This window comes from Schistocerca gregaria, chromosome 4 (genome assembly GCF_023897955.1).
Source record: "Schistocerca gregaria isolate iqSchGreg1 chromosome 4, iqSchGreg1.2, whole genome shotgun sequence".
Classification (NCBI taxonomy): domain Eukaryota; kingdom Metazoa; phylum Arthropoda; class Insecta; order Orthoptera; family Acrididae; genus Schistocerca; species Schistocerca gregaria.
The window spans coordinates 346,155,164-346,227,252 of record NC_064923.1 but is presented as its reverse complement, the minus strand read 5'-3'; the positions used below and the strand labels follow the sequence as shown (position 1 = coordinate 346,227,252).

Sequence of the window (72,089 nt, the reverse complement as noted above, 5' to 3'; positions counted from 1 at the left end):
AGTACAGCCCGCCATTTTCAAGGCACAAATCAGTTTGTCGCTGTTTGTCGGCGGTCGCTGTAAACACTACCTGACTGAATTCCCGTAAGTTGTATGAAAATTTATAAGCCAAGAGAAACTCAGGTCTCATATGATTTAAGTTGCTTCTGTGCTTCGAAGTTATTTACTTCTACGTTACTCATGTTTCCAGCTGTTCTTGATTCGGATTCTCAAATATTTATTTCGTCTTCTTTGGTGAAGTAGTTTCGGAATTTGAAGTTTAGTAACTCTGCTTTGGCAGCACTGTCATCGGTAGAATTTCAATTGCTATCACGCAGAAAAGACGCTGATTGTATTTAGCAGCTAACACACTTTACATACATCAGAGACTCTCTGAATTTTCTGCAAAGTGTAGGGGCAGAGTTTCGTTGTGGAAACTGTTACAAGCATCTTGACTTGAAGTTCGCGCTACATTTCGAGCTGCTGTAAAAGATTGTTAATCTTGAGTATTTTGTCTTCGTTTAAATTTGGCATTCTCTTTTCATTGTTTCTACTACAGTGTTCGAAGCTGTTCTGTGTAGCAAGGGGGATCAGCTCCAACATTTTTTCATTTATCTGATATGAATCTCTTAATTGCTGTCGACGTTATTTCTTTGAATTCAAGCCACATATAGTCTACATTTACATTATTAATTTGGAAGGAGTGCAGATTGTCTCTCAGGAAGGCGTCAAGCAAATTCTAATCTGTTCTTTTGAATACATTCATTTTTCGTTTATTTTTGCAGCATTTGGGAGTTCAGTGTCGCTACGAGAACCCTGTGTTCACTAACACCTGGATTCATTTTGCAGGTCGAGTGTGTTTTCACAACCGTTTACTATTCTCGTTGGCTCATGAACTAACTGCTCGACATAATTTTCAGAGAATGCGTCCAGCACAATTACGGATGTTGTTTTATGCGTACCTCTTGATTGAAATATGTAATTTTGCTAACATATCGAGGGATAAACTGAAGTCATCAAAAACGATAATTGTATGAGTCGGGTACGTGTTTGAAATTAGACTAAAGTTTCCTTTGAACTTTTCAGCAACTTATCATCTGAGTTAAGAGGTCGGTAAAAGGATAAAACGATTATTATATTCCGGTTGCCAAGAATGAACCTCTGATTTAGACTCTCCACTCGAATCTATACCAGAGGTCTGCAATCGGTCCTGTCGACTATACTGAAAATGGTGAGCTCTACTTTCATCTGACACGCAAGACTGGCAGCCTTTACCACTTCAGATAGCTGCTCGAAAACAGAGAGAATCTCTTACGATTCAAAGAGACACACATCACTGGACCTAAGTGAGCCACCACTTCAGTTGGCCGCACCCTGTGCTCTTCGTGCCATTCAGATGGACCAGATCCACACCTGGAAAGACTCCACCTGATAGGTACATGAAGTGCAACCTGGCTTTCTCACTCCGTGGGAACTAAAATGTTGCCGACCCTGCTTGAGGATATTTAGTGAAATAATGGAAATCCTAAAGTAGATGGCCGCGTGAGCATTTCAAGCGCCGTGTTTCAAAATGCGTGTCTGGTGTATTGTCATCGCGCCACCTCGTTCGGCAATGAAAGAAGAGGTTGAGGAGATGATTGCATTGCCACGCGCTTTAAATCTACATTGATCAACCAGGACAAGCCGCTGCGCCTGATCGTTGGCCGTCGCATCTGACCCTAGGGAGAAACGGATACGATGGTGCTAGGAGCAGAAGTGTTTACTCCCAAGTGCGCTTCCAAGTGGTGATGACGTCTGCAGCTGTGGTCTTCACAGCTTCCGTGGCGGACTTAAAAAGTGATTTCGAGAAGAAATGAGACTGCTAAGGACAGCTTGGTGCAAAGAATAAGTGTTCTAATTTCGGCAGCGCGAGACGAAACTACGTTTCTTCAGACATCAGAATTAAAGATTGTGACAACTGGAAGGAACGTGACACAGCATTAAACGAGCTATGAAATGATAATTAAATCAAGACTTTAAGCTGTCGACAGGCGTTGAAATACATCAACGGGGACAGATGAAAATGTGTGCCCCGACAGGGACTCGAACACAGGGTCTCCTGGTTCCGTGGCAGACTCCCCATCCATCTGAGCCACCGAGGGCACTTATCCCTTTCACGCTCCTCGTGGACCCACATTCTCACCTTGTATGTCCACACACTACATTCGTATCGCCCCTGCCCATTGCACTCATTACTCGCGGCAGACAATCTTATCGAGTCCCGTAAGAGTTCGGGCAATGCATGTGCATCCGCACAGAAGAAGAAGGTCAATGTCCGGAAGAACAGATACCATCTTGATATACATTAAACAAGCTAGGCTACGCGTTAAAAGACGGAAAATGCAGAATTGTGAACATTGGCGGTCGGTGAATGAATATGTGACGCTGTTGCAGGACAGAAAACAGGGGACATGTCGATACCAGGGCATAAAGTGCAAATCTCATTCCGTGTATTCAGTTGGACAGTAGCTAAGCCCCGCAGAAAGGCGCGTGAACAGTATACGCAGATGTCAGCATTTGAGAAGCCGGCGGGAGTAATAGATGAATCACTCGACATTTGAGTAAGAGCAATGCCACTACTCGAAAATGTTGGCAAGTGTGGGTGAACCACGGCCGAACACAGCTTCAAGAAGGACGTGGTCTACCCAGAGAGACGGCAGAACTTTGGGACCGAGCAATCATCAGAGAGGCGCTCAGAGCCCGGCCCTGGATTCATCATCGATCTGAGGTGCAACTGGTGCTTCAGTGACCACAGCTGCCATTATTGTGCGGCCCATAGAACGGGGGCTGAGCTCACAGTCCCCTTGCGCCAACTGCTATTGACCTCTGTGCACCAACAAGCGCGTTTACAGTGGTGTCGGGCACATTCGGCATAGAATCTCGTAACTGGAGTAGAATTGTCTTCAGAGACGAATTTCTAATTCAATCCCGATGACCAGAGAAGATGTGTCTGGAGACGCTCCAGCGAGCGGACGGATACCAACCTGATTGCTGGCCCCCTACAGCCAGCAGTGGTGGAGTGGGTTGCCATTTCATTTAGCAGCATCACCCGGTGGGCTATCATCCACTGGACCCTTACAGTAAAACTGTACGTCGGCGACATTCTACCCCCAGTTTCGTTGTCCTTCGTGGCAAGCCATCCTGGGCTTAATTTTCAGTAGATAATGCGTGCCCACACTCAGCCAGCGTTTGTACTGCTTTTCTTCGTGCTTGCCAAAACCTACTTTGGCCAAAGAGCTCTCCCCAATTAAGAGCATTTGGAGCATTATGGACACTGCCCTCCAGCCACCTTGGAATTTGAAGAAAATGGATAGCGTTAGCCGTAATCTTATTATTTTATTTGACTACCAGTTTGAGTGCCTTATTGGCACCATCTTCTTAGAACATTGCTCAGAAGTGTAGACTGTCCCAAGCCTCTCTTTTCCTTTTTTTTTTTTTTTGATCGTCAATCACCTGATGGTTTTGACGAGGCCCTCTACGAAATCCTCACTTGTGCCAACCCTTTCATCTCAAAGTAGCACTTACACCCTACGTCCTGAATTATTTGCTGGATGTATCCCAATCTCTGTCTTCCTCTACAGTTTTTACCCTATACATGTCCTTCTAGTACCATGGAATTTATTCCACGACTTCTCAACAGATGTCCCACCATCCTGTCCCTCGTTCTTACCAATTATTTCCATATATTCTTTTCCTCGCCGATTCTCCGGAGAACCTCCTCATTGGATACATTTTCAGTCCCTATCTACAGAATAGTTTTAGAAATCCATGGAACCCAGATGGAATTAGTGATTCCCGTAATAGCACAGACGTTTTGATGACTTATCTAGCTACGTGTATAGGGACCTGAAAATCGTGACAATGAGGCACCGAAACTGCTAATCAGGTAAAATGATTATTAAAGTTACGGCTGTCGGTGTTTATTTTCTTCAGGTCTTTGCCCAGCCGCAATCCCATTGCATTCACACGAGGAGGAGCTACAGGAATATCGCGATTTTGACGACCCAACGCGCCGATTGGACAGTACACGGAGAGATATCTCTAAATTGAGATCGTTTGGAGCATTATACGTTGCGACCTCCAATCAGCTCGGGATTTTGGCGATGTAACGCGCCAGTTGGACATGACGTGGCATTATATCCCTTAGGAGGACATCTAACAACGCTCTCAATCAATGCCCAGCCGAATAACTGTTTGCATAAAGGCCAGATGTGAGGTGGACCAATGCGTTACTGACTTGCTCAATTTTTGAAGCTCTTTCTCCTGAATAAATAATCCAATTTTTCTGAAATTGTAATTCGAGTCACATTGTCATGGGAACTCCTCGGAAGAAGTTTTTGCTTCTCTCACGTCAGTTGCTGCTTCGTTAATGTCTTTTGTGAAACGTGCAATAGGAAAAGAAATTTGTCCTCATTCATCCTACATTAGTTTCGGGTATTCGTCCTATCAAATAAGTTATTTTCGAAGAAATAAGTTTCCCATCTGCTCAACGATTTTTTCACTCACATGGCCGTTTTTTTTAATTTTTTTGTTCTGTCCACTGTCATGACTCCTAATGCAATTGTCACAGGGGAAAAACATTTCAGAACAAAAATAGTGTTGGCTGCGGAGTTATTAAATATCAACGACGCATTTCACCCTTTTGGGCAGCATCAGATGGTGTAAAAGTGGCTGGATATGTAACCCTGCAAGCTGCCGCTCGCTTTTATCATAAATATATGTCTTGGTAAAGCTACTCATGTACTTTCACACAAGCACTCCGTCTTCAGGCTACGAGTGGCCTGCCGGGATCATCCGACCGCCGTGTCATCCTCAGTGGAGGATGAGGATAGGAGGGGCGTGGGTTCAGCACACCGCTCTCCCGGTCGTTATGATGGTATTCTTGACCGAAGCCGCTACTATTCGGTCGAGTAGCTCCTCATTTGGCATCACGTGGCTGAGTGCATCCCGAAAAATGGCAACAGCGCATGGCGGCGTGAATGATCACCCGTCCAAGTGCCGACCACACGCGACAGCGCTTAACTTCGGTGATCGCACAGGAGCCGGTGTACCCACTGCGGCAAGGCCGTTACCAGCATGTAACTTCACAATAAAATAAAACCAGTGAATAGTAGAGGGAGTACGAATGAGAACAGTTGCGAATTTAAGTTTACAAAATAATGACGAGCTTTATTAAACTTTTAGTTACAACTCGCTGATAAATCTTGCACAAAATTCACAAACACAAACCATATAAGGAGTGGCGTTAGCTAGGCAGAGCATACTCTGGAGTGGGAGCTATACAAATCGTCCCCTGAATTAAGCCCTTTTACGACACAGTGTGACTGTCTGCATGATACCACAGAGAGACCCAACCCTGTTCAAATGGAATCAACTACGATCAGCTATACCACAAACTATGGTTCACCTGAGAACAGGGAGCTGGTATGTCATTTAACAACCCTGCGCCAGTGCAGCAGTACCTTACTCTTTCACCTTGATTGAAATGGCAGGAGAAAACGGCGCGCTGTGGGCTTGGAGCGGCGCGCTGCGGCGGCTGTAGCTTTCTAATGTGTCCACGAAAATACGCATACTACGAGTTCTGACGTTCTGATAATCAGAACGCGGGGAACTTACCTATCAGAGCGCTGCAATCCTGTCAGATTTGAATGTGAAGTGCACCCGTTCGTTGGTTTGACAAAACCAATGTGACTCTAAGGCACGACGGTGTGTGCTGTAATTGTCAAACGTCAGATGGCCGACTCAGGACGAATAAGTTCACCCGTGTGACACAAGATAGGTCTACGTCCGAGATGATATGCAGTTCCACTGTTGCTACATTTGGATACTGCCACAGGCTCTTAGATTACCACAACATACAGACCACAAGCCTCACACACTAGGGAAAAACCTGAAGTTCTCCACCAGGGGAGGATCAGAAAAACCCATGACCTCAAGTAGTCACAACCACTTTCCACCAAGCCTCAGTATGGGAGCCAAAATGGCAAAAACGAAACCGCCCACACATTGCACAAACCAATCAGATTTTATTCTACTCATTGAGTCTCCCTTCTTGACTGTTCTGTTTGTCTGGTAGCCAATCAAGTCACAGCATCAGGGTTCCCACGCTACTTTGCACACAATGAGAGGAGACAATCGGCGTCTACATGTCTCTCTTGCGCGAAAAAAGAAAACTTCAGCCTAGGGAAGTGTCGTTCTCACTATAAGCATGACTATATTTTGTCAAAAATATCTCCCTACGTTGGACCACACTATCTCATTTATGGAGAGATCTCATCTCTCTGGGCTGTCCATTACCAATTTCTGTAACAAGGCTGTTAAGATTCCCAGATAGTTATACCCCTGAAATACGTTTTTCCCGCTCACTAAAAAAAAAACCTGGCGACTTCCTGGTGTCAGTGTGGCTATAGTCCTCCTTTCACTAAGCTCATACGCCAACTGCTCTGTCCGTATCGTACCAGCTTCTAATAGGAGAGTGCAGAAGGTATTATGAACTTTCCTCAATTTTCACAAAAGCTCAGTTTAGAGCAGTTTCTCTTGAATGGCTTCCTCCACCCACATTCAGTCATCCAGCCATTTTGTGTGACTGACTGCCACCTGGCCCACCTTGCAAACCGGCACCCTCCTGTCCGATCCTAAGCAGAAGGAGAAGAGGGCTTCAGCGAGAAGTACCTCTACAGGTAGGAACCACTGACAGCTGTTTCCCAGAATCGCTCGCACCGCCAGGTCACTGCACTCATCATTTATTGCCCCCAACTCATCTCGTTCCCTGTTCTAAGTTGCCTCTGCTACTGCTCCCCACATACAAGCTCTCTACAGGTTACACATGCAGTTACAAGAACTTCCTGCCCACAAATTCCTAATGTAGAAAAATAAATTGGAGGCTGGCTGACACAGCTGTCATTGTTCATTAACTTTGTTCAAATAATTTACTGGAACGCAGCCCGGTGACGTTGTCGACAACTGTCGATGTTTCTACAGGAACACACCCTGCTGTTTTCAAGGAACAACTTTGGTTTCGCATTCATTAACCTTGCGGACAGCTTCCCGAAATTCCTTCACCAAACAAGACGAAGTAATAGCCTTATGTAATAGCTCCATACTTAGCAATCATATACAACCGCTGCTCGTAGAAAGATTCGTGCTTGAAGTCTGGAAAGTTCCACAAGTCGAACCAATATCCAAGACAGGAAACAGGAGTAATCCGCTGAATTTCAGAACCATATCACTACAGTAAGTTTTCAGTAGGATTTTATAACGTGTATTGTGTTCAACGTTATGAACTACTTGGAAGGAAACGATTTATTGACAAACAGCCAACCTGGATTCAGAAGATATCGTTCTTGTGAAAACACGAAGTAATAAATGCTGTCGACGGGCGATATTTCTAGACTTCCCGAAGGCGTTTGAGGCCTTTCCTCAAAAGCGAGTTCTAAAGAAATTGCGTGCCTCTGGACTATTGAACCAATTGTGCGATTGGATTCGTGATTTCCTATCAGAAAGGTCACAGTTCGGAGTAACAGAGGGAAGGTCATAGAGTTAAACAGAAGTAATATCAGGCGTCCCCTAAGGTAGTGTTATAGACACTTTGTTCTTCCTGATGTATAGTAACGATTTAGGAGACAATTTGAGCAGCCCTGTTTGATTGTTTTTAGATGATGCTCTCATTTACCATCTTGTTAAGTCATCAGCTGTCAAAACAAATTTCAAAATGTTTTACACAAGATATCTGTATAGTGCTAAAAGCAGCAGTTGACTGTAAACAATGAAAAGTGTGAAGACATTTACGGGAGTACTAAAAGAAATGCGCTACATTTCGGTTCCACAATGAATCACAGAAATATAAAAGCTGTAAATTCAACTATATACTTAGAGATTACAATACCGAATAACTTAAATTGTAACGATCACATAGATAATACTGCAGTAAAAGCAAACTGAAGACTGCGATTTATTGGCAGAGAACGCAACAGGTCTACTAAAGAGACTGCTTACATTACGCCCTCTTCTGGACTACCGCTCGCGGAATAGGATTCTCATAGGTGGGGAACCGACGGAGACGTCGAAAAATTTCAAAGAAGGGCAGTTCGTTTTGTATTATAGCGAAATTTAGGAGAGAATGTAACCGATATGATACGGGAAGTGGGGTGCAAATCGTTAAAAAACGTATTTCTCGTTCCGGCAGGAATTTCTCATGAAATTTTAATCAGCATCTTTCTCTTCAGAGTGTGAAAATACCGAGGGATCAAAAAGTCAGTATAAATTTGAAAACGGAATAAATCACGGAATAATGTTGATAGAGAGGTACAAATTGACACACATTCTTGGTATGACATGGCGTTTTATTAGAACCGAAAAAGTACAAAAGTTCAAAAAATGTCCGACAGATGGCGCTTCATCTGATCAGAATAGCAATAATTAGCAAAACAAAGTAAGACAAAGCAAAGATGATGTTCTTTACAGGAAATGCTCAATATGTCCACCATCATTCCTCAACAATAGCTGTAGTCGAGGAATAATGTTGTGAACAGCACTCTAAAGCATGTCCGGAGTTATGGTGAGGCATTGGCGTCGGATGTTGTCTTTCAGCATCCCTAGAGATGTCGGTCGATCACGATACACTTGCAACTTCAGGTAACCCCAAAGCCAATAATCGCACGGACTGAGGTCTAGGCACCTGGGAGGCCAAGCATGACGAAAGTGGCGGCTGAGCACACGATCATCGCCCAACGAAGCACGCAAGAGATCTTTCAGGCGTCTAGCAATATAGGGTAGAGCGCCATCCTGCACAAACATCGTACGTTCGAGCTGGTGTTAATCAGCCAGGCTGGGGATGATGCGATTCTGTAACATATCGGCTACCTCTCAACCGTCACTGACGTTTTGCTGTCCAGCGCCATCTGTGAACTTTTTTTTTAGTTTTAGTTTTTAGTCACCCGGTACTTCACGGGCGCCCACCAACTTAGGGACAAATGATCAGCATGATGAAATAAGAGAAATACTTCGAAAATGGTTCCCTCTGCCAGGCAAATAATTGTGAATAGCTGACGATTAAAAGGTCATTTTTTTAAATATATACACATGACCTAGTGGGTTTCGTCGGAAGTTCCATGATGCTTTTCGCTTGTTATGATACTGGTTACGAAGAAGTGACAGCGCTAGAATATTGTAGCGAAATGCGGACAGACCTGCAGAAGGCTGTTGACTGGTGCATGCAAGAACTTTCAATAAAAACAATGTAAGTTGTTGCGAGTAAAAATGAAGACACTCATTGTAGAGCAGTCACTTGAAACGGTCTCGTTCACAAAACACCTAGGCGTAATACGTACGGAGCGACTGAAGGTGGAACGACCACATCAGACTATTCGCAAGTAAGATGTGGGACCGGGATTCATTGGAAGAATCCTTGGATAGTGTAGTTCACCCACAAAGAGGATAGGTTACAAAATTCTAGTTCGATCAATACTCTAATATTACTAGTCAGTCTGGGACCTTTACCAGAAAGGATATATAGAAGTACATAACTTCCAAAGAAGAGCAGCGCGTTTCGCAACAGGTTCATTTAGTAAGCTTGAAAGCTTCACGGAAGTGCTCAGCCAACTTCTGTAGTAGACGCTTCAAGAGAGGCGTCCTTCGTCAAGGTGTGGTTTGCTGCAAAAGTTTCTGGCGGACGTTCCTAAAAGAATCAGCCACTATATTGCTTGCTCTTACGTATACATCGCGAAAAGGCCATGAAGGTAAAATCAGAAAGGTGCGAACTCACGCGGAGGTTTAAAAACAATCGTGCTTCCCGTGGACCACAGGGAAGGGGAAAAGGGACAGCAGTGACAGAAGTACCCTCCACCACGCCATAATGTGGCTTATGGAGCATAGATGCAGATGTATTTGGAAACGTATAGCTTCAAAAATATATTCGTAATGAAATATTTCCTTAAAAAATTTCACCCCTATTTCACCCCTTTAGGGGCTGAATTTCGAAAATCACTGAAACACGTACCGGTATATGTTATTTCTAACCGAGAAGTTTTCATAGATGTAGCTTTAAAATGCTTTAGTAGTTCTCTGATACTGGCTTCTTTCCAAAAACAGCGTACACACATTTTTTCACCCCCTTAGGGATCGAATTTCCAAAAATTATGAAACACATATTTTTTTATTTGTGACTGAGACACCAGCTACCTATTTTCGTAGTTTTGGTTTCGATATTGCCGTAGTAACGACGTATTTTCAAAAACGTTTTTACCCCAATTTGACAATCTTAGTTGTGGAATTTCGAAAGCTTCCTTCTTAAACGACGTCTACGGTATAAGATCAACATCCTCTGCAAATGTCAAGTTTATATCCTTAGCGATTTAGGATGGGGCAATGATGTGTCGGTGAATCAGTTAGGACATTTCCTTTTGTATACAGAGAATAGCTTAGCGACTACTTCTTCGCTAGCGTAGACTGTATGGTTTGCACAGATTTTGTTTTATCTTTAATCAAATTTTTTGTGTTGTCCACAAATTGCAACACGTCCTAAACTTTTCACGCTAATTAAGGCAATAGAAGCATGACATTTTTGATTGTACTTCAGTCCAAAGTGCGATTTTGGTAGCTGATGTGCATCGTTCTTGTTAATCATGCGTTTTCCGTTCTTGTGCTGATATTTCCAAAGAAACTTTCATCCCATAATACATACACTATATGATCAAAAGAATCCGGACTCCCCTAAACATATACGTTTTAGGTGCATTGTGCTGCCACCTACTGCCAGGTACTCCATATCAGCGACCTCAGTAGTCAGACATCGTGAGAGAGCAGAATGGGGCGCTCCGCGGAACTCACGGACTTCGAACGTGGTCGGGTGATTGGGTGTGACTTGTGTCATACGTCAGTACGCGAGATTATCACACTCCTACACATCCCTACGTCCATTGTTTCTGATGTGGTAGTGAAGTGGAAATGTGAAGGGACACGTACACCACAGAAGCGGACAGGCCGACCTCTTCTCCTGACTAACAGATTCCACCGACGGTTGGAGATGTTCGTGATGTGTAATAGACAGACATCTATCCAGACTATCTTACAGTAATTTCAAACTGCATCATGATCCACTGCAAGTACTGTGACAGTTAGGTGGGAGGTGAGAAAACTTGGATTTCATGGTCGAGCGGCTGCTATTAAGCCACACATCATGCCGGTAAATGTCAAACGACGCCTCGCTTGGTGTAAGAAGCGTAAACATTGGACGATTGAACAGTGGAAAAACGTGAGGAATCACGGTATACAATGTGGCGATCCGATGGCAGGGTGTGGGTATGGCGAATTCCCCGTGAATGTCATCTGTCATCGTCTGTAGTGCCAACAGTAAAATTAGGGGGCGGCGGTGTTATGGTTTGGTTGTGTTTTTCATGGAGGGGGCTCGCAGTCCGTGTTGTTTTGCATGACACTGTCACAGCACAGGCCTACATTGATGTTTTAATCACCTTCTTCGTTCCCACTGTTAAAGAGCAATTAGGGGATGGCGATTACATTTTTCAACGCGATCGATCACCTGTTCATAAAGCACGGCCTGTGGTTACACGACTATAACATCCCTTTAATGGACTTGCCAGCACAAAGTCCTGACCTGAATCCTAAAGAACACCTTAGTGATGTTTTGGAATGCCGACTTCGTGCCAGACGTCACCGACCGACATCGATTGCTCTCCTCAGTGAAGTAGTCCGTGAAGAACGGGCTGCCATTCCCCAAGAAAGATTCCAGCACCTGGTTGAACGTATGCCTGCGAGTGTGGAAGTTGTCATCAAGGGTAAGGGTGTGCCGACACCATACTGAATTCCAGCATTACCGATGGAGGGCGCCATGAAATTGTAAATCGTGTTCAGCCAGGTGACCGGATACTTTTGATGACATAGTGTATAACTTCATATCTAACTGAGAAATGAAAAACTGGCTTTCAGAGGATTAACTTTATAAATTTTTTATTATAACGAAATATTTTTAAAAATATTTTTGTTTCCTATTTCACCCCCGACTGAATTATACATTTAGCTTTGAAAGTGATTTCATAATGACATAATATCATAAAACTTTTCATCTCGTGTTTCTTTCCCTTAGCGTTCGTTTTCTAGGAATGCTGATAGCCGCATTTTTTAATCTCAGACCGAGAAACCAAATACCAAGATCGGTAGTTTTATTTCGTTATTACCTTAAGAGCGACATATTTTCACGAAGTCTTTCACTCCTCTTTCACCTCCTTCGGGATGGAATGTAGTAAAAAATTCTTTCTACACATAAGGTCAACACCCTCTACAAATTTCATGTTGGACAGTGTCTTGAAGGGAGGATATAAGATGAACATCAACAAAAGCAAAACGAGGATAATGGAATGTAGTCGAATTATATCGGGTGATGCTGAGGGAATCAGATTATGAAATGAGACACTTAAAGTAGTAAAGGAGTTTTGCTATTTGGGGAGCAAAATAACTGATAATGGTCGAAGTAGAGAGGATATAAAATGTAGACTGGCAATGGCAAGGAAGGCGTTTCTGAAGAAGAGAAATTTGTTAACATCGAGTATATATTTAAGTGTCAGGAAGTCGTTTCTGAAAGTACTTGTGTGGCGTGTAGCCATGTACGGAAGTGAAACATGGACGATAAACAGTCTGGACAAGAAGAGAATAGAAGCTTTCGAAATGTGGTGCTACAGAAGAATGCTGAAGATTAGATGGGTAGATCACATAAGTAATGAGGAAGTATTGAATAGGGTTGGGGAGCAGAGGAGTTTCTGGCACAACTTGACCAGAAGAAGGGATCGGTTGGTAGGATACGTTCTGAGGCATCAAGGGATCACCAATTTAGTAATGGTGGGCAGCGTGGAGGGTAAAAATCGTAGAGGGAGACCAAGGGATGAATACACAAGCAGATTCAGAAGGATGTTGGCTGCAGTACGTACTGGGAGACGAAGAAGCTTGCTGAGGATAGAGTAGCATGGAGAGCTGCATCAAACCAGTCTCAGGACTGAAGACCACAATAACAACATCCTTAGCGGTTGCGGTTAGCGATGATGAGTCAGTGACTAGCTCTGGAAATTTCATTTTATGTACTGGGTAGGTCAGCCGCACCTATGGATCTGCTTTATGCAAGCAGCAACGCCTGTAAAAGCCACATGCAAGATTTTCATATTCTCCCCTCGCTAGGAACAAAGTTCCATCTGGTTTTTTATTAACCATTACGTCTAAAAATGGAAGCATTCCATCATTTTCAACCTCCATAGTAAATTTGATACGGGGATGAAGACAGATGAAGTGGTCCAAAACACAGTGTTCACCGAAAGCCGACACACACAGATTGGTATCTGCACACTAAGAGTTGTCATCCACCACACCAACGTAGTGGCGTCCTTAGGGCTTTGGTACGGAGAGCATTTGCCATTTCCGACGCAGACAACTTAACCCATAACTTGAGCATTTGATGACTGTTTTTAAGGAAAATAAATACACCGAGAAACAGACTGGTCGGGCTATGGAGTTTGGAGCATCTCCGGAGGTGTACGAAGAGGAACATAGATCTGTGGCCTTTCTTCCTTATGCTGGAGGCTTATCGTTTAAGATTGGACGAATTTTAAGGAATTTTAACATTAAGAGTGTGTTCCGTACACATTCTAAGATTCTGGCTCTGCTCGGCTATGTGAAGGATGATTTGGGACTTAGGAAACCCGGGGTGTACAAAATGTGTCAATGTGGGAAAGCTTACGTTGGCCGTTCTATTCGCACAGTGCATGACAGGTGTGTGTAACATCGCCGTCACACGAGGCTACAACAGCCGGTAAAATCGGCGGTAGCAGAACACTGCCTAAATGAGGCACACAAAATGAAATTTGAGGAAACTGTTGTGATTGCCAACATTTCCGGTTTTTGAAACAGTGTCAATAAAGAGGCGATTGAAATTAGGTTGGCTGATAATTTCATCAACAGAGACAATGGGTTTCCTCTTAGCAAAACGTAGAATCCTGTATTATCTCGCATCAAAACTGAAAGTTCTTCGGTGCGGCCTTGATTGCGATATATCGTTGCCAGCAGTGTTTCACTAAGCGCGGCGCCACCTCCCTGTTTTGGAAGGCAGAAACCGTGATGGGCGGCGCATGCGCCGTGTACTGAACGGTGGCCTATATAGGACGTCGATTTGTAACCTGGCGTCAGTTCTCAGCGGGACTCATCAGCAGAAGCAGCATTTCCCGCAGATGGCGAACAGTTGGATCACCGAAATATCGAGTCAAGTTGATTTTAGGATCCGGCAGCAAACTCGAAGAGACTTTGTATGAAAAAGGAATTTAAGGCACAATCTGATTTGCAGAAAGTAGCAGTTGATATGATGTTTCTTGAGGCATCGAGGTATAGTCAATTTGATAATGAAGGGAAGTGCAGGGGGTGAAAATTGTGGAGGGAAACCAAGGCTAGATCACAGCACGCTGGTTTATGTGGATGCAGGGTAGTTATAAAGAAATGAAGAAGCTTACACAGACTACCAAGGGCAGCTCCATCAAGACAGTCTTCTCGAACTGAGGATCACTTACAAATAAATTTGCGCGGAGTTTGAGGCGGACCGTGACACTTAGGTACACTCTGCTGATGTAAAAGGGAAAAAAAACGCCGTAAAGCACTTCGTCAAAATGACGTTCTCCGGCAGTTGCTGCGAAATGCTCCAGCGAAGCAAGAAGCTACAATGTGAAGAACGGGAGAGCCTTTGGTAGCGCCGCCGTCCTCGAGACGTTCTTTTTGAGCGCGGCGCCGGGGGACTGTGTCGACAAACAGCGGGGCCGGTGTCCGCGCGGCTAACAGGCGCTTTGCGGCGCCGCCCTTTGATACTCCCACCACCCGCCGCCCACCGCCCACGTCCCAGCGCGCCACTCCCAGTCGACGCCTGCGAGAGACAATGAATCCGACGCGACGCCTCCCGCCGGGAAAACTTGTAGTTCCGCCTCCTTTGCTATGGGCCGGGTGCAAGACGCTGCCTAATTGCCGCTGCATGCGTTTGCAGCATTTACGGGCGCGTCTTTATACTAATTGTACTGTGGTGTTAACACTATCGTCCGTTATGTTTTTCCTTATTAGCTCTTCTAGGACGTCTACCAAATCGCAGAATTAACGTTTGTGAACTGGAAGGCAATTATTCCAGCCAAATAATGGGTTATATGGAAAAATAATTTAGGTGGCGCATACTGAGTCGCGATAACACGCTGGGTGCGTAGTCGATCACGTGGGACGACTGACAAATGCGTTTTTTCGTCTCCTACAGTCTGTCCAGACCTCGTCCTGAAACTGCCTCTTTAGTTATTTTTTATTAAACACTGACCTACCGAATTTTCCCTCGAAATGTCTTACAATTTAAAACCTGGTTCCTAAATCTCTGTCTTACCATTATATAATCTATCTGAAACCTTCCAGTATCCCCAGGCCTCTTCCACGTATGCAACCTTCTTTCATGATTCTTGAACCAAATGTTAGCTCTGATTAAATTATGCTCTGTGCAAAATTCTACCAGGCGGCTTCCTCTTTCATTTCTTAACCCCATTCCATATACACCAACTATCTTTCCTTCTCTTCATTTTCCTACTATCGAATTCCGGTCACCCCTGACTATTAACTTTTCGCTTCCCTTAATATCTAAATAATTTATTTTATCTCATTATACATTTCATCAATCTCTTCGTCACCTGCAGCACTAGTTGGCATACAAACTTGTATTACTGTGGCAGGCGTGGGCTTCGTGTCTATCTTGCCCACAGTAATGCGTTCACTATGCTGTTAGTTGTAGCTTAACCAAAAAAATGGCTCTGAGCACTATGGGACTTAACATTTGAGGTCATCAGTCCCCTAGACTTAGAACTAATTAAAACTAGCCAACCTAAAGACATCACACATATCCATGCCCGAGGCAGGATTCGAACCTGCGACCGTAGCGGTCGCGCGGTTCCAGACTGAAGTGCCTAGAACCATTCGGCCACAACGGCCGGCAGTAGCTTAACCGCACTCCTATGTTTTATTCATTATTAAACCTACTCCAGCATTATCCCTATTTGATTTTGTATTTATTTATAACCCTGCATTCACCTGACCATAAGTCTTGTTCCTCCTGCCATCAACTTCACTAATTCGCACTATATCTAACTTTAACCTATCCATTTCCCATTTTTTAATTTTCTAACCTACCTGCTCGATTAAGGCATCTGACATTCAGCGCTCCGATCCGTACAACGCCAGTTTTCTTTCTCCTGATAACGACGTCCTCCTGAGTAGTCCCCGCCCGAAGATCCGATTGGGGGATTATTTTACCTCCGGAATATTTTACTCTAGAAGACGCCATCATCATTTAACCATACAGTAAAGCTGAAAGCCCTCGGAAAAAATTACAGCTGTAGTTTCGCTTCCTTTCAGCCGTTCGTAGTAGCAGCACAGCAAGGCCGTTTTGGTTATTGGTACAAGGCCAGATCAGTCAATCATCCAGACTGTTGCCCCTGCAACTACTGAAAAGGCTGCTGCCCCTCTTCAGGAACCACCCGTTTGTCTGGCCTCCCAACACATTCCCCTCTATTGTGGTTGCACCTACGGTACGGCTATCTGTACCGCTGAGGCACGCAAGCCTCCCCACCAACGGCATAGTTCATGGGGGTTGATCCTAACAATAATGTTATGTGTTGTGGTAGTCTTCAGTCCTGAGACTGGTTTGATGCAGCCCTCCATGCTACCCTATCCCGGGCAAGCTTCTTCATCTCCCAGTACCTACTGCAGCGTACATCCTTCTGAATCTGCTTGGTGTATTCATCTCTTGGTCTCCCTCTATGATTTTTGCCCTCCACGCTGCCCTCCAGTACTAAATTGGTGATCCCTTCATGCCTCAGAACATGTACTACCAACCGATCCCTTCTTCCGGTCAAGTTGTGCCACAAACTCCTCTTCTCCCCAATACTATTCAATACTTCCTCATTAGTTACGTGATTTACCCATCTAATTTGCAGCATTCTTCTGTAGCACCACATTTCGAAAGCTTCTATTCTCTTCTTGTCTAAACTATTTATCGTCCATGTTTCACTTCCATACATGGCTACACTCCAAACAAATACTTTCAGAAACGACTTCCTGACACTTAAATATATACTCGATGTTAACAAATTTCTCTTCTTCAGAAACGCCTTCCTTGCCATTGCCAGTCTACATTTTATATCCTCTCTACTTCGACCATTATCAGTTATTTTGCTCCCCAAATAGCAAAACTCCTTTACTACTTTAAGTGTCTCATTTCATAATCTGATTCCCTCAGCATCACCCGACTTAATTCGACTACATTTCATTATCCTCGTTTTGCTTTTGTTGATGTTCATCTTATATTCTCCTTCCAAGACACTGTCCATTCCGTTCAACTGCTCTTCCAAGTCCTTTGCTGTCTCTGACAGAATTACAATGTCATCGGCGAACCTCAAAGTTTTTATTTCTTCTCTATGGATTTTAATACCTACTCCGTATTTTTCTTTTGTTTCCTTTACTGCTTGCTCAATATACAGATTGAATAACATCGGGGAGAGGCTACAACCCTGTCTCACTCCCTTCCAAACCGCTGCTTCCCTTTCATGTCCCTCGACTCTTATAACTGCCATCTGCTTTCTGTAGAAATTGTAAATAGCCTTTCGCTCCCTGTTTTTTACCCCTATACCTTCAGAATTTGAAAGAGAGTATTCCAGTCAACAATGTCAAAAGCTTTCTCTAAGTCTACAAATGCTAGAAACGTAGGTTTGCCTTTCCTTAATGTATTTTCTAAGATAAGTCGTAGGGTCAGTATTACCTCACGTGTTCCAGCATTTCTACGGAATCCAAACTGTTCTTCCCCGAGGTCAGCTTCTACCAGTTTTTCCATTCGTCTGTAAAGAATTCGTGTTAGTTGTTTGCAGCTGTGACATATTAAACTGATAGTTCGGTAATTTTCACACCTGTCAACACCTGCTTTCTTTGGGATTGGAATTGAAGTCTGAGGGTATTTTGCCTGTTTCATACATCTTGCTCACCAGATGGTAGAGTTTTGTCAGGACTGGCTCTCCCAAGGCCGTCAGTAGTTCCAATGGAATGTTGTCTACTACGGGGCCTTGTTTCGACTCAGGTCTTTCAGTGCTCTGTCAAACTCTTCACGGAATATCATATATCCCATTTCATCTTCATCTACATCCTCTTCCATTTCCATAATATTGTCCTCAAGTACATCGCACTTGTACAGACCCTCTATATACTCCTTCCACCTTTCTGCTTTCCCTTCTTTGCTTAGAACTGGGTTTCCATCTGAGCTCTTGATGTTCATACAAATGGCTCTCTTTTCTCCAAAGGTCTCTTTAATTTTCCTATAGGCAGTATCTATCTTGCCCCTAGTGAGATAAGCCTCTACATCCTTACATTTGTCCTCTATCCATCCCTGCTTAGCCGTTTTGCCTTTCCTATCGATCTCATTTTTGAGACGATTGTATTCCTTTTTGCCTGCTTCACTTACTGCATTTTTGTATTTTTTCCTTTCATCAGTTAAATTCAGTACCTCTTCTGTTACCCAAGGATTTCTACTAGCCCTCGTCTTTTTACCTACTTGATCCTCTGCTGCCTTCACTATTTCATTCCTCAAAGCTACCCATTACTCTTCTAAATAACAAAATATGAAATTAAAGAAATATAACACTACCTTCGACTCTTTTAACTGGCTAAACTCATTTGAATCACGAATCCTAAGAGAGCAAACCCCATTCTTATTCCTTAGTCACTTAGCTCACAGAAAATCTTCATACCATGAACTACAGCAATTACAAAAAGTAGCAACTACAGCCAGCTAAATAAAAAGATTCTTACCACTATAGACTTTTACTACTAGGAGGCATCTTGCTAGCGAAAGAAAAATTTTTTTTGAAGAGCAAACAATGTATTTCGAAAATGTGACCTTATTCATGTGGCATCCGGTTCTAGAAATTACATAGTTGTCAATAATTCAAATGCCCAAACATTATCAACCAAACATCCGTCATCCTACATTTCCTTGCATATTTTTTTTAAACACATCATTTCACCTCACTTTACAATGCATGTCCTACTAGCACAGTGTCTCCACTAAGAGTATCGTGACCACACACTTCCCTATCAACTCGCTAACTGCTTGTCTGTCCAACCACAGAATGCCTTGCCGAGGCCAAAGAGCGCTGTCGGCGATATTATCACAGTCTTTAGCTCTGCCAGCATACAAACAGGGCTACTGACAGTCCTTATAAGGAGGTGTTGATTTTTGCGGCCTCCGGTAGGCTAGTTTTCGAGAAAAGCGAATCTGCAACATTCTGACACTACAGGGGGGGGGGGGGGGGGTCAGTCCGCGGGTGAATGTGTGTGGACAAGGACCTACGTACGTAGTGCGAGTGTGTGCTTTATTCTAGACTGCGCAACAACATTAAAGGGTCGTTTTTTCGAAACCCTGTAGTTGTCTCCCAATGTGGCGCTTAAGTTTGAAATTTAGCTCAAAGGTGACTACAACTTTCTTATTTAACGGTGCAAAAGTGTGGCGCCCTGTGACGTCACCCTCGGTCTCGTCAACGCTTCAAGCAGCGAGGTGTCGACGCAGGAGAAGAATAAGGCCGCAGCTCGAAAGTTCACGTGAACTGTAAGGTTTGTTAATGACGTCACATTGGCACCAAATTTCATCACCATTCTGCCCAACGCCACCGTGGACGTGCCATACGACGAGAAGGTCGTCAGAGCCCCTCATACCCACATTTCGCTCCTTCTTTTGACGTCCCTGCAATGAAAGTCATAACTGCAACACCCACAGTTGAAATCACGCGCTTCTGTTAAGGGTGGCCGAGGAAAACGTTTCAGACACACCGACGCTCAGAATCAACACGAAAAGGGCGTCGATGACACCACATCTCACCTTGCGGGTGTTGATTCTCACTCATTTCACGATCGAAAACGACAGTTGGCAGTGCGATGAGCAACAGGAATATATCTTTGACATCCTTTGATACTGCTAAACCCGCGAACGTTTCAACCCTTCTCTAAGGACGTTGAGGGCTGCATCCCCATTAAATGCGATCGCACGCCTTTGAAGTGCAGCGAGATGTCAATTTTTGTTCTTGGGCACAGGTTGGAACCATGAGGAACCGTTCAAAACCATTCGACTAAATTTGAATATGATTCGAAGCGGTGAAGAGAGCTTGTGCTTTTTCAACTCTCCTGTTTTCCGACATACTGTGGAGTGACCACACGGTATTGCAAAATCATGTGTGTGAAATAAACGGTAAAGGGTCCCTCGAAGGCTCCTCATTCCGTCAATAAACTCGGTGCCACCCAGGCACCTTTTCTGAGCGCTTTAGAAAGGTACTTGTCGCTAATTTCGAAACAAGTCAGCCTGACGGCTGCTCCAACGCCTGAAGATTAGACACCCTTGCGACACCCTACATGCGGTTTGCCTATCTTCAAGCGCTAGAGCAGCTGCCAGGCTGTTTTGTTGTCGAAATCTCTGACAGGTGCCTACACTATGTGATCAAAAGTATCCGGACATCCGGCTAAAAATCGCTTACAACTTCGTGGCGCTCTCTATCAGTAATTCTGGAATTCAATATGGTGTTGGCCCAGCCTTAGAATTGACGACAGCTTCCACTCTTGCAGGTATACCTTCAATCAGGTACCGGAAGGTTTCTTGGGGAATGGCAACTCATTCTTCACGGAATGCTGCACAGAGGAGAGATATCGATGTCAGTCGGTGAGGCCTAGCACGAAGTCGAACATCCCAAAGGTGTTCTATAGGGTTCAGGTCAGAACTCTGTGCGTTACTGGGATATTATTGTCGTGTAACCACTCCGCCACAGACCGTATATTACGAACAAGTGATCGATCGCCATCCCTCAATTGCTATTCAACAAGAAGGTGCTTAAAACATCAATGTAGGCTTGTGCTGTGACAGTGCCACGCAAAACAAGGGGTACAAGTCTCCTCCATGAGGAGTACTACCACACCATAAAACCACCTCCTCCGAATTCTACTGTTGGCACTACACAAGCTGGCAGATGACGTTCACCCGGCATCTGCCATACCCACACCCTGGCATCGGATCGCCACACAACGTTTTTCTACTGTTCAATCGTCCAATGTTTACGCTCCTTACACCAAGCGAGGCGTCGTTTGGCACTTACCGGCATGATGTGTGGCTTAGGAGCAGCTGCTCGACTATGAAATCCAAGTTTCCTCACCTCGCGCCTAACTGTCATAGTGCTTGCAGTGGATCCTGATGCAGTTTGGAATTCCTGTGTGATGGTCTGGGTAGATGTCTGCCTATTACACATTAAGACCCTCTTCCAATGTCGTCGGTCTTTGTCAGTCAACAGACGAACTAGCCTGTACGCTTTTGTGCTGTACGTGTTCCTTCACGTTTCCACTTCACTATCACATCAGAAACAGTGGACTTAGGGATGTTTAGGAGTGTGTAAATCTCCCTATAGACGGATGACACAAGTGACACCCAATTACCTGACCACTTTCGAAGCGAGTTAGTTCCAAGGAGCGCCCCATTCTGCTCTCACACGATGTCTGACTACTGAGGTCGCTGATATGAAGCACCTGGCTGTAGGTGGCAGCACAATGCACCTAATATGAAAAACTAATGTTTCTGGGGGTGTCCGATTACTTTTGATCACTTAGTGATGTAACGTAATCGACAAAGGCAGGACGTAGCGGATCTAGGAGCCCTGTGAAGGGGCAGCTTTCAACGAATGGAAAGCATCGAAAAAAGCTCCATACAACCCAGAATATTCACCAGCAACAGAGATAAACGGTTCTGAAAGCCTTCATTGCTTGACCTGCGTAGAGTTTCCCGGTCTTTGCTTTATCCGAAACTCCCAACTATGTAAATATCTAATATGAAAGACTTCTACTTTTTAACATGCTCTGAAGTAGTATATAATTTATTTCGAAAACATCTGTACATGTAAGCCCCTGCAATATCAAGCAACTGTCCTTTCTGCTTTCCACTAACAGGGTGATGGTAAAAACCTGGAACTTACTCACACTCTTCCAGTTTATGGAAAATGAGAGTAATAAAAACGTGATCACTTGGTCAGTTTCAGTGTATATATGATCTGGAATAGATAGAAGTCCAAAGTTTTTGTTGAAGTTTTATAATAGGGGACATTATTTGTAAAAGTCTTCAAACGGTTCGCGCGGTTCCCCCAGTCGGAGATTTGAGTCCCCCCCCCTCGGGCATAAGTGTGTGTGTCGTCCTTAGTGTAAGTTAGATCAAATGGAGTGTAAACTTAGGGACCAATGTCCTGAGAAGTTTGGTCCCATAAGCCCTTACCACAAATTTCCAAATTTGTTGAAGCTAGTGCCTAAGTTAACGAAATAACATCTCAAAAGAAGTTACTTTTATACCTTATATGAAAATAAGAAAAACAAAAAAGTGATTACAGGTGGCTGAATAGGTTTTTTAGCCTCTGCGTGACTTGAAAACTGCACACATTGTTTTAGAGTAGTTGACATTTTTGGTGTATACGAACCCATTGTGATAATTGAAGGTGTCGTGCATCACTAGTTGAAGTTTTTTAAGAGCTGAGGGAAACAATATTTTATGATGAGGACATTAGTGGCTGCCTGTCTGTTACCAGGAACCAACTGGCACATAAGATGGACCAATAAGTCCATGCATTTCGAATGCCAGACAGCATTTCACACATATCTGACTGTTTTTCATGGTACAATGAAACATTAAGATGTTGCAATTTCTATTACTTTGCTCCTTGGGTTCCAAAACGATTTCTCTGGGAACAAACTGCAGTCATTACTGTGTCTCTGGACTTACCTTTTCGTTACGATGTTGAAGGAGAAGGCCGCCTGTACAGAGTCGTGACCGGCTATGAGACATGGCTTCTGTATGCTAATGAGGAGACAACCCAGCAGCCAGCGTTCGCTCACTCCTTTTCGCCAATTTAAAAACAAATCATGTCAAACTCTGTCTACGGCTAGCGTTTATTTTTACACTAAATGACTTTTTCTCGAGAATTAATAGAACATGTATAAGTAGGCTGTTTAGGTTTTCTTATTGGTAACGCCTCGTAGCGCTCTGTATGAAAATCACTGGCTGTGCTGTGTACAGTCTGTGGCTAGTTTGCATTGTTGTCTGCCATTGTAGTGTTGGGCAGCTGGATGTTGAACAGCGCATAGCGTTGCGCATTTGGAGGTGAGCCGCCAGCAGTGGTGGATGTGGGGAGAGAAATGACGGAGTTTTGAAATTTGTAAGACTGGATGTCATGAACTGCTATATATATTATGACTTTTGATGATATTAAGAGCCAGTAAATATAACTTTATGATCTACTTAAAAAAACATGAAGGAGAACAAAAAGCTTCACAGGAATTGCATAAATGTTTTTTTTATGGTTTGGTAGCTTTTCTGCTAGAGTAAGTCAAGGTGATGCATCACTCTAGTGTTAGATGTGACATAGGTATTAAATATGGCCATTTTTACTGTAGTATTTTTTCTGCTTGAGCAATGTTATGTTTAGGTATAAGCCAGTGCATTTGCTGCTGCTGTTTGCCAGACATAGTGTTACTGACTTTGACTTTATATTATTCTGTTAAGCCAGTTTAACTAATGATTTATTTTTATTGTTTGCTGTGCATTGCCTTATATTAGTTGTAATATTGCATTTGCTTTGCTAATTTATGCTGCTTGCTTTGCCATTCTGCATTTTGTTGTCATTGCTGTTTGTGTTAATTGTTTTGTGCTGCTGCATTGCCTCGTCCCTTAGTTTATGCATCTAAGCTCAGTAGATTTAAGTTAGCTTAAGAGGGGGTAGACTATATAAGAAACTAACTATGATGAATTGGAAGAAATGCATTGAGAAGCTATAAGATAATGGTTTATCCAAAAAAAGTAGGGTACAGTGGAGAAAAACTATTTTTGAAAGATGATGTGCATTTTCTTTAAATGCTCAGACTTTGAGAAACACACTGCAATTTTACTGTGATGAACGATCAGGACTGTCTTTATGGACTGTGAGAAAATTTTAGATTTTGACCATCATTATATCAATAAGTGTGCATATAATTTCTTTGTTATTGTAGTTGTGAATTTTTTTTAAGAAATATGTATTGGCCAGTGCCCAAAACAATTTGTAAATTTTTTGTGTGGAGCATGGGGGCTATGTAAGTAGGCTGTTTAGGTTTTCTGATTGGTAACGCCACGTAGCGCTCTGTATGGAAATCACTGGCTGTGCTGTGTTCAGTCTGTGGCTAGTTTGCATTGTTGTCTGCCATTGTAGTGTTGGGCAGCTGGATGTTGAACAGTGCGTACCGTTGCGCAGTTGGAGGTGAGCCGCCAGCAGTGGTGGATGTGGGGAGAGAAATGGCGGAGTTTTGAAATTTGTAAGACTGGATGTCATGAACTGATATATATATGACTTTTGAACAATAGTAAGGTAAATACATTGCTTTTTTGTCTATCAAAATCTTTCATTTGTTAACTGTCCCTATCAGTAGTTAGTGCCTTCCGTAGTTTGAATCTTTTATTTAGCTGGCAGTAATGGCGCTCGCTGTATTGCAGTAGTTCGAGTAACCAAGATTTTTGTGAAGTAAGCGATTTGTGAAACGTACAGGTTAATGTTAGTCAGGGCCATTCTTTTGTAGGGATTTTTGAAAGTCAGATTGCGTTGCGCTAAAAATATTGTGTGTCAGTTTAAGCACCGTCATGTATAATTTTTCTAAGGGGACGTTTCACATGGAACAACAATAAAGTCTGAAGCACACTGTGAGACATTGAGGATACTGTAACAGCCACCCAAAACAACGTTCGCGTTTCCTAGACTTCCAGTGTGTTTGTTTTTGCATAGAATTCGGAAAAAGAAAGTTTGGAAATTCAATGAAACCCACAGCCATTTACATTCTTGCTGTTCGGTTGGCATACATGGTTTACTCTGCAGTATTGACCAGTTTCGAACCTTGGTAATTGAAAAGTGCACATATAACATAAAGGAAAAACCAAGATAGAACAGAAGTCGAAAGAATAAACATTAGAATGTATGATAGCACTAAGAGGTAGTTAGATGAGTGTGGACAGTGGATGACGACACACAAGGAAGCAGCAAAAATAAGTTACTAATGGAAAGTGAAACATAGAATATTTATATACGGGTTTATTCCTTTACTGTAATTTCATTCCTCCATCTCGACAAGGGAGGATGCGCTGACAGCAATACATTTATCGCTATTCAGCATAAATAAAAAAAATTCTGAGACAGTTCAAAAATTTTTAATTTATGTAATATTTACTTTTCCTTAAAATCATTAATATGTGGTAGTAAATTTCTGATGTTGAAATTATTGTTGTCTTATAAAAATTGTTTGACGGAGGTCTTTATAATGAGAACAAGCTCTTAACTGCACTGTACTAAATATGCTAAAACCTGCTGTTGGTAAATTTAGGAGTAGAATGGTTAAATGTTGGTGAGAGGAGTGGGGTGAAAATGTAGTTAGTGGGTAGGTACGTGGTGATGTGTAGTCAGACACGATATTCTGGACATGTCTAAGTAGGAGTGAGAAAGATTCAGAATAACAGCGATGGAATAGAAGGACAGGTTGGGAAAGGATGAGCGAACAATGATGTGACAAATGGTAGCGGCGAATGAGTTACATCTGATAGATGGAATAAATGTCAAGTAAGATTTCACTGTATGTTAGGGGGAGGCTTTTGAAGTTACGTTGGGAAGTGGTATGGAGTGTGTGAAAGTATAAGCTGAGTGGGATATTTTGGCGTTTGCTCGGTAGCATATAAGAACTAGTAACGAAAACGGAGACGATAGGACTGTTGAAATAGAGATGTACAGAAACGTTCAATGAGGTAGGGAGAGCAGGAAATTTGATGAGTGTACAAAGACTTGGAGTCTAGGAGGATAAACGGATGCTCTAAACGAATCAGTGTGCAAGGGATTCAATGACGTGGAGGGAATGACAGAAACTGCTCGCCAGCGACATTGGCAGTGTAGTGTACAGGTTGGATCACGGTTTTGTACGTCGGTCATTCTATAAGTCATGGTCACTACTATATATCTTGTGATAATACGATAACATGGGAATCCCACGATGTGAGTTGGCCCAGTACGGCAGTGTCTATCTGAATGCCAGCATAAAAAAAGAATTCACGGTAAAGGTTGAAAAGAAACACACGTATTGGAACTCTATGTAAATTTATTGTGCACGAGTACAAATGAAAGAAAACGGAATCAAAATTAACTACTGTCCTTCGATATAGTACCCCAGCGCATCCACACAACGTTGCCAGCGATGGGGAAGGTGCTGAATTCCAGTGGGATTGTCTTCAATGTGCGACTCTTATTGCTGAAATGCAGTGAGGATCCGCCCTATTTGCAAAGTGCCCCCCGAGCAATGGTTTCTTCGGTTGTATAAGGGCTGCAAAATCGAATTGACGGTGGTCTCATGCTTAGGGTAGCTGGGGGACGATTTTCCACCCTCACCGCTGTACACAGTTACTGGTGACGCCTGCAGTGTGCAATGTAGCATTTACTATGGATTTGGCAATGTTACACTCAGAGAATGTCCGGATGCCATTTCTGCCTCCACACCGTACCACCCAAGGACGGAAATTAGTGTACCCCAGCTTTCTGCGACTAGTGTAAGCCATGAAATAGTGCGAACGTTTTCAAATGTCTGCGAGTCGTGTAACTGAGGCTGGACGTGGGGACCAGCCCGGTATTCACCTAGTGGGATGTGGAAAACCGCCTAAAATCCGCTTCCAGCTGGGCCGGCTCACTGGTCCTCGTCGTTAATCCGCCAGGCGGGTTCCATCTGGAGGCGGTGCGCCTATCCGAGTCCAGGAGCGCATTAGCGGGTTAGCGTTATCATCGAGTATGATTTCATTATTGAGCAAAGGCGGACGTTTCTCCGATGTCTACTTTGCAGATAGTACAACTGAAAGTTGCGTTAGTATTGGGCATTGGCAGTGTGCCCGACCGTAACAGGGTGACACTCCAGAATATCGTAGCAGCTATGTGCCTGAATGAGCATGACCTTTGTGGGCGATGCCCTAACTCCCACAGCAAGTCGTAGCTCCGCTTGACACTGAGTAACATGTCTGCAAGCGAGAAAGGCAATTTTCACGTTTCCCGCTGTTCCACTCTGCTTACATCCATCATGGCCAAGCTCACATTGAATGTTTCATGCGTTGGTACTCAGCCATCCTCGCATGCGGTCGCTGTCTGTCGGTACTATTTGGTTCAGGTTTTCAAATTCAAATGGCTCAAATGGCTCTAACCACTATGGGACTTAACATTTGAGGTCACCAGTCCCCTAGAACTTAGAACTACAAAAACCTAACTAATTTAAGGACATAGCACACATCCATGCCCGAGGCAGGATTCGAACCTGCGACCGTAGCAGCAGCGCGGTTCCGGACTGAAGCACATAGAACCGCTCGGCCACAGCGGCCGGCCGTCGGTTTTCGAATGTATTTACTATGATTACGTTGATGCTACATGTTTTCACTCTGTGCCATAGTTGCATGAATTATGGAATGACTCTCGTATAGAGAATGTTCATTTTAATTGAAGACATTGAAATATCTCGATAGCTACACATTGGATCAAAAAAGGTCATAATTCGAAAACACGCCAGAAGCAAAGAAGAATTTTCGTAAAATTTTTAGTTTATTAGCTACTTGGTCTAATTTGTCTTTCAAATTCCAGACAACTAACAAAGTTTTCAACAGAAGTTGTAAAGAATTTAATTTTGGAAAATTATGGTATTAAAAATTTGAAAGACTTCCCTATTTCATAAATAATCTACATACTACAGCAGTTCCTGTATGGTTTGACTTAAATACACTGTTGCTGTTATGTTCTTTCACTGAACAATACAGAAAACTAACTCGTTTCAAGGTTAGGAACCGACTGAAACAACTCACTAACGGTAGCAAACAATGACATAAACGTATCTACATTCTTAATGGAAAGTAAACAAATTTACTTGTATAATAATCTTCCCTTCTCTGGATGTTCTGGAAAACTACTGCAAATACACGTCTGGTATATGTTTTATTATATTTACCAGACCAATAACAACAAAATAAATGGAAATCATGCTTTTCTTTAACCTCGTGCAGTTTGGCGATGGCTTCATAGTAGCGAAGTTGCTAAATTTCAGGCAAAATCTTTTATCAGCCGTAACTCCGTAACTAAACATTTGCGGACCTACGTTTATATGAACTTTCTTCTTTAGTTTTACTTGTAGAATAACATATTAAAATAGTTTTGTATCTTCGTGAATCACCCTATATATAGTAAGTATGCGAACAACAAATAACGGCAGCTTAAGAAATATTCTCCCTTCGCGCAACATTTGAAAACTTCTTGCCATCGCCCACCATCTACAAATGTTCTTGATATTTTGCATGTTGTACAAAAAGTCAAAAAGATGAGCCCCCCGGGAAGAATTTGAAATTTCGAAAATAGTCTATTTTAAGAGCTCAGGCCTGCTCAACGAACAACTGACCTGTAATAACCAGGGTTATTTCGAGGCTATGATGTTATTTTTTTAAATAATGTCTATGCACACGTGGCTTTGCTTTATACGGTGACATTGTTTAGTTGTGCTTCCTTGTTTTTATCTTATATACTAGATCTAAGTCTACCATTACTCTGTAAACGCATTTTCTGTTTTCCCATCTGGCGGCGTACGGTGTCGGTCACTTTGATTCATAGCTCTGTAGAAGCAGTCGTAAACGTGTGCCGTAAGGACGCTTATTCACCTTGCCTATGTTGTAAACATATCCTGTGTCAAGAACGAGTACGAATAAACATAGGAAATGTGTGACTTTTGTACGATTTTATTCCTTTTATCACTCATATACTGTATGAACCGAGGTCTCTTAGACCTCAGTATTTGTTCCTTTATCTCCAACGTCATTTACGTTGTTTCTTATGTTTATTCCGCTTACCGCTCTTCGCCTTGAAACATAATCTTATTTATTTCCAGGTGGATATGTCCTGAAAATTTTATTGGATGACGTGCCATTTTTAGTAATTTTGGGACGTTCTGTGCTCTTGCCAGTGGTCTTTGAGTGTTTTTATCCGAGTTTGTAATTGGCTACACAGTTTTCATATCTCGGGTCGTGGTTTCCCACTTATTTTATTAGCTGACAACGTAGCTTTATAGCTGACTCCTGGCTCGTAAATCTGTACTAAGGAAAATTTTTTCCTTCATATGTCGGAGTGAAAATCGTTACAAATAAAATAAATAAAAACCATTTTGCAACAGAGACTGCCTATTATTTCTTGAACAACACGTGAATGTAGTGCAGAATCTGTAAGTAAATATAAATGACTAGACGGAAGCCTCTAACAAGATGACGGTCATTAACGTAACAACTACACGCAGAATAGTGAACATCAACTATACTTACCAACCATTTGTGAGTTATTAATCACTGTCAGCATTCAGTTCCCTATCTTCATCGTTCCACCCACACCTACAGCTTGCAAGGAAAATTAAAATAATTAAATCAAGGAAGCAATATAAAGGGAACAAAAGCTTTCGATGTATACAGACTGATATAGAAGTCGGCTGCGTCATTATCAAAGGAACTATTCCAAATTCATCTCAATCTATGTACTTTCACGTCCTCTTTTCCTGGCAAGCGCTTCACCGTTTCTTTCCCGCGCTTTTCCACATTTTTCGCCTAACTATGTAGATAGTTAAGTTTAATCCTAAAGAAATAATGAAATAAATATCAAAGCTATCCCTACTTGGCACCGCCACCTTTACCCTACCACAAAAAATAAGCTATCCCTCTTCAAACTTTGCTCCTAACTGTTCCTAAATATTCCAGCAAGGCTATAGGATCTAGAGTGCTGCAGTTTCTAATGAAAACATGATTACGGTCAATAAATCTGTAGAAATAAGTATACTCTAAAACATAATATTAAAAAAAAGTTATTCACAGGATAAACAAAAATAGCGTTAGTATATTACTTGCGCTACTCCAAGCAAAAGAATCTTTTTTCGCGAAATGATGCCGTACAAAAATTATTATAAATGGCTCATTCTGCATTGCTAATGTCTCAGTGAATACAACTTTCAGCCAGTCTCTTTCCTTCCTCACTGCTCATATTTCAGGACATTCTGCCTTCAATGTGGCTCTGCATGAAACGTCAAACTGAACCTCTTACTGCCCGCCTAGGGTGGGGGTTAACGAAAACAGTGCGTAAATAATTTGCGATAAGCGTGCAGTTCCCCAGCGTGCGTTCGAGGGCGCCACGAGCGTTCCGCAGTTACCTCCAGTCTCCCCCATTTCGCCGAAGATGTATTCGATGGTCATTCCCTTGAACCATGATATTTTGTGTGTATGTGGGGGGAGGGGGGGGGTGTTGAGTCACAACAGGAATGGTGTGGAGCTAACAAACTAATATCTTTCGTGTCGTTGCCAAAAGCCGGACGACGATACGTACATGAAGCGATATTAAACGCTGTCCAGGAGGCGACAGCCAGGGCATAGGGGGGAGCCCGTTAATCTGACAGCGTGGACGCTGTGGGTGCCTCGTCGCATATTTTTTGTTGGTGACTTGATACTACGTAGTGCGCACCGCTGTTGGCAAAGTGGTGGCGTTTCGTTTCCCACACTCGTGGCCAATGGAGGATTGAGAACTTGGTTTCTACCACGTTACGCAGCACAGCCCACAGACGATGGTATAAAAATTGTTTGCCTTCGGCGGATGCGTTGCGTGTAGACCCGAGTTCACATAGCTGTATTCGAGAATGAATGTCGATATACAGGAGACAACCGCGAAGGAGGTATGTTGACTGGTCCATCGTTTCGATGTATTGCTCATATAGAGGGCAGCTGCGAGTGCCCGGACGTTAAGCAGTCCCAGCCCTCAATCTAGCACGCGGAGAGTGAGAGTGTCATAACGTACATTAAATACGTGTCCCGCGGGTAGTAAATAACCAACGACCGCCTGAAGTCTATGACCTGTCGCCGCCGTTAGAGGGAGCACCTTTGGAATGTGATTGAGTTTCGATGGTTTCGATGGTTAAAGTCTGTCGACTGAGCTACCCGAGCAAGACTCACCACCCGCCCTCACAGCTTTACCGTCAGGACCTCATCTCATACCTTCAAACTTCACAGAAACTTCGAAACAGCACTAGCACTCCTGGGAGAAAGTATATTGGCATGGCTTTGCCACAGCCTGGGAGATGTTTCCAGAATGAAACTTTCACTCTGCAGCGGAGTGTGCGCTGATACGAAACTTCCTGACAGATTAAAACTGTGTGCCGGACGGGAATTCGAACTCACACAGTTTTAATCTGTCAGGAACTTTCGTATCAGCGCACACTCCGCTGCAGAGTGAAAGTTTCTTTCTCTAAATCTAGGCGGTCGGACGGTATGGTTCAAATGGTTCTAAGCACTATGGGACTTAAAATCTGAGGTCATCAGTTCCCTAGACTTAGAACTACTTAAACCTAACTAACGTAAGGACATCACACACTTCCATGCCTGAGGCAGGATTCGGACCTGCGACCGTAGCAGCATCGCGGTTTCAGACTGAAGCGCCTAGAACAGCTCGGCCACAGAGGCCGGCGGGGACGGTGTGTCAACCACAATTCTCCCATCAGTAAATTAATCGCTGCGACACCCTTTTCGGTCTTTGTTCGAAGAAATTCAAGTCCTTGTTCTCGGCTGCTTGCGTAAAGAGGTGGCAGCACTTTATGTAGACGGTATTTCTCACCTACTTCAGTTCACAGCTCGATGTCAAGTGGCGAGCGTTACTGTCTCTAGATCACAGGGTCCTGGGTTCGATTCCCGACCGGGTTGGGGATTTTCTCTGCTGGGGGACTGGGTGTTTCTGTTGTACTCTTCATATCAACATTCGTGATAGTGGCTAGTTTGGGTTTGCCAATATAATTGGATTGTGTAAAAACAGGGACTTTGTATGGGCGCTGATGACCGCGCAATTGAGCGTCCCACAAACCAAACATCATCATCATCATCATCTTTTTAAGACTGGTGATTGAGTTTGAATGATGATTATGTACAAAATGCAAAGCTGTAGACGTAAGATGTTTACAATACGTTTTCCACAAACTATTTCTGTATTTTTTGGTATTCTCTAGAAATCTCCTTTCCGAATCACATCATTGCTGAGCGAAGTGGTTCGTATATTTTAATAAGCATTGATCATCAAGTTGCAGCTGATTGATGGGGATTAGTAGACTTGATTTACGAGCGCTTAGTCAGTTATTTATTGGAGAAATTGTCCGTATGGGAACATATCTTTCAAGAGATTAATCAAATGAAAACTAACACTTAAATGTGGCACGATGGGCCTTCAGTCAATCACCTAGAGTCAACATTTAGCGACAGAAATTTAGTTCATTGTATCACGGCAAACGTAGAACAGTCCACAAACAGTACAGTCATCTCCGCACATGCTGCGCTGGGAATGAATGGAAACTGGCTAATCCTCTGGCTAATTTGAGTGGTGCTACTGTTTCCTTGCGAGGGAGGGTGTTCGCTTGATCGCAGAACTCCGGGAACCTACCAGACTAAATGAGTTTCAGTTCACTTAGGGGATGTGTGCCGCCCGCTAGCCGTTCTCTTCATGCCTCCGCTGGAACTCGAAACAACATTCTCTTCCCTGGCAGCTGTTGGCAGTTGAAGATAACTGAGCATGAAAGGCGTCGTATCACTGTTAGATGAACATGTTTTCAGGTCTAAGATTGGTTTGATGCAGCTCTTCATGCTAGTATATCCTGTGAAAGCCTACTGCAACTTCCTTCCTTCTGAATCTGTTCACTGTATTCATCTCTTGGTCTTCTTCTATAATTTTTACCTCCACATTCCCTTCCAATACTAAACTGATCCCTTGATGTCTCAGAATACGTCCTCAACAGATTCTGTCTTGTAGTCAGGTTGTGTCATAAATTCTTGTCTCTCCAATTCTGTTCCCTAACTCCTAATTAGTTACGTTATCTACCCATCTAATCTTCATCATTTCTCTATATCACCACATTTCAAAAGGTTCTACTCTTGTTTAAACTCTTTATCGTCCACATTTCACTTCCGAACATGGCTACACGTCATACAAATGCTTTCCGAAAAGAGTTCCTAAAATCTAAATTCGATGTTAGCAAATTTCTGTTCTTCAAAAACGCTTTTCTTGCCATTGACAATCTGCATTTTATATCCTCTCGGCCATCATTAGCTACTTCGCTGCCCAATTAGCAAAACTCATCTATATATTAAATGTCTCGTCTCCTACTCTAATTCCCTCAGTATCACCGGGTTTCATTTGACTACATCCAATTATCATTGTTTTGGTTTTGTTGATGTTCTTTATATATCCACCATTCAAGACATTGCCCATTCCATTCGACTGGTGTTCCTAGTTCTTTGCTGTCTCTGACAGAATTACAATGTCATTGGCAAACGTCAGAGTTTTTATCTCTTATACCTGAACATTAATTCCTACTCCAATTTTTTTCGTTGCAGACCTTTACTGCTTGGTCAGTGTAGAGATGGAATAACATCGTGGATAGGCTACAGCCCTGTCTCATTGCCTTCTCAACCACTGCTTCGCTTTCATACCCCTCGACTTTTATAACTGCCTTCTTGTTTCTGCACAAATTGTAAAGAGCTTTATGGTCCCTGTAATTTATCCCTGCTGCTTACAGAATTTGAAAGAGAGCATTCCATATAGTATTTTTTCTAAGCCTACAAATGCTGTAAACCTAAGTTTGCCTTGCCTTAAATTAATTTCTAAGTGAAGTCTTAGGGTCAGTATAGTCTAGTATGTTCCTACAATTCTTCGAAATCGTGGTTGATCTTCTCCAAGGTCGGATTTTACCAGTTTCTTCTGTAAAGAATTCGTGTTATCATTGTGCAAACATTATCTAAGGTAAGTCTTAGGACCAGTATTGCCTTGCATGTTAATACATTTCTGTGGTATCCAAACTGATCTTACGCACACACGCGCACACACACACACACACACACACACACACACACACATATATATATATATATATATATATGCTTTTTCAGGAAGAACAGCCGCTATGAATGAAGACATAAGGTAATTAAAGACATTAATTGACAGGGGGCATTGGTTTATATAAATGGGGCAGTTTTAAAATTTGTATCGAAACGGGGTTTGAACCTAGGCTCCCTGCTTACTAGGCAGATGCGCTGAGCACTACGCCATCGGACACAAAGTTCATGACAACTATATGGATTATGCTCTCCCGTCAGACCCAAAATCTAAACTTTACCACACAGTACTATTCGTTAACATTATTACTCGCAATATCTCGCTGATTTCAGCAAGAGTTCGAGCTTGGTTTGCATATGCACTGAAGAGATTATTGGCTGTCAACGCTGTGATTACAGCTATCAACTCTAGTTTGCCCATTCTCGTTCATTCATTCAACCCAACCACTGTTCCTCTAATTCCTTAAAAACTACTCATGTCTCGAGAATGGGAATTTGTATTACTTGCCTACAGCTTCTGTTTTGACTCGTTTTTAACTTGTAGTTGGGTTTTAAAAATACTTTTTCTTAATTTGGTTCACTTACTGATTATTGTTTGTAGCAAAATATAGATTAGTAAACAAACTATTGAGAAGACTTTTACGATTGCAACACTTTTAAACTGGAATAGAGTGTTTGTTCCCCAGTACATGATAATGTTGTAGTTTGGAACAGTTATTCACACTTCGAAAAACTTTACTTTTTCAGAGTAATTTTTGTAATTTAAGACAAAGACTGCAGCACACGTAAAGTGAATGCGATCATTTCAAAGCGGAGTAAGAAAAATTTCTATTGCAGGGCTGGCTAGGGGGTCAAAGACTGATAAGTGTTGTATGGTACTACACTCAGCCCTACTGTTAAGCTCTCAGTAGTCTGTTGCATGTGCATAGGCTTGTTGCAAATGCCAAACCATGGTGAGAATGTTTGAAACATACATTACTAGTTGGCGCATGGTCTTTGTGCTAAACAGTGCTTCCCTCTGGAGTTCCAAGCGCCATGCATCGAAGTCTCCTCCATTTAGCCCGTAACGCTTGCTGCAGTAGTTATCATAGCTGTTTTTTCCTCCGTTTAGTCGACCAGCGGAAAAATACTCCTATGGGAGCATCTATCTGCTGGTTCCTTTCTTTTGTCGGCTACAGCAGGGCATGTCACTCATATGAAACGAGCTTTATGGGTCAGTAAAAGTGTGGTAGTTTACTTACGTGAATCAAAAATAAAGCAAAACTAATTTCACCCTTCAGACTGGATTTTACGTGTGTAAAAATGTTGCCAGTACTTCAGAACTACAACATGGGGTTCCTGTAAGATAACGGACACACATTACAGCATATTTATCCGAGCTAAAAGAGTTTAGAAACTACGTTTCCAACTCACTCCGAACTTTACGTGCGTACTTTAGGTGTACAAGTACGGTAATTCTGAACTACTTTATCTGGGAAACGGTTGAAGATATCAAGGAAATTTTCAAAGTCGTTCGATATCGGTATCTTACAAACATATCGTAAAAATTTCAAGCATTTTCTGTGCATATCCATCTCGGAACCCACGGTTGTATATTGGTACCGAAAAACCATGCTTATAGGGTGTTTCCCTACAAGGATAAAGATTTTTGAAAACGGAACGATGGCACTTCTAGATAAATGCTTAGAGAACATACCATTAAAATTAGATAAATTTGTTGCTTTTAGTTATTTAGACATCGTCTGCTGACGGAGAAAAAACGGTGAAAACATTTTTCCGGGTTTGGTCAGGAACCGCTCTTGAGCCAAATGGTGCCTTCATAAGCAGCTCAAGGCGCACCACAGACCGCATGCAATGCAAAAAGAAACAACCGGTTTTCTCCGTTTGCTTGATGTAATATTCACACTTTGTCCCTGTACTGTAGAATTATCCTTCTGTTGATTTTACAAATGATCTCCACTTCAAGGGCTATCCAAAACACTTCATCCTTTCTAACACCAATAGAACTCAGGAGTTTGAACCGAAAAATCCCTGTTGTTGTGCTCGGAGTTCTACATTATACTGACATGCTATCACATGCCTCCCGATCCATAGTTTGTGTGGTAAGCACAGTGCATGTAAGCTTTTCTTTGTGTCAACAAATCGTTTTTGTAATTGAAGTAGATAGTTTGATTTAAAGAAAAGTAAAGAAAGTGGGAGTAGCGCACAGACAAAAACCTTTTGTCTGACAAATTTTATGAAAATCCATTTCTTCCTCAATTGTACAAGGAGTTCTACAGTAAACCTTGCAGCACTTGGTAATAACAATGAAGTTGTGCAAGGAAGAGAAGTCAATAGTGGAAGATTTTTCCTGAAGTTACTTTTCTTACGCTCATGTAGAAAATGAAAAAGATATGAGAAATGGTTTTTGTTGATTACAATTCTACTAGTTGAATGTTACTGCTGTGTATCTGAGTTTCTAAGGTCACAAATAAAATATTGTGCCATGAAATAAAAAATTTCTCATTGACGCTTAGAACCAGTAAGGTCCATGGTATGGAACCTAGAATGTTCTTAATAAATTGTATATTCTCTAATTTGTCTCATTATTTTTATCCATGATGCGAGGGTCCCAAAGTTCTTTGGTATCAGATACTTTCTCAATTTTTTTGGATACAAAAAAGTTATTTACAAAAAGAGATCCAGTTTTTCAATTCACCCGAATGACTTGAAAATTGACAGCTAGAACGTCTGTCATTTCACCCTTCATTTATATATATTTTTTCTAAAGGACAGATCTTATTCACTTAACACTGACCAATTACGATGTTCTCTTCAGACGTTTTTTCTGGTGTAATAAATTTATGCTTTGTGAGAATAAACCCTCTTCTTTTGCTAGCAAAAACAGAAGTGAGTTAAGTTTCAAGTAGTAGTTTAAGTTTTCTCTTTATAAAGATGATAGGTCTCATTTAGAACTATTAATGACACACAGCGAATATCATACTCAACATTCCTCGCAAAAGTAACATTTAGCATTATTTAAAACATTTCAGGGAAACTGATCGAATAAATAAGTCTGTGATTGCAACAAAGTTGGTTTCTCTAAATATAAAATGTGTTTAGGGCGATAAAATGCCAGCACAGGATCTATAAAAATTACATTTTTCATTTTAAGTATCACGCTGTTGACTGCGTACTTTTCTTCACTTGTATAGAATTTATTGCTATTATTGCTTTTAATTTTGGTGCAGAAAGAAAAGAACTTTTGTGTACTTTTAGCTACTTTTATATTTTTTAAATCACGTCAGTACGTTGTTTCATAGTTGATCAGTATTTGATATTGCATGTTTCCAGATAGATACGTTATGGAGGGAAATGTTTGATTTATGTTCTCACTGCTGCTTTCCTCGCAAAATATTACTTTACTTTTATGCAGAAAGAAGAGAAATGGGCATAAAGCTGACTAAAACGATCGACCTGGGAAAAAGTAGAGGAATATGAGTAGCTTAACTGTCCCAGAGAATCAGAATCCATCTGATGAGAATGCGAAAACGAAAGTGTTTCTCAATGAAAGAAATATTTTAATATCGAACATAAATTTAAGTTTTAGGAAGTCAGTAGAACTGAAAACACTGTTTTACATTGCCTATAAAAATGGTTTTGTTTGTTTTGCACGTATTTAGTGCCGCACATCATTCAGTGGTAGTCCATTGTGCATTTTAGATCCCTACAAAATGCATTTTAGAATTAATAAATATTAGATGCTCGAGTAACTGCTGCTCTTTTATGTAACCAAAACAGTTACCTTTGACGCACACAAACAATCTATGTAAGTATTGTTTTTTGTACTCAGTAGAACGTTCATCATGATGAAAGGCAAGACTATTTGTTAACGTTAATACGAGAGGTGATAGAAAAACAAAACATAAAAATGAGGAAGGCCATTCCAGTCAACAATGAATTAGGAGTAATATGAACTGAATTTTTCGTCATTGCTTGGCAGAACATGTTAATAATATTAAAAAGGAAAACGCTTCCTAATGTTCTCAAAATTATATTTATTCGTTCAAGGACCGGTTTTTGGCTACTCGGGTCATTTTCAGATGACAACTGAATGTCGGAAACATAGACAAACAGGATGTGCGATATACACAGATATTATTCGTACGGAAGATACAGAACTGACAGTTTACGTAAGAAAATAGTACAATAATTAGATTAAGTAAAAAAGGGGTGGAAAACAGAGTTTTTATTTGGAGATACATAAAACATGTGATGAGAAATAAAATGAAGTTAACAGTTTGAATTTAGTATTTGGAAGGAAAATTTAATTTAACAAAGGAGAAAAAGGAAACTGAGGCTGATTGTTTAATATTTGGCAGACATTATATGCCATGTGTTTGTTGATTTCCGGTATTTGCACTAGGGTCACGTTTCTGCTTATTTTTTTGATAGGATGTAAAACTTCACACTCTACATCATACGTTTTCTGCTAAAAGGTGATCAGCAAAGATCGAATATTTCTTCCTCAATAGCCAGCATCTCGGATATTCTCGCAGCCAAGTTCCACAGCTCTGCCTGCCTGACCAATACACATTTTTACACACTGCTTCCAAGCGATTTTACATACACCACTCTATGTCAAGTGTTGCAGTTTGTCTTTAACTCTGAATAAAAATTTCGATATGTTACTGATATTATAAAATTCAAGTTTTAGTTAAAAAATGACTCTGAGCACTATGGGAGTTAACATCTATTGGTCATCAGTCCCCTAGAACTTAGAACTACTTAATCCTAATTAATCTAAGGACATCACACAACACCCAGCCATCACGAGTCAAAGAAAATCCCTGACCCCGCCGGGAATCGAACCCGGGAACCCAGGCGTGGGAAGCGAGAACGCTACCGCACGACCACGAGATGCGGGCTCAAGTTTTAGTTGCGAGACTTTTTGCAAGAGTGTCTGAAATGTTGCCAATATATGGAATTTTGCACCAGGCTTTGAAACTATTGAGTAGCTGTTGTTCAGTGTACGGAAGTGGTGTTATTTAATTCCTTTTTTTCCGTAGAAATATTATCCATGGCAGCAGTGCAATAGCCACTGCTAGAAGCAATTTGTTTATCCGTTTGTAGTTCTGTTTGAAAGGCTGATTTGGATAATGCAACAGATATGAGGCGATGCACCATTGACTGGAAAGCTGCATGTTTGTGGCTGTGTGGGTGCTGGGAACTTGCAGAGATTACTGTATCAGTACCTATGTTTTTTTCTGTAAATGCTAAATTTGTGTTTTCTTGTACTAATATCTATATTAACGCCCAAAAAATTTATAGAAGACCCTCCCATCTCTATTGTAAATTGAATTTTCTTATGTTGTGAGTTTAAATGCTGTAGTGACGTATCCAATTGTCACCCGAAGTCACCTGAGAAGCCGAAAGCCGGTTTGTGAATAAATGAATCTAATTTCACAGAACATCAGGAAGTGTTTTCCTTTCTAATATTAATTAGGAGTAACTTCGCGATTTTTAACTACAGGTAGCTTATTCGAGTGTTCGAAATTTAGTGTGTTAATACCCACAATCACATCAGCAAACGTGTCCAAAAGTACTTGCGATGACTGATCGCGTCGGCATGGGTTGTTTTTCTGTAACACTCTCTGCCCCAAGAATTTCTTTCGCGAGCCGGCTAGAAACTAATCATGGGCTCTGGCGGAGTGCTATGGCAGTGTGGCGCGAAGATATCGATGTGTAGCAAGTCTGCAGTTATGTTGCTTAAAGAAAAGTAAATAAATAAATAAAAAAATGGAGGTGACAATTAAAACATCAGCCTTATTATACGTGAACTAACAGAGGTAGAATAATTTGTTTCGTGCTCAAATCCATAGTCGCAGGTCCCCGGCGCCAGCTGCCGTTTCCGGCGCCAGATGGCAGGCGTGTCCAAGCGGTGGCCTATTACCGGCCATCTCGTTACCGCAGCGTCTGCACACAGCCCTGCCGCCGGGAAGTCTGCCACTTGAAGCGTTTGTATCAACGACGGGGTGGTGCGCCAGTGTTAATCTGCGGCCGGCGACTTCAGCCTGTTGCCCATTACGCTGTGATGCGTTACTGCCGGCGTATAATTTGGGGGGATAAATCAGCAAGCACACGTGATGTAGCGTCCGTGATGAGCCGTGAGGTCTCGCGCAGTGCCCGACAATTAAGCCGCGGTAGTGTTGTCGCTGGGGGAGCCAAATCCTACAGCAGGGAGCAATTAACATCGTTGTAACTAGTGCCAAGAAATGACGGGTCAATATGTCAGCGAATGGCTGGGCACTCGAGAGCAGAAGACTGCTACCATCATGTCGAGTACTTTACTAACCCTTCCTTTGTGCGAGGACCTGTCCGACACTGTTGCCTTCCTGGCTGTTTGCGTCCAAGTAAATAAGATAGAGTGCATGTTACAGTGTCATTTCTTGGCGGTTGGTAAGTAAGGAGCGGCTTTAATAGATGGGCAATTTCAGCAAGGTTTTTGCGCTCTTTCCCCTTTAAGAGGAGCAAGTCATCATCTTTATTATTTTACGTTGTCACATACAACTACAACTCCACACTATTAGACAACAAAGTTTTGAACGGAAAAATAATGTTTCATTAAGAAATTAAATTGTTGAGGAGGCCCGGCTCCGACGGAGCTGCTTGAGAGATTTTCATTGATTATTTTAATGTAGCCCACGACTGAAAGGTTGGTTTGAACACCAGATTGCTTCACAAGTCACGGGCTTATTGGAGATGTTACATTGTCGCCTTCCTTCTACCTTGCCTTGTCAGTCATAAAGGGATTACACTATCTGATCGTCCGCAGCTCGTAGTCATGCGGTAGCGTTCTCGCTTCCCACTCCCGGGTTCCCGGGTTCGATTCCCGGCGGGGTCAGAGATTTTCTCTGCCTCGTGATGACTGGGTGTTGTGTGATGTCCTTAGGTTAGTTAGGTTTAAGTAGTTCTAAGTTCTAGGGGACTGATGACCATAGATGTTAAGTCCCATAGTGCTCAGAACCATTTGAACACTATCTGATCAAAAGTACCCGGGCACCTGCAGGTGGGCATTAGCATGGGGTGTGCCCTTCCTTCGTCTCTACAACAGCTTCATTTCTACTGGGGACACTTTCAATGGCTTGTCTGAATGTCTGTGGAGGAATGACAGACCATTCCTCCTTAAGATAAAACCAGATATGGTACTGATGTTGAACGTTCTACCTCATCCAGAAGTGTTCCATTAGGAACTCTGGCAGACCACTCCATTTCAGGGACAGACCATTTCCTCACAGATGCTGCTTTACGGCAAGGTGTACTGTCGTGTTGATAGAAGCAGTTACCGTCTCCGGACCGTTCCTCTACTGTAGGTATTACACGATACTCTAAAATGTGTTCATATCCTGTTTTCTTAAGCGCAATAAGGGGACCAAACACTAAAAACAAAAATTAACCCTATTTCGCAATACCACCTCCTCCTTACTTCACTGATTTCACTACACATGATGGCAGTTAAGTCTCCAAGCATTCGCCGGACCCAAATGCATCCATCGGAATACCCCAGGATATAGCATGATTCATCACTCCAAATCACTTTTTCCCAGTCAGCCACTGCCCACTGTCGTTGCTCTTTGCACTACATCAAGTGTTACTTAACACTGATTACAGAAACGTGTGGCTATGAGTAGCTGCTCTACTGTTTTACCCCATCCTTTTTAACTCTCTACGCACAATAATAGTACCATCTGGACTGCTGGTCACAGACACATCATCGACGACAAAGGCGGCTGTACAAAGCTTGAAATGTCTCAGGTGATAAGCCGGCCGTTGTTGCCGAGCGGTTCTAGGCGCTTCAGTCCGGAATCTCGCTGCTGCTACGGTCGCAGGTTCGAATCCTGCCTCAGGCATGGATGTATGTGATGTCCTTAGGTTAGTTAGGTTTAAGTAGTTCTAAGTATAGGGGACTGATGACCTCAGATGTTAAGTCCCATAGTGCTTAGAGCCATTTGAGCCATTTTTTAAAACATTGTTGTTACAAATATCGTCCTATGTTAGTTCTCATTCGATTCGTGTCTTCCGCCATCTATAACTTCAGTACACTGGTTATCTGTGTGGTGTTTATATTTTCGTGTTTACTTCCGCTCGACGTCTGGAAGTTGGCTGCGCATTTCATTAGAAGATACAACAGAATACAATTTTGCGATGCCCATGTTATTCTAGATTACGATGCATTGTTCATTCCGACATGCATGGGTGTCCAGAGAATAGGCATTGTGGAAACCACAGCCACTATGAAATACATGAAAATATTCCCCGTCGCGAATATAGGCAACCATCAGCCGTTTACCAGATTGACGACACGGAAAATTTCTGCCACACTGTGACTCGAACCGGGATTTCCCACTTAGCGCTAGCGGTCGGCTGAACATTTGGGTAGCCAGACACTACCTACGGCCAGACCCAAACTTCCGATGTCGTCATACCTGTAATCATACATTCCATTAATGTTATTCCCATACAGGGGAAACATTTTATTTGCAAGACGCAGGCGGGGTATCGGGCTATAAATACAGCACTGCAATGCCTTTGTTTTGAAGAAGTAAGGTGCAATGTTCCTTCAGACATGCACGAACTTGAAGAAATACGATGCAGTGTTCCTTTGGACATGCACACATGTGAACAAGTACCATGCAATACTGCTTCGGACATGCATGCATTCCCTAATGAAACTGAACATGAATAATCTGCCCGCAATTTGGGAAGAATTGTTATGTCCACACCTACAACATTTGACGCAAAATGACTTTTGTTACCCACTGTTAAAGCTGCCAGTGACTCAGAAAGGAATTCAATCTGCAGAAACAAAAATTTTCGATTATTTCCCGAAATACATAAAGTGCCTGACAGATATCTCCCTTCTTTCTGTGCCAAAGTTAGATTCATTAAAGGGGAATGTAGATTATTTTTCTTTTTAATGATATCCTTGTAAATATCTCTATTACTCTCAAATTTAGATTCTTAATAACAAATTTCAGAGGTGAATAAATGTACTGTGAGGCTGCGGTTAACATTCCCAGCTGCTTAAATAGATGCATGTAAGATGAACACCACACATAAACCTAATTACTTTTTTGTTGCAGCGAATACTCTTTGCCTAAGCGAGGAGTTGCCCCGAAAATTATTCAATAAGATGAAAAGAAATTCGCTGAATACGAACAACTTGGCATCATCCGTATTAATTAGTATGTTCTACCTGCTGGAGACGTGAAAATTTGTGCAGGACCGGAACTCGAACCCGAATCTCCCGCTTATCGCGAGTGGTTGCTCTTCCATTAGGCTATCCGTGCAATAAGTGGGGTATCCGGGTTCGAGGTCTCTGTTCGATACAAATTTTCGTATGCCACTAACAGGCAGAACATCTCTGCCTAATACAGCTAACGCCAAGTTTTTCGCATTCAGAGAATCTATTCGACCTACTTTCGAACGGTTGTCAGTCATCATCAATGTGAATATCCCATAAAACATCGCTGAATGCTAACATCTGACTTCTACAGCCTCGAATTCGGCATTTTTATGGCAAGGGTTGGTGAACCTAAACATTTTTGCAACGTGAATACATTAGAGGTGATTGTGCATTGTTGATATTTGTCATGTTATTGGCAGAGAACGTTATGACTTAGACTACTGTGGAAAAACTCTGCCGTACAATATTAAGGACGGCGGGGACCAAAAAGATTGGGAACCACAGCCTGAACGTTTTACCAATGCGATTGATTCTAATACTGCTTCCATGGCTCTGGAGTGTACTGCCCGATCCGATCGCCGAAATATCGTGGACCTCCAACGATCGCATCCGTCACAACAGTTGAGAACCACTGAAGCAGCGTGTAAGCTGGGCAGGCCTCAGATCACAGATTCAGATTTTGTTTGATCCTCTATTCTTGGTACTGAACTGCGCAGAAATAGCTCGAATAAAATAAGTTCATGATAGAGATTTCAGGTTTAATAAGATTTCGTTGTTGTGCAAAGATGGCAAATTCCTTTAAACGTTCAAAAATGTAAAATTGTGTACTACGCAAAACCTAGTGCCCTAAATCCTATGACTATACAATCAATTGTAGGGGTACCAAACGGGCGATCACAGAGGCTGAGTTGTAGCAAACTTCGGCTTGTTGGAAGAATACTACGGAAATGCAAACAGCCCACACAGGAGAATGCTTGCAAACAACTCGAGCGACCTATCCTAGAATATTACTCAAGTGTATGGGACCCACACCAATCAGGACTGACAGAGGATATTGATCGTAAATAGAGAAAGGTAGCACGAATGGTCACGGTTAGCTTGACCTGCCGGCCGCGGTGGTCTCGCGGTTCTAGGCGCGCAGTCCGGAACCGTGCGACTGCTACGGTCGCAGGTTCGAATTCTGCTTCGTTTAAGTAGTTCTAAGTTCTAGGGCACTGATGACCACAGCAGTTGAGTCCCATAGTGCTCAGAGCCATTTGAACCATTTTTGTTAGCTTGACCCTTGGGAGAGTGTCATAGTGATACTGATGAAACTGAACTGGCAGACTCTTGGAGATAGACGCAAGTTTCCATAGAAAGCCTACTTACAAACTTTCAAGAACCTGCGTGATGAATCTAAGTATTTGCTGCAGCCCCCTACGTATATGTCCCGCGGGGAGCGGAGGACAAGGTTAAATTCATTAAAGCGCACAGAGAGGCATTTAAACCTTCATTATTCCCCAGCTCCATACATGAATGAAACATAAAGAAGCCCTTAATCCTAGCACAATGAGAAGCACCCTCTGCCATGGACTTCACAGTCGTACTGAAGAGTGTGGATATAGATGCAGATGTAGTGTTGTCGGCGTGCAGCCAGACACGGTTGATAAGGCTTTGCACACTGCGAGGCGTGATCAAAAAGTAGCGGGAAATTTTGTTTTTCTTAAAGAATGTTTATTCATCAATATCAAGTTTGCCGCTTCAAAGTAATCCCCTGCGGGTACAATACGCTTGACCCAGCGCGTTTTACAATGTTGGAAGCACTTCTGAAACTCACTTTTCGTTATGGTGTTCAACCTCTTCAGCAATTCTGTTTTTACCTCATCAGCGGTGGCAAAACGACGTCCTTCCACAATTCACTTCAGCCTCTGGGAATAGAAGGAAGTTGGATGGGGGGTGTGGCATGTCCGGCGAATACAGTGGCTGCAAAAAAATCACTAACAAGCATCGAGGTATAAGCGGTAGTATTATCATGATGGATTGATGTTGCCACAGTTTTCGTCTTTTTCTTCGGTTTGCTTCACGCAAACGGCGCATAACTTCCAGGTAGTGTTCCTTACTGATTATGCGACCATAATGCAGGAACTCATAATGCACTATCCCACTGTAATCGAAGAAACCACTGAGAAGAGCCTTCACATGTGATCGAATTTGTATTTTTTTCTTCGTTCTTGGTTCTTTGGGCAGTTTCCATCGGGACGGTTAGACCTTGGTTTCCACGTCATACCCGTATACCCATGTTCCGACATTTGTTATAACCTTCTTTACAATTTATGGATCATTGTCGACTTTATCCGGCAATTTCTGAGCAATGCTCGTGCGATGTTGGTTTTGGTCGAAATTCAACAACTTCAGAACAAATTTTCCTGCTGCACATTTCATGCCTAGAACATACAAAAAATTGCTTGGAATGATCCAAAGAATATGCCGAAATCATCAGCAAGCTCTCTGATGGTGGTTCGGCGATTTTCCAGAACTATTTTCTTTACTCCTTTCACATTGTCGTCAGTAACTGATGTGCTAGGGTGTCCAGATCGGCCGTCGTCTTCAACGTCTTCTCGACCGTCGTTGAAGTGTTTATACTACTCTTGTCTTACTCATATTCATATGCGGTGCTGCACTTTATTCCATTCTTCAAACAAAATATTATGCAAATTCTTGGATCCATCTTTTTCGAAAATAAAAATGCGCCGAACGCTTGAAAACGTGTATAACCTTTTTGACTGTCAGCAATAAACTAAAAATTCAAATCAGCTGAAAATGCCAAGATACATCAGAAACATGCATACTAACAAGGGAAAAAATCTGAAATGCGGATGCATAGACCTTGCGAAATTAAAAAAATTGGTAGCAATAGCAGAGACAACACAGCGAACTCACAGAGCTCGTGAAAGAATTACTGTTGACTGGCGGATGGGCCTACTATTCATCTCGCTGAAATGTCGATTACATAGTTATTTTAATCGAAATTTATAATCCATTACACATGCACGAGCCTCTAATGTAAGGTTTTCTTGTTTGAAAGATGTAAGCAGATGCACATGGTATAGCGGGGTCCCATGTGACGCCGACCTTCGTTCCGATCGCATCTCTGCTAACGGAATAATCTGGCATGATATTTTTTCCATAAGGAGATCCTACATTTAGTGTGCATACTTTAAAGTGGCAGGCGATCATAAGCGTAAATAAACAAAGACTCGCAGCTGAGAGAGGAGCGGTTCTGGAGAACAAACCCTGGCACCCTCTCTCAGGGCTGTCAGTGTTTTGTGCTTCTAGAAAAAGCAGAAATACTACGCCGTGATAACTACGGTCGATCCTTTCTGAGTTCATAGCAGGCGTAGTATTAGGATATAAGCAAAAGACAAGTTGAACATGTATCACTGAACTACAGCTGCTCTATTCACGTAAACACGACCAAAACACTCACTCTTTTCATAACCGGTAGCAGCGCAATGGGGATTGGAAAAGCAACAAATGAATAAACATAGTCGTGTCCATTGAGGCTCTCGGTACCTGAACGAAAATATGAAGATGACCAATGTGTTACCGATAGTAAAGAACATAGCGCGTCATGAGGCAAAGCAAGGAGGCGGAACAACCAGTTCCGTCTGAAAATGTATGCAGAGCACCGGCAGTCGAGCGTGTAGACCACCGGGAGATATGCTGCACTCATTTCAGTATCACAACATACAGAACTAGACGGCTTGTTGGGGACAGATGTAACACTCTGCCAGACTGGAAACGGCGGGGTAGTAATTCAGCGCTCTGAACCTCTCGCGGCCGCACACGAACAGCCAGTGGCTGCTGACCTATGGAGCTGATCGTCGCGCGGCTTAAGATTAGCAGCATACCGACCCCGGACTTTACTGGACTTGTGTGCTTTCGGTTCTCGACGACTTTCGCTGTTCAAATGGTTTTCGCTTTGCACGGAGTTTAGTAGCTGAATCCTATCGCTCGTGAACCAAGTGCTTTGTGATAATGCAGCTGGGCTGCAGGGACCACGCTAACAGACTTAAGTACCTCGTAAGCAGCAGTCAAATGGAAACGGGACAGTTGGTTAAAAGTAAGCAAACTGCTTATTATTTCAGAAGTAATGTAACCACTGTGACAGTTTCTACTTTTATATCACGGTGAACGCCTTCACGGAAAAATATTTGCAGTTGTCTATGGAACTATGATTGCAGCCAGGTGTGCAGCACTCCGTCCGAAGAAAATCAGCGGCCACGAGTCTTCCTTCAAGGTTCCAAAAATATGGAAATCACTTGGTAAGAGATCGGGACTTTATGGGGACCTGTAAGGGCGTTCTAGCTTATCTTCTGCAAAGTTTCCGAAGCAAACTTGGCAACATGCGGGCGGGCATTATCCTCCAACAGAAAGATACCGCCCATTAACACTCCTGGGTGTTTGTACTTAGTGGCGCGCTTCAGTTTTCACGACGTGTCCACGTACCACTATGCGCTAGTTCTGCCGCCGTGTTACATAAAGTCAGTGAGCAGCGGGCCCTTGCAATCACAGAAAAGGTCATCATGATTTTCCAGGAGCTGGCGTGCCTGTTGTTTCGACTAAGCTGCAAAAATTTCGCTGGGAAGCCCTTACACATCCTCTGTACAGTTTCGATCTCTCCCCATGCGATTTCCATATTTTTGGAACTCTGAGGAAAGGTGTTCGTGGCTGTCTTCGGATGAAGAGCTGTACGCCTGTGTACCGCGAACATTTTTACATGACTGGTATTGTTCACCTTCTCACGTTTGGATAAGTATATAAAAAGTTACGGTGATAACTTTTGAAATAGTAAATATTTTATTTACTTTTTCCACTGGTCTAATTTTATTTGACTGCCCCTTACAGTATCACATCCTGAAAGTAAACTCATATTCCTTCCATTTAACTGGAAGCAGATGCAAAATTACAGAATCTGGATCTTCACATTTATTTATTTATTTATTTTGCACCATACTTGTTTGCCACGGTGTAAATTTTGATTCATATACGTCAACACTCTCGATCCTGACATTTTAGCGCTCTAATCCGTTGCTCCTGTCAAAATAAGGCAACGGCCTTGCCGCAGTGGATACACCGGTTCCTGTCAGATCACGGAAGTTAAGCGCTGTCGGGCGTGGCCGGCACTTGGATGGGTGACCATCCGGGCCGTCATGTACTGTTGCCATTTTTCGGGGTGCACTCAGCCTCGTGATGCCAATTAAGGAGCTAGTCGACAGAATAGTAGCGGCTCCGGTCAAAGAAAACAATCGTAACGACTGGGAGTGCGGTGTGCTGACCACATGGCCCTCCTATCCGCATCCTCACCTGTGGATGACACGGCGGTCGGGTGGTCCCGATGGGCCACTTGTGGCTTGAAGACGGAGTGCTGTCAAAATTACGTTTACACACCTCTCTCTTGAAAATATGGACTGACGATATGGAAGCAGCAGAAAACGCACGAAGTATTGTACAAGCGTAATGAAATATCCTTGGTGGCTTGCACAGTTGCAAGTGAAATATACAGGATCACTCTATTTTCTCAGTTTGTCAAAAATTTTTAATTACATAGTTACTGTATGATGAACCTGTAATTTAATGGCTAGCCGGTGTGGCCGAGCGGCTCTAGGCCCTTCAATCTGGACCCGTTCGATCGCTACGGTCACAGGTTCGAATCCTGCCTCTGGCATGGATGTGTGTGATGTCTTTAGGTTAGTTAGGTTTAAGTTGTTCTAGGGGATTGATGACCTCAGATGCTAAGTCTCATAGTACTCAGAACCATTTGAACCATTTTTTTTTTTTTTTGAATTTAATGTGCTACGCTTGCATGGGTTTTTGTCTCAAATTGCTAAGTAGTTGACACGTTGGAAACTGACAGCATCATCTTTTCTTAGCATACAGCATAATTTGTAAAGGATGAGCGTCTACATCAAGGCGCACCGTGATGCAATGTTAAGGAAAATACAAACTGTCGAATCACTGTCACTTTGCAGTAGTTTGTTTCATTTCATTTGTATGTCTAACTAACCGTGCTACAATCTCAAAAAGTATCATTTACGCACTTAGCAATATAAACAGTAAATTGCAATGCGTATCTTTTTCACTTTATATCGTAATAACGATGTAAATAACGAAATTATTAAATTTCACTCCTCTACATAATTTTTATTTTGTCCATCAATGTAAACGGAAATAATACGAAGTTTAATACTCCATCACAACACTGTAGCGTAGGTTAAATATGTGGCATTTGAATCAAGTATTATTGTCATAAACATGCTAAATAATTCACAATATAGTTGCAAATGTGGAAGTTTTTCACCACTGCAGAAGACGAATATTATGTGATCAAACGCAGATAATGTTACAATACTTAATTTCTCTAGTTAACCCCGTCTTGTTAAATCTATATCGATCTGTTAGCGTTAGGTGAAAAATTGAAGCAGACTTAGCGCCATTGTATTTACAAAATCTCAGAAAATGGAATTGTAGATTCGAAACGCGCTAAGCAGTGTTAAGAAAAGAAACATATTGTAAATGAAGATGGAATTATTAAAATGTGTACCTATTTTAAAATAGTTTTCAGCTTTCACAAGTGTTACTAGTTACACTTGTTATCCATTTTTAAGTTCCACCTTTCTCCAGACTGATACTGAAATGATACGTCTGTTTAAGTGGCACAGCATGATCCCAGTACGGCTTGTGCACATAATTTTTCATTTATTGTATATGCTGCTCCATGACACTATTGGTCAGAGCAATAAAAGCTTGTTAAATGTGGAATTATGCTTCTTTTTAGGACGAGTAGACAAAAGAACGGAAAGGATGAGTAGAAACGGACGTGTGCTTCGCGTACCCCTCTCAAGAAACACAAAGCAAAATCATTAAAGTTGGAGACATGTGTGATGCAGAAAACGCCGTTGAAATGCAGTCTGCAGAGTAAAAATTGTCCGTCGTTACGCATGCTGTACTGATGTCGAATGCCTCTGCTGAGTGCCAGTTTTCGACGTGGGGACGACTGAAGAGAGGGAGGCGCCTGTGCTATTGTGAACAAAGCTACGGACGTGGGCTGGCAGTATACAGCTCGCCTGTCAGGAGTGTGCTTTACAGAACGTCATATTAATCAACTTGACAGGTAGCTCCAACGTGAAACTGACGTGTAATTTGATAATCGTCACAGAAAAAACTGGAAAAAAACGTGCTGCCATAAAAACGTTCTCCTGAGTTTTCGAGCTAATCTGTGGACCATCGCTTCTCAGGGTGCAGCAGGTGTAACGGAATTACAGCAGAACACTTCTCATGATCGGGTTCACAATCACCTAGAATTTTTTTTTCAGGGCATCATATTCACCGTTTACTAGAAATTATTTATTTCACTATTGCAGTATACATTCGAAGAATTTTAATGTCTGACAGGTCCTGAAACAAAATGTAAGTGATGTATTATGTTTACCATTTTGTAATGTACTACTGTCTACATACATACATAATGTACCGCTGCCTACATTCTGGCTTTAGGAAACATATAGGCACTAGGAGAGGCAATTCTGACGTTGTGGTTGATAATGGAAGCAAGACTAAAAAAGAAATAAACCTGAAAAAAGCTTTCGGCATTGTGAAATGGTGCAAGATGTTCGAAATTCCGAGGAAAATAGGGATAAAAATTAGGGAGAGACGGGTAATACACAACATTTACAAGAGCAAAGTGGGAATAATGAGAGTGGGAGACCAAGAACGAAGTGTTCCGACTAAAAGAAGTGTAAGACAGGTATGTAGTCTTTCATCCCTTCTGTTCAATCAACAAATGGAAGTCCGCCCCCGGTAGCTGAGTGGTCAGCGCTACCGAATGTCAATCCTAAGAGCCTGGGTTAGGTTTCCGACTGGGTCGGAGATTTTCTCCACTCATGGACTGGGTGTTATCATCATTTCATCCCCAGTCAAAGTGGCGTCAAATCGACAGACTTGCACCCGGCGAACTGTTTACCCGACGGGAGGCTCTAGTCAGACGACATTTACATTTTACACGTGGAAGATGCAGTGATGGAAAGGTTCAAGAGTGGAATTTAAATTCAAGGTGAAAGGATATCAACGATACGATTCGCTGATGACATTGCTATCCTCAGTGAAAGTGAAGTAATATTACACGACCTGCTGAATGGAATGAACAGTCTGATGAGTACAGATATGGACTGAAACTAAATCTAAGAAAGAAGAAAGTAATGAGAAGTAGCAGAAATGAGAACAGCGAGAAACTTAGAATCAGGACTGATGCTCACAAAGTAGATGAAGTTAAGAAATTCTGCTACCTATGGAGCAAAATAACCAATGACGGACGGAGCAAGGAGGACATCAAAAGCAGACTGCCAAAACGGGCATTCTTGGTCAAGAGAAGTCTAATAGTATTAAATATAGGCTATATTTGGGGAAGAAATTACTGAGAATGTACGTTTGGAGCACAGCATTGTGTGGTAGTGAAACATGGCTTGTAGGAAAACCGAAACAGCAGAGGATCAAAGCATTTGAGATGAGGTGCTACAGACGAACGTTGAAAATTAGATGACTTATATGGGAGGGAATGAGATTCTGCACAGAATCGGAGAGAAAATGTGTATGTGGGGAACACTGACAAGAAGAAGGGACAGGGTGGCAGGTAATCTGTTGAGACACCAGACAACAGCTTCTATGGTTCAAAAATGGTTATAATGGCTCTAAGAGCTATGGGACTTAACATCTGAGGTCATCAGTCCCCTAGACTACTTAAACCTAACTAACCTAAGGAAATCACACACATCCATGCCCGAGGAAGGACTCGGACCTGCGACCGTAGCAGCAGTGTGGTTCCGGACAGCTTCTATGGTACTAGAAGGAAATGTAGAGGTTAAAAAATCAGATTTTGGAATACATCCAGCAAATATTTGAGGACGTAGGTTGTAAGTGCTACTCTGAGATGAAGATGCTGGCACAGGAGAGGAATTCGTGGCCTGGCCGCATCATACCAGTCAGAAGACTGATGATTCAAAAGACTGTCTACATGACATGATTCTGTAGTAATGTGTATACGAGTACACTCTGTGCTCCATTTCTGTAGACTTTCAGCTTTTGGAGTTCCACTTGAAAATAGCCCGAGGGTCAAAATTGCAATAATGAAATAAACAGTTTCTGCAGTCAACGGCAAATATGATGTCCTTTAAAGTAGATAATAATTTTTACATACGAGAATTGATTATGAGTTGTAAAGCTGATACTGTTTAAACAACGATGAAAATTTCTCGTGTCCGAGGAAATTTTCAATGCGTTCTGAGCTGTCTTCAGGTGTTTATTGACTGGAAAATTGAGGACCTGTAGCAGGGATTAGATTCGAATGTGACGTTAGATCTAATACTACGTTAACAACGTGGGAATACTGTTTGTAAACGTAGGTAAATCTTTGACGATCATGGGTACGAATTTCGATTTTAACATGAAAATATTCTGTTGGGTTGAGATCAGCCCTACAGTAGAAAATGAATAGAGATTGTTCAGTGGTAACAGAATACTTCATTAGACCAAGATCTATCATTCCATGTTCTAAGAAAGTCAGAGGATGCGCTTCGGGAATTCCACATCTAAAACGCGCGCCACACAGTAGTCGTTACTCATTGTCGTATAAGGCCGAGCGCATTCGAAAGGGCGGGACCTAACGTCTTTTCAAAGGTTAGTTTATTAACGATCATGCAGTGGACGAGAGAGGAGCGCACGTTCGCCGTGGCAATTTACTTTTCCAATAGACTTTCGTCATTGCAACCCAGTGTGCATTCAGGAAACAGTTTAATATCGCGCCTGCGAGTCGTGTTCCTCGTAGAAAGTCGATTTTTACGTTGGTAGGTACGTTTATGGATGGTGGTCGTGTACAGAAGAAGAAAACCAGGACCTTTAAGAACCACCAGGACACTAGAGAACGACGAGAAAGTAAGGCTATCGATTTTGAATCACCCGAAGCGGTTTGCCCGCAAACATGCAGATGCTCTTGCAATTTCTGATCGTACGAAATGGTTCAAATGGCTCTAAACACTATGGGGCTTAACAGCAGTACGCTTAGAACTACTTAAACCTAACTAATCTAAGGATATCACACACATCCATGCCCGAGGCAGGATTCGAAACTGCGACCGTAGCATCAGCGCGATTCCGGACTTAAGCGCCTAGAACCACTCATCCACAGAGGCCGCCTTGATCGTACAGTAAGACGAATTCTTCATGAAGACTTGAATTTTCATGCATACATACTGGCAGTAGTGCACACCCTTAATCCACGCAGTTTTGTTTAAGGAAAAAATGACTGCGAAGCCTTATTTGCAAACCTGCCACATGAGGCCCTTATATTCTTCACCGACGAGGCACATTTTCGTTTGCCTGGATGCGTGAATAAACAAAACATGGGAACTGGAGTGACACGAACACCCGACAACAAAATGTTTCAAATGGCCATAAGCACTATGGGATGTAACATCTGAGGTCATCAGTCCCCTATAACTTAGAACTACTTAAACCTAACTAACCTAAAGACATCACACACATCCATGTCCGAGGTAGGATTCGAACCTGTGACCGCAGCGGCCGCATGGTTCCAGACTGAAGCGCCTAGAACCGCTCGGCCACTCTGGCCGGCGAACACCCGACAACTTCATGAACAACCCCTACATACAGAATGTGTGACTATTTGGTGTGCGTTATTCAAAATTGGCATTACTGCCTTATGTTTTTTCGAAGAGACCGATAGTGCAGTTACGGTTCTGAGCTTTATGTCCAGATAACTGAGGAGCTTTTTCTTCCCGAACTTGAAGAAATGAACGTGACGGATGTCTGGTTCCAACAAGAAGGTACCACCGCTCATATGTCGCGAACGTCAAGGAGTCTGTACCGTGAACCCTTCCCCGAGCGTCTCATCTCTTTGAGGGGCGACCTTCAGTGCCCAGCACGCTCGCCAGATTTAGTCCCTGCCACTGTTTCTCATGGGGCTATCTATCTTCGGTCCTTGGTGTACAACAACCGTCCACGGACTCTGTGCGAGCTGAGGAACAATACTCTTGCTGCTATTGCCAACACAGATAACAACACGATGGACAAAGTGGACCTAAACTTCCGATTTCCACTCTCCAGTTGCATTGAGCAGAATGGAGGCCACCTTCGGGATATCATTTTCAAAACTTGAATAAAACTTTAAACGGACCACAACCTGTAAACCGCTCACGTCTTTAGTGGCTTGGGGATTGTGAAATTTTTCATGGTAGGGGTCGGTTAAATAGTATTTCAGTAAAGTTGTTGTACTTGATGCGACTTTCTTCGTGACCATAGCTGTTATTAAAATAATCTTGCAACAAGCACTGTTGTAGCAGTCTAACAAAGTCTAGAAGGGATTGCTGCAGCCAAGCACCTGTAATTTATGCATTTCGCACTACTTCGGGAAGTCCATTGTGGCCCCTTATTACCAAAGACAGAGTTTGATGCGCATGTCGTAATTAACAAGTACATTAAAAACCTAACGGCATTGTAAGGGCTTATTACTAAGTACGAATTTCTTGAAGGAATCTGAACGGTATCTAGTTTTCTGCTCATAATAACCACCTTACCTTGCCTTTTGACATCAGTCACACAAGTTTTCTGTTTTCAGATATCAGGTTTCAGCAACGTGAGAGAGGCATATAGGAGCACATCCTGATATTACTGGTATGAGAAAGCATCTAAACTTTGGTTTCAATACTTACGATTTCGTCATCCATGCCAACCTCCCGTAAACTATATTATGTCGCAGAAAATATCACATTGCGCTGAAAGTATCGAATGATACAGAGTTGGTTTTCTTTAAACTTTCAATTTTTTTTAATCTTCTGACTGATTTGATGCGGTATGCCACAAATTTCATTCCTGTGCCAAACTTTTCATCTCAGAATAGCACTTGCAACTAATGTGCTCAAATAATCGAGAGGAAATATTAATTAATAGCTAAATTTCTTACTGCTTAAGACACAGCGATTCTCCTGTTACAAAATTTCGCAAACGACAGAAAGGGATGGTGGGAAGGTGATTGCTGAAGGTGAGAGGGAAGGAAGGAAAGGAGGTAGGTCGAAAAGGAGAGGTGGGTATGGCAGAGGGTGGGAAGAGGTGGGAAGAACGGGCAGAGGGTGGGGAGGAGAGGGAGGGAGATGTTGGAGGTGAGAGGACGGAAATGTAGCGAGGGACCTGGGAGTCTGTGGCGGGTTTCTGACACTCGGGTGACAAAGATATCAATGACTTGATTTCCAGCGCTAATGGACCAGAGCGTTACACTATTTTACCTCCCTCTACTAAGGTTTGTGCCAGTGATTATGTACGTACCAATGGATCCGGTTCATGTTGTTGAAAATATGTAATTCCATAACAAGGACGCAATTAATCAAGATAATCGCCCAACAAAGTACGGAGTCGCAGCTACTCGTCATGGTCTGCAGAAGATGGCAATTAACTTCATCACATTGCATCTCTGTACAACCACCGCCACAGCGGGCGGGCGGACGGTTTCATAAAGTAGACGAGATTGAGAATTTCTTGTTCTTCTTTTTCGTTACTGCAATTGATAATTGAGCTGCGTCACGATGAGCGTAATTTCCCGCTATAATTCTTCAGTGTTTGTACGACTTTCTAAAGATAAATTATAAACTTTAAGAAAGATGCAACGCCTTCTAGTGGCGTTTCCTGCGGCGTATAAAAGTGTCGCTGTTTAAGGTACGAAACTGTTTCGGTGTGTCCTAAACAGCATTCTCACCTGAAGATGGTGGCCAGATGGATCGCTGAAATATTGTTTCTCGATGAATGTATGATTCGGCTGCAGACCGGCAAGAATATCAAGATCATTCCCAAACCGAACATTCAGTGCGATTTCTGGAAGGTAAACCCGCTTCGTATTCTTCTCTTCCCTTCCCTATATATTTCATATTGAAGTTTCTTGGTCGCTTCTCCCAGAATGTATCCCGGTCGGACCATGCATTTTTCGCTGTCTTTCAGCTAGCATTCGCTTCTCAGTGATGTGTTTATTCGCCAGGAGCGAAACGTGTTTCCGATTCCGCGTTAAACTGTAAGTCGCCTTTTCCGGATGGGATAACTGTCTAGGGATCTGAAACTGAAATTATTGACCCAGGGCATTGTGTCGTAGGCGATTACTGTTACCAGAAAGTACGAGGGCGAGCTGAAGATATGCCTTCGAATTATTTATGTGACAATTCTTCAGATTAAAAAAAAAACGAACTTTAATAAAATCTTACATCTTTATTTTTCACGTCTACGTATTTGTTTCTCAACGTACTCTCCGTGGCGACGCACACATTTCTCCCAACGAGAGACTTGTTTGTTGATACCGTCACTGTAGAATGTTTTACTTTGTTGCCAGAGCCACAACCTCACCTTTGCTTGCACCGCTTCATCACTATCAAAGTGAAGTGCTCGGAGGTATGGTTTAAGTTTTGGAAGCAGTTGAAAATCGGATGGGGTCAAGTCGGTACTTGTAGGAGGCTGGTCGTTCACCGTAGCAGCGCTCATTTGTGGTCTGGCGTTATAATGCTGCATGTATCGACGAAGTCTTCTGCAGTTAGATTACAGCACGCTGTTTCTCACGCCCCTACGTAGTAACGTTATACTCCGCCATGTTACACGCTACAATTCGGAGCCCTGCAGCGGCAGAGGATTGCGAAGTGTCAGCAAAGCGAGAAAACCGGTCAAGTAACGTACATGATAACCGATACTGAGAACAGAATAGAAAATTTGGAGGCATTACTTTTCAGGATACCCTCTTTACTTTTACTTTTAAGGGCTTCTCCGCTCTTCAGCAGTTGTCCTGTATTCCCATCTCCATTCACTTTCACAATCATGGCAGTTTTCCTCTTTCAGATCTGTCTTCCTCATCGTTCCAATTAATTACCACTCTCCATGTTAATCTCGGTCGTTCACATTTCCTCCTCTGGTGCCGACCATTCCGGGATTACTTTTGGTCATCGTCCTTGCTTCATTCGCAGTACGTTGCCTTACCGTTAATACACAATTCTTTGAGCGACTGGTTGTTCCATACCCATTACCTCCCTAATTTCCTCATTTCTACTCTGCTCTGTGGTGGATGTTCTGGCTGTCCATCCGTTTCTATTGTCTGTACTTTGTTTCTCTGCCACCGACCCAAGGTCCACCCTTCTCCACCGTACGTTAGTATACTTTCCACTACTCTTTGCAGAATTCTGTCCTTTGATTTTATTTAAAATATTTTCCACAGAACTTCATGTAGCATATTAATTGCTCATCGTGGGTGCTGGATGGATAATCGATCATAAATATTTAAATTGCTTTACACCTTTCATACCTCGTTGCGGCAATACTATATCCCTTCCATCTCCTCCTCCTCCTACTACTAGACATTCCGTTTTGCTCATATTTATTCTAAGCCCTCCTCGTTCAAATAATTCCACTATTATTTTTATCAGAAATTTGACATCCTCTCGAAAAGTGTGCTATCAGTACTTGATCATCACGAAATACTAATGATCAAATAGAACCATACTGGAAAAGGATTGCCATACCTCCGCATGGCTGATTCCACCGTTCCAATATATAACGCATATACATTTTAAACAGTGCCGTCGATATAGTACAACCCAGTCTAAGTCCATGTTTGGAATGTCTCACTCACCTTTCTCCGTACTTTAACTGCTGCGTAAGATTCGTGGTATATTCTCCGAATTAGGGATACTTGTTTTGCTTCTACATCTTCATACTCTATCGCTTCCCATAGTGCGTTGATGGGTACAGAATCACACGCTTTTTCTGAATCCACAATTATTTGGTATTCCGGCTGACCCTTAGAATACGCTCTCCCAGTTATTTGTCTGAGGCTAAAAATATGTATATTATACATCCATTCTCCTTCTATACATCTATAAATTGAAGTTCCCCTCCGCCTTTGTGTGCCTACGCATGAAGGATAACATCATGACCTACTGTAGGGATTTTGATAACATTTTCAGTTTTAGGTACACTGGTTCACGAGGAAGCTCCGTGCACATAATTCATACGTATTTGGTGTAAATTGACTGAAGTATGATGAATTATAGTAGCCCGCCGCGTTTATCCTGTCTCTGTGCAGATGGTGTTCTCAGAGTCTGTTGCAGCGATTTTTACCAGCACGGCCGCCCTGCCGACGGTTGAGCTGCTTGGCAGCCCGCGTACACGTCCAAGTGGCGCAGTACGCCGGACAGTGGCCTGTGTTGCTTAAATCGTATAAATTATATGAAACTGATGGTATTCATTTACGTAACATTCTTCTGCGGTTCTTAATCATAATTCTGCGCTGTAACAAATATGTCTGAGAAGGCCGCACGAAGAATCGGGTTTTGGTGGAGGGGTGGGGGGGGGGGGAGGGGGGGGGGGGAATCTTGATGGTCGGTACCTACTTGAGCTAGGAACATAGGATGGTATGTTTTTGGTTTCACCCCGGACCAGCGACCATTTGTATAGCCACTCGAATATAGGTCTTCTGTAGCTATGTTACAGTATATTAAACGAGGTTTCAACAGCGAACCGGAGCTGGCGCCCAGGCAAATTGGGCAAGTAGATGAATTCCTTCTGTAAAAGAGTTTAATTCTGCTGAAATTATTGCTCAACTATTGGCACCATTTGTATATGCACCAATTCGGATTTAACGTGCAAAAACGAGTAAAACATGCAAAAACACGTTTTTCTGGGAGGCTTTCGAAACATGCCGCTTCTATACTTCAGACTTGTAGTATCGGTTCAAACGTTGAACAAAGGTAAATAAATGGATAAAGTCAAAACGAAAATCTGTTTCCGTTGTCGAGATTCGATGGCTTAATGTCGAGCTACATGTAGTACGAAACATTTGTTCTCGTGTGAACTGAATACAGGGAAATGGTTTAAAGCGAATCAAATAAAAAAAACTACATTATTACTACAAAACTGAAACTTTAAAAATATAGCTTCATTAGTATATTATGTACAAGAAACATGTTTTTGTGATGTATTTCACGCGCAATACATCTGTGTTTCAGACTTGTTTGAATCAGTTCAACTTTTGTAAGAAGGTAGACAATATATGTAATTAATGGCTGTCCTGTTTTATGAAAGCTTTATCCGTTGCCAATGTAGAACCAACATTGTTCGAAAGACAATAAAAAACATACACTGGATCAGTCTTCACCCGAGTCAACAAAAATCTGCATCCAGTAGAATGAAAATAGCATAAAAAAGGCAAATATGTTTTGGGCAGAGCTAGAGAGTTAAACGAAGGTAACTAGCTGTTCGACTTATCTGGCACCTCGAAAGACATTTAAATCAAAACATTTTAACTTATTCGCAGTTTTTTTTTTGAGTTAACCCTGCTTTTTCAGCACAGTGAGCTCTCTTAGCTGCTAGGTGTTTGCGCAACTACATCTTGCAACTTATAGCCTAAGTCCCTTCTCCTGGGCCCAAAATCCAGAACATTTTACAGGCATGGTAAACATACGAGGATGTATCATGTTCTACGACACTACACGACGTATCGTGTCACTTTGCTTGACACGAGGCGTTATACAATGAAGTGCCAGAGAAACTGGTACAGGCAAGCGTATTCAAATACTGAGATATGTAATCGAGCAGAATACGTCGCTGCGGTCGGCAACGCCTATAGAAGACGACAAGTGTCTGGTGCAGTTGTTAGATCGGTTACTGCTGCTACAATGGCAGGTTATCAAGATTTAAGTGAGTTTGAGCGTGCTGTTATAGTCCGCGCACGAGCGATGGGACACAAACTCTCCGAAGTAGCGATGAAGTGCGGAGTTTCCCGTACCACCGTTTCACGAATGTACCGTGAATATCAGGATTCCGATAAAACGTCAAATCTCCGACAACGCTGCTGCCGGAAAAACATCCTGCAAGAACGAGACCAATGACTACTGAAGAGAATCGTTCAACGAGAGAGAAGTGCAACCATTCTGAAAATTGCTGCAGATTTCAATAGTGGGCCATCAACAAATGTCAGCGTGCTAACCATTCAACGCATCATCATCGATATGGTCTTTCGAAGCTGAAGGCTCACTCGTGTGCCCTTGATACTGCCCGTCAACACCGACATTGGACTGTTGATAACTGGAAACGTGTTGCCTAGTAGGGCGAGTCTCGTTTCAAATTGTATTCAGCGGATGAATGTGTACGGGTATGGAGACAGCCTCATGAATCCACTGACCCTTCATGTCAGTAAGGGAGTATTCAAGTTGGTGGAGGCTCTGCAATAGTGTGGGGCGTGTGCAGTTGGAGTGATATGGGACCACTGATTCGTCTAGATATGACTCTGACAGGTGACACGTACGCAAAAGCCCTGCGTGTTCCACTACATCCATTCATGTCCATTCTGCATTCCAACGGACTAGGGCAATTCCATCAGGACAACGCGACACCATACACGTCCAGAATTGCTACAGAGTGGCTCCATGAACACTCTTCTAATTTTAAACAGTTCCGCTGGCCACCAGACTCAACAGGAATGAACATTATTGATCATATCTGGGATGTCTTGCAACGTGCTGTTCAGAAGAGATCTCCACCCCCTCGTATTCTTACGGATTTATGGACAGCCTTGCCGAATTCATAGTGTCATTTCCCTCCAGCACTATTTCAGACATTAGTCGAGTCTATGCCACGTCGTGTTGCTGCACTTCTGCGTGCTCTCGGGGGCCCTACACGATACTGGGCAGGTGTACCAGTTTCTTTGGCTCTTCAGTGTACTACTGATATGGGTACTAATACTAACAAGTTCTAAAGATCGAATATGTGAAGATGCTTTGATGTAAATGTCTCTGAAGCTGCCAGATAAGTCGAAAAGCTAGTTCTCTTCTTTTACATCCGTGGCTCTGTCCAGGTCGCATTCGCCTTTTTTGTGCTGTGATAGAAGTATTTTGCACTCTGGTTTACAGAGGTGTAAAGAGGGGACAACATTGGGAGCTATAAGGCAACAATGACCGGGGTGTTCATTCTTTCCATATGCTCATCCCGAGATTCAGCTCCATAGAAGTATCTCGTGGATTTCGAGAGCGCTATCAGTGAAGTTGTGTTTTTGTTGTGTGTTACGAAAATGGAACAGTGGAATTTAGAGCAACGTTATGCTTTCACGTTTTGTGTCAAACTTGGGGAATCCGCGAGTGTGAGCTTTTATAAGTTGAAACAGGCATATGGGGAGAATTCCTTATCAAGAGAACAAGTTTTTTGGCGGCACAAATCATTTTTGGAAGTCCGAAACACGTTGAGATGAACTTCGCTCAGAGAGATCTTCAACTTAAAAAACACACGAAAACCTCGAATGTGCGTGTGCTCATGTGAGATCAGACAGATGTTTAGCAATAAAGATGATGGGTGACCTGTTAAACCGTACATCAGATTTTGACCGGAGTTTTGCACGTACAAAAGGATTGTGCCTAACAACCTAACAGAAGAGCAATCGAAGAAACGTAATCATTGATCTTCTTAAGATGACTATCAATGTCCACGAATTGTTCTGTCGTGTGATCACAGTTGATGAGACGCTCCTGGATGCTTGAGTACGATCCTAAGAAAAATCGGCAAAGTGATGATCCTGCAGCTTGTACTCGTAATGTTGAAAGCGACGATTAGTTGTACATCTTTCGAAAGCCGTCTGTGCCGGTCAAAACTTGGAGGTAACAAATCGTTTCTGGCTCCTTCCAGGTAAAAGGGATTCCTCAAATCACGGACAAGCATACATTTTCAGTATCACTTTATGCGTTTGGTCGTTTACTAGTCGATGGTTATGAATATTACGTTATTTGTGATAAAAAAAATTAGTAGAGTGCCAAATAACATTGTAAATTTAATAAAAGTTCATCCGATTACACGTATTTTCCTCATTATATAAATTGTAATATAAATAATAAATAAAATGACTGTGTTGAAAATAAAAAAAACTGACGAACGGAACTCGATCCAGCGATCCAGCGGCTTGAACACCAAACAGTTTTTTAAAAAAAAATTGTTCTATATTGTTCTTTGAATACGTTCAGGGCGGACGTCCGATGACATCCGTTCAGTTTGTTCGATGATCCGTTCGCACAGTTTTTTTTATTATAAAGGGTAGCTAATGCTCTGACCGAACACGCTGAGCTGCTGTGCCGGCACCACGCGGCTGAAGGCGCTTCATGGTAAAAATAGCCAGGCACAGCTATATGTATTTGACGACCGAATTTATCTTGCGACTTTCTCAAAAACGCTTGAGAAGTACGCGCTACTGCTCACACATTTTGTTGTCCTCGTGGAGTACTACGAGTGTACGAAATTTGCAGTAAATCCGAGTTCCAAACGTCGTGGCCTCCCCTTGTCAGATATTTTCTGAAGCGAAAGAAGCTCGAATGAGCTAATCAAAGATCAAAAGAATTCTGATTTTCTTTTCTGACAGTAGGGGTATCGTACATAAAGAATTTGTTCCTCCAGGAGAATCCGTCAACCAAGTGTTCCACAAAGATGTCTTTGAAAAGTTCAGGAAAAGGGTGAATCGAGTTCGACCAGACATTGGAGACAAGTGGATGCTGCATCGTGACAACGGCCCATGTTATACTGCCACTTCCACCACGGAATTTTTGACCTGAAACTGCATTCCTGTTCTTCCACATGAACTGAGTCCTTGTGACTTTTTTGTTTTGCTGAAAATGGAAAATGTCTTATGAGGACATCATTTTGGGAGTCTGGAGAACATTCAAAAGAATGTGAGTGGCAGGTTAACAGTCCTACCAGTTTAAAATTTTCAGCGCTGCTACCAAGTCTGAGAACGACTCCACCGGTGAAGAGCACCCGAAGGGAACTGCTTTAACAGGGACAATATTATTGTTGATAGTTAAAAAATTCAGTCTCATTGCGTTTCTCACACAGCTCGTAGATGACGTTACTCCTATCTACAATGCGCGGTTGTGCTGAAATGCTAATCGTTTACACGTGGAAGCATATGGTACGCTTTGTCTTCTGTTGCACTCCGGCTCCTTAGCGTTGCAGTCTAGTGTCCAGCAGTGTAGTGCGGAGAGAGCAGCCGGCCTGCCCAGGGAGCGCTGCGCGGCACGTGTGAGCGGCCGGCGCCTCACATGTCGTCGCTGCCCACCCGGCGACGTCAGGCCGCGATCGTCACGTTCAGAGCGGCGCCCGTGACCCGCGGCACGTTCCCTACCACCCCTCCGTACGCCATTTCACGGAAAACTCTGCACCATGGGCGATGTTTCATTTCCCTACGTGTTCTCATAAATTCGTTCCCTCGTGCACCTGTACCAATCTACACTACACGACAAAGACGAAATAAAAAATTAAGATACTAACGCGATCATCGAAAAGCTAAGAAATAAATATGGTACAAATAAACAGTTAATTCCACAGTAACAGAGTTTCAATAACACGAAAAGTGTAGAAGTCGGTGAATTATTGATACGCTTCTTGAACTACACTACTAGCCAATAAAGTTGCTACACCAAGAAGAAATGCAGATGATAAACGGGTATCCATTGGAGAAATATATTATACTGGAACAGACATGTGATTGCATTTTCACACAATTTCGGTGCATAGATCCTGAGAAATCAGTACCCAGAACAACCACCTCTGTCTGCAATAACTGCCGTGATACGCCTGGACATTGAGTCAAACAGAGCTTGGATGGCGTGTACAGGTACAGCTGCCCATGCAGCTTCAACACGATACCACAGTTCATCAAGAGTAGTGACTGACGTATTGTGACGAGCCAGCTCGGCCACCATTGACCAGACGTTTCCAGTTGGTGAGAGATCTGGAGAATGTGCAGGCCAGGGCAGCAGACGAACATTTTCTGGACCCAGGAAGGCCCGTACAGGACCTGGAACATGCGGTTGTGCATTATCCTGCTCAAATATACGGTTTCGCAGGGATAGAATGAAGGGTAGAGCCACGGGTCGTAACACATCTGAAATGTAACGCCCACTGTTCAAAGTACCGTCAATGCGAACAAGAGGTGACCGAGACGTGTAACCAATGGCACCCCATACCATCACGCCGGCTGATACGCCAGTATGGCGATGACGAATACGAAATGGTTCAAATGGCTCTGTGCACTATGGGACGTAACATCTATGGTCATCAGTCCCCTAGAGCTTAGAACTACTTAAACCTAACTAACCTAAGGACATCACACAACACCCAGCCATCACGAGGCAGAGAAAATCCCTGAACCCGCCGGGAATCGAACCCGGGAGCCCGGGCGTGGGAAGCGAGAACGCCACCGCACGTCCACGAGATGCGGGCATGACGAATACACGCTTCCAATGTGCGTTCACCGCGATGTCCCCAAACACGGATGCGACCATCATGATGCTGTAAATAGAACCTGGATTCATCCGAAAAAATGACGTTTTGCCATTCGTGCACCCAGGTTTGTCGTTGAGTACACCATCGCAAGCGTTCCTATCTGTGATGCTGCATCAAGGGTATCCGCAGCCATGGTCTCCTAGCTGATAGTCCATGCTGGTGCAAACGTCGTCGAACGGTTCGTTCAAATGGTTGTTGTCTTGTATACGTCCCCATGTGTTGACTCAGGGATCGAGATCTAGCTGCACGATCCGTTACAGCCATGTGGATAAGACGGCTGTAATTTCGACTGCCAGTGATACGAGGCCGTTGGGATCCAGCACCTCGTTCCGTGTTACCCTCCTGAACTCACCGATTCCATATTCTGCTAACAGTCATTGGATCTCGACTAACGTGAGCAGCAATGTCGCGATACGATAAACCGCAATCGCGACAGGCTACAATCCGACCTTTACCAAAGTCGGAAACGTGATGGTACGCATTTCTCCTCCTTACACGAGGCATCACAACAACGTTTCACCAGGCAACGTTGGTCAACTGCCGTTTGTGTATGAGAAATCGGTTGAAAACTTTCCTCATGTCAGCACCTTGTGTGAATGCTCCTAAAAACTAATCATTTGCACATTACAGCATCTTCTTCCTGTCAGTTAAATTTCGCGCCTGCAGCACGTCATCTTCGTGGTGTAGAAATTTTTATGTCCAGTAGTGTACTATGGGCAGTTGTGTTCAGGAGCATTCTCTTTTTCATAAATATACTATAGTACGTGACAGAGATATTCTAAGATATTACTTGAACACTCTTATTACCGGTGTTCACTGTACCGGTAATACGAGCTCTCGTCAGCAGTGAAGGTGCAAGAGATGTCTGCCATCCGCTGTTTGGAGGGACTTGTCAACACAACTCTGCTCCGATCATTTTGGTAGACTTTCCAGATCCTGGAGCCGCTAATATTCGATCAAGCAACTTTTCAATTGGCATCGCGAGGATAAGTGCACCACGTACCAGTCCTCCAGCCAAGAAACATTTCTTGGTTGTGCCGCGAATCGAACCCCAGTCCTCTCCATGGGAGCCGTCTTTGCTGACCATTCAGCTACGAACACGGACTGTACTGGTGCAGATGAAAAGTTTTATGAAATGAGCACCTTAACTGAAGGTTACCCAACTGCACTGTAGTATTTCCATGACTGTAGGAAGTTTTCATAAAGCATCATGTTTACTTGGTTTCATTGTGCAGATCGCCTAGTTTATCTGATCTGTATTTTAAATTTTTTATTGTAAAGTTTTCTTATAATGTTCAGATATAGGAGGTGCGTCAATAAAGTAATGGACTGATTTTCATTGCAAGATATGGCAACCCTGGAGGCTAGCGTAGGCGCAGTATCTTTGTCCTTGGTCTATAAGCTGCTTCTAGTCCAAGCAGAACATGCAACTGCTCATTCGTGAGTTGTGCTGTAATAAATTAACACGTGTTTTTGTCTTTCGTCACGGAAATGGAATCGCATAGTATTGCGCAACGGTATACCATTTTCTTGTGCTTGTAATTGGGTGAAAACGCGACGACAACTGACGGTAAGCTTCAGAAGGCTTTTGGAGAGGAGGTTATGTCTAGAGTTCAAGTTTTTCGTTGGCGTAAAATGTTTAGTGAAGGCAGACCAAAAACAGCTCGCCTGTCAAAGTCACAAGTGAAATGCATGCTTGCATGCTTCTTTGATTCCAAGGAAACTGTTCATAAAGAGTAGGTGCCTCCTGGACAAACAGTTTACTAATATTACTACAAAGAAATTTTAGAAAGACTTCATAAAAGAGTTCTTCGTGTCCGTGCCAACATTGCTGATAATCTAATTCTGCATCACGATAATGCGCCATCCCATACTGCTCTGCCAGTACAGCAATTCTTAACCTCAAAACAAATTTCAGTACTGCCACAGCCACCTTATTCACCAGATATCGCTTCGTGCGACTTTTTTCTATTTCCAAGAGTCAAAACGGTGGTCAAGGGATACCATTTTCAAACAACGCAAGATGTCCAAAAAGTTGTGACGAGGGTCTTGGAAGATATTTCGGAAGATGAGTTCCAGAAATGTTACCATCAATGGCAGAAGCGCTGGAAAAATGTGTTTGCAATCATAGGGGAACCACTTTGAAGGAGACAACACTAAACTTGACTAAAACGGTAAGCAACATTTTTTTTCACATCAGTTTCATTACTTTATTGTCGCACCTCGTAATTGACTGAGGCCTACGTGCCAGTAGGAGTGTCCTTGCCTCGGAGGTTATTTGAATCTGTGCAAAGTGATGTGCACCCGTTGTCAGTAGCCAGTAGAGAGAGTGAGAGAGAAAACTGTCAACGAGTGGTCGCCGCATGGAGCGTAGTTTTCAGGTTGGATGTTCTGTTTGCTACCGGTTTCCAGGTAGCAATCATGTGATTCCTCTCCTATACCCTTTATTTCGGATTTAGTTCCGATCCAAAATTAACTTCATCTTACAGCCTGCCATGACTGGTTACCGACCTCACAGAGCGACCTGGGTGTATCTGTCCGTATTCAGTACAATGAATAAATGTGATATGTGAACTCTGAACCAACTTTGTCACTTGGATATCTTCCTTCATATACCCACTCCCTCGATAGTTTGACCCGGTTTCTTCTTCTCCTGTAAATCAGTGCAGAAAAAAGCAATTCCTAAAGATGAAGAATGGTGTGAATAGGTGGTTGACGTGGGGTGTGTCTGCCGTTACTGGGGCTTTCCACCTGGAGATCGCAACACAACATGATCAGAGGAAGTGCACATGCAGCTCATCGTCGTCTTCCGGTGTTTGTAGGAGGTCGAATTGATGGTGTGAGGAACACGAGAGCGTCACACTGTCAGATCGCACAGATCATTGGGTGTAGTCCTGTAACTGCAGAATGAGTGGTGATCTGATGGACGCAGTAGAACTGCGTGTCTAGAAGAATAGGCACAAGTCCTTCTAGAAGGACTAGAAGATCGTATTATTGTTCTACTGACTCTAATCAATAGACAGACAACAATTGAAATCCGAGCAAATGTTATAGGCTACACGTACTGTCGGGAACAAATTACTTCGAAGTGGGTTGAGATCCCGAACTGCGAGACTTCGTTTACCGCTGACACTATTCCATAGACAACAGAGATATGCACTATGTAGTACCAGAGACAACCGCCACACTGAGAGACATTCTGTGGTGGTCAGTGACGAATCTAACTGCTGGTTGTGTCTGCAGAGGAGCTGCTTAAGCGTCACAGGATGCAGCGATTTTCGAGACCTTTACCTCTCCAACTCTGAAACCATGCTGAGGTAGCAATAGGATATTATACAAACACTTGTGGTAATTGTTGAAGATGGCTCAATGCCTGCCAGTATATGACAAGATGGTAAAAACTGTAGTCATACCTTCATGACCAGTGTGGTTGATTGGCATATTCTAACAGGATAATGCAATACTCGTCGTAGCAGTTCACACCACAAACGCCTAAAGGAATGCAAAAATCTCCGATTGACTTGCCCATCCCCCATTTTTGTCAATCATACGGCACATCTGTGAAGCGATGGGAAGCCGTATACTTCCATAAGAGTCTCCAGTCAGCAATCATCATGAATTGACACAGAATGTGTTTCAGGCATAACAAGGCGTTCCTCAATATGATTTCTTCGATTCGTCAACTAATTCAGCAGGGAGAAGGGGGGGAGGTAGAGGGAGAGGGCAATATCTCATTTTGTTGAAGTAAGTTTACGGTTTCGTGGTCTGAATTACCTTGGATGCAGCAATTACTGTGCCGACTTCCAATGATACCCGGGGCATATCTCATCACGGCTCCTACCATCTCACCGTTACGACGTATCAGAAACAAAGCAGTCGTCTGATATTTATTTACTATCATTATAATTAAATACAGGATGATTATATGCTAAAGGGTTTCTGTCTGGAAGGTGCACCTGACAGGAGAAGTAATGAAAAATTTAGTATCAAACACTGTCGCAGCTTCTTTTGTGAAAACAACAGTTGTTATGGAATGAGAAGTAAATGGTAGTAGGCAACAGAGCTTATGTTCTTTCTGGTTTTCTCAACGTCCAGAAATCCATAGATATGAATCTGATCCTTAGCCTAGTAAATAAAAGAGATTGAAGACAAGTGACAAAGATGGTTCAGAGTTCACCTATCACAGAACTTAGTACCTTGTTCTTAAAGAGAAAGCATCATCAAATGAGAAGGCAGAATGATGGGATTGCTACTATTCAGCATATATAGAGCTGTATTAGGAGACATAGGCTGCAGGAACATGTGTTTGAGATTCACACATAAATATTCCAGATGACAACTACAACGACAGGTTGTTTACGTGGGCAGTTCCGACAGCGACCTCTATGACGAGCGGCGCCCAAAACGCCTATAGGTGGCACCCACAACGTCACTAAGAGACGCTCCGAATATGGCATTAATTGCTTCTGATTTGTCACACGCCAGCAAATAGGTCTTAGCTTATCCGCACGCCATTCTACCATGGAGTCATCAGTTCCTGCCGAATTCCTACGACCACGCTAACGTAGACGTTAGGCTACTGCAGATACAATGAGCTACCAGGCATCGAAAGTCAGCCTGTCTGACGGTGGCGTCCATGGATTCTGTACGTCAGGACTGGGTATCTGCTGGTTCTTATTGACTTTAGTGATTGTGTCAAGGACAGTCGTCCTGATAGTGATGCGTCTGGAGATAGACTTATACTGTACAAACTCTACAATGATAGTGGCCACACCAGACTTGCACTACGTGATCAAAAAGTATCCGGACACACCCAGAAACATACGTTTTTCATATTAGGAGTATTTTGCTGCCACCCACTCCCAGGTATTCCATATCAGCGACCTCAGTAGTCACTAGACATCGTGAGAGAGCAGAATAGGGCGCTCCGCGGAACACACGGACTTCGAACGTGATCAGGTGACCGGGTGTCACTTGCTTCATACGTCTGTACGCGAGATTTCCACACTCCTAAACATCCCTAGATCCACTGTTGACGATAGTCAAGTGGAAACGTGGAGGGACAACTACAGAACAAAAGCGTGCAGGCCGACTCCGTCAGTCAAATGGTTCAAATGGCTCTGAGCACCATGGGACTTAACATCTATGGTCATCAGTCCCCTAGAACTTAGAAATACTTAAACCTAACTAACCTAAGGACATCACACAACACCCAGTCATCACGAGGCAGATAAAATCCCTGATCCCGCTGGGAATCGAACTCGGGAACCCAGGCGCGGGAAGCGAGAACGCTACCGCACGACTGGCAGAGACCGCCGTTAGTTGAAAAGGGTCGTAATGTGTAATAGGCATGAATCTATCCAGACCATCACACAGGAATTCCGAACTGCATCAGGATCCACTACAAGTGGTATGAAAGTTAGGCGGGAGGTGAGAAAATTTGGATTTTATGGTCGAGCGGCTGCTCATAAGCCACACATGGCGCCGGTGAATGCCAAACGACGCCCCGCTTGATTTAAGGAGCGTAAACATTGGACGATTGGACAGTGGAAAAACGTTGTGTGGAGTGACGAATCACGGTACACAATGTGTCCATCCAATGGCAGAGTGTGGGTATGGCGAATGCACGGTGAACGTCATCTGTCAGCGTGTGTAGTGCCGACAGTAAAATTCGGAGGTGGTGGTGTTATGGTATGGTCGTGTTTTTCATAGAGAGGGCTAGCACCGCTTCTTGTTTTGCGTGGCACTATCACAGCACAGGCCCACATTTATGTTTTAATCACCTTCTTGTTGCCCACTATTGAAGAGTAATTCGGGGATGGCGACTGCATCTTTGAACACGATCGATAACCTGTTCATAATGCAAGACCTGTGGCGGAGTGGATACACGACAATAACATCATTGTAATGGACTGCCCTGCATAGAGTCCTGACTTGAATCCAATAGAAGACCTTTGGGATGTTTTGGAACGCCGACTTCGTCCCAGGCCTCATAGTGCTATGCCGATACCTCTCCTCTGTGCAGCACTCCGTGAAGAATGGGCTAACATTCCCAAGAAACCTTTCAGCAACTGATTGAACGAATGACTGCGAGAGTGGAAGCTGTCATCAAGGGAGCTAGCACCATATTGAATTTCAGCATCACCGACGGAGGGCGACCCGAACTTGTAAGTCATTCAGCTAGGTGTCCGGATTCTTTTGATCACATAGTTTAGGCATCTGTCAGAGATTTTGACATCAAAACAGCTGCTCTGGCGCTTGAAGATAGGCAAACCGAATCCAAGAGTGTCGCAAGGGATGCCTAATCCTCAGGCGTTAGAGCATCCTGCACTCTGTCTTGTTTCGAAATTACCGACAGGTACCTTTCTAACGTGCTCAGCAAAGGTACGTGGTTGGCATCGAGGGTATTGAAGCAATGGGGAGTCTTCCTGGGACCCTTTACCGTTTATTTCACGCTCATGGTAATGTCACAATTCCGCGTGTTTACGCAACAGAAGGTGGGAAAACAGGAGATGTTGAAAAAGCATAAGTACTCTTCACCGCTTCGAATCACGTTCAAATTTCGTCGAATGGTTTTGAACGGTCCATCATGGCTCCAACGTGTGCACAAGAACAGAAACTGCTGCCGCGCTGCACTCCAAAGGCGTGCGATCACATTCAATGTGGATGCAACCCCACAAAGTCCATACAGAAGGGTTAAAATGTTCGAGGGTGTAGCAGTATCAAAGGATGTCAATGACATGTTCCTATTGCTCATTGCAATGCGAACTGTCGTTTTCGATCGTGAAGTGTGTGGTAATCAACACCCCCAAGGTTCTTGTTAAAGTAAAGCGTCTTTGGTTTTCTCATATACCGGGGGATCTTGTCTTGCGTTGGGAGTGCACATAAGGTCACTACATACAACTTATCTGGGAGGTAACGTCTGTAGCTTTGTGAGGCTGGTCGCAGATGAGTAAGTTGTATACTGGGTGATGACATTGCTAGCAGATTGTTACAAATTGCAGACAGGCCTCCATATGACTAGCATTTGATACAAAGACTGGCAGCTGACCATGAACGTAAATAAGCATTATGTAAATTCGGATAAATAGTCTAAATTTTCAGATTTGCTGGAGAGTTTCTGTGAAGTCTGGAGGGTAGGAGACGAGATACTTACGGAAGTAAAGCTGTGAGGACGGGACGTACTTGAGTACATGAGTTGGTAGAGCACTTGCCCACGAAAGGCAAAAATCCTCAGATCGAGATACAGTCTGTCACACAGTTTTATTCTGCCAAGAATTTGTAAATTAGCGTACACTTCGGTGCAGAACGAATATTTCATTCCGTGATTAGATGCAGTTTGATTATACAATCGAAGGATTACACAACCCATGAGCAGTCACTGGAGGCAGTTACTGCCGTAGAGTC

The 72,089-nt window shown here is 42.9% G+C and overlaps 1 pseudogene; it reads left to right on the top strand.

Moving 5' to 3' along the window:
* Positions 1-48,377: 48,377 nt before the first annotated feature.
* LOC126268456 (5S ribosomal RNA) lies at positions 48,378-48,495 on the top strand (annotated as a pseudogene).
* The last annotated feature ends 23,594 nt before the right edge of the window (positions 48,496-72,089 follow it).